Source organism: Phycodurus eques, chromosome 12 (genome assembly GCF_024500275.1).
Source record: "Phycodurus eques isolate BA_2022a chromosome 12, UOR_Pequ_1.1, whole genome shotgun sequence".
Classification (NCBI taxonomy): domain Eukaryota; kingdom Metazoa; phylum Chordata; class Actinopteri; order Syngnathiformes; family Syngnathidae; genus Phycodurus; species Phycodurus eques.
Genome location: NC_084536.1, coordinates 6,390,512 through 6,462,600, shown reverse-complemented (window position 1 = coordinate 6,462,600; position 72,089 = coordinate 6,390,512). Strand labels below are relative to the sequence as shown.

The following is a 72,089-nucleotide window of genomic DNA, read 5'->3' as shown; positions in this document are numbered from 1 at the left end:
CATTACCCCATATTGACAGAAAAGAAAACGGAATTGTTGAACGTTTTGCAGATTTATTAAATAAGAAAAACTGAAATATCACACAGCTATAAGTATTCAGACCCTTTGCTGTGACACTCATATACTTAACTCGGGTGCTGTCCCTTTCTTCTGATCATCCTTGGGATGGTTCTACACCTTCATTGGAGTCCAGCTGTGTTTGATTATACTGATTGGACTTGATTAGGAAAGCCACACACCTGTCTATATAAGACCTTACAGCTCACAGTGCATGCCAGAGCAAATGAGAATCGTGAGGTCAAAGGAACTGCCTGAAGAGCTCAGAGACAGAATTGTGGCAAGGCACAGATCTGGCCAAGGTTACAAAAAAAGAAGAAGAACCCAAAGAGGCTGTGGCTGAGCAGAAGAGAGGCAATCGGGAGATGGGCAAAAGTTCTAGAAAGTCAACGATCACTGCAGCCCTCCACCAGTCGGGGCTTTATGGCAGAGTGGCCCGACGGAAGCCTCTCCTCAGAGCAACACACATGAAAGCCTGGATGGAGTTTGCTAAAAAAAACACCTGAAGGACTCCAAGAAGGTGAGAAAATATCTGGTCTGATGAGACCAAGATAGAACATTTTGGCCTTAATTCTAAGTGGTATGTGTGGACATAACCAGGAACTGCTCATCACCTGTCCAATACAGTCCCAACAGTGAAGCATGGTGGTGGCAGCATTATGCTGTGGGGGTGTTCTTAAGCTGCAGGGACAGGGAGACTGGTTGCAATCGAAGCAAAGATGAATGCAGCTAAGTACAGGGATATCCTGGACGAAAACTTCTCCCTTCGGTCCCTTAGACTGGGCCGAAGGTTCACCTTCAAAAAAGACAATGACCCTAAGCACACAGCTAAAATACTGAAGGAGTGGCTTCAGAACAACTCTGTGACTGTTTTTGAATGACCCAGACAGAGCCCTGACTTAAACTCAATTAAACATCTCTAGAAAGACCTGAAAATGGTTGCCCACCAATGTTCACCATCCAACCTGACAGAACTGGAGAGGAGGAATGGCAGATGATCCCCAAATCCAAGTGTGAAAAACTTGTTGCATCATCCCCCAAAAGGCTCATGGCTGTATTACCTCAAAAGGGTGCTTCTACTAAAGAAGAATCTACTAAATACTAACCAAAGGGTCTGAATACTGATATTTCAGGTTTTCTTTTTTTTAAACTTGCAAAGATTTCAACAATTATGTTTTTTCCTGTCAATATGGGATGCTGTGTGTACATTAATGAGGAAAAATGAACTTAAATGCTTTTAGAAAATTGCTTAAATACAACAAAATTTAAGGGGGTCAGTATACTTTCCGTATGCACTGTATGTCCCTGAAAAAGACGTTGCTTGGATGGGAGCATATGTCACTCGAAAACCTTTATGTACCTTTCAGCGTTAATAGTGCCTTCACAGATGTGCAGGTCACCCATGCCACAGGCACTAACACACCCTCATGCCATCACAGATGCTGTCCTTTGAACTTTGTGCTGATAACAATCTGGATGGCCCTTTTCCTCTTTGGCCCAGAGGACACAACGTCCATGATTTCCAAAAACAATTTGAAATGCATCCGACCACAACACACTTTTCCTGCGTCAGTCCATCTCAGATGACCTTGGGCCCAGTGAGGTCAGCGGCAATTCTGGGTGTTGTTGATATATGGCTTTCACTTTTCATGGTAGAGGTTTAACTTGCATTTGTAGGTGTAGATCATAGGTGTCAAACTCAAAATCTCACGTGCAGAGATTTCTCCAGATTCTCAGAAACTTTTGATGACATTATGGAGCCTAGAAGATGAAATCCTTAAATTCCTTGCAATCTTACGTTGAGAAATGTTCTTAAACTATTCGCTCATGCAGTTTTTCACAACAGTGTGAACCTCACCCCATACTTGCTTGTGAACAACTGACCTCCTTTTATACCCAATCACGACACTCACCTGTTTCCAGTTAACCTGTTCACCTGTGGAATGTTCCAAAAATGTTTTTGAGCAGTTCTCAACTTTCCCAGTCACCACTATCCCAGCTTTTTTGGAACGTGCTGCAGGCATCAAATACAAAATAAGAGAATATTTGCAAAAAACAATAACATTCATCAGCTTGAACATTAACTACTATATCACTACTTTGTAGTGTATTCAGTTGAACATAGGTTGAAAAGGATTTGCAAATAATTGAATTCTGTTTTTATACAAAAAGTCCCACCTTCGTTGAAATTGGGATTTGTATATCGCAGGACTGATTTTGAATGATAGTTCTAAGCTGGTCAAGAACCCATGATTAAATGATGGAAAAGAACCCTACTGTTTTTGTAGAATAGAATTATGTTATAGTAAGTGTTTCTTGCCAGTGAAAGAACCCCAGTAATTTTGAATGATAGTTCTACAGTGGTGCAAAAATATTACTGATTTTGAATGGTAGTTCTAAGTTTTGTAAAGAACTCATCCATTCCTCCATCCACCCATCCATCCATCCATCCATCCATTTTATTTCACTTATCTGGAGTTGTGTCATGGGGTCAGCAGCTTAAGCAAAGTTGCCCAAGCTTACTTCTCCCCAGCCACTTTGTCCAGCTGTTCCGGGTGATCCCGAGGCCTTCCCAGGCCAACCGGGAGATGTAGTCTCTCTAGAGTGTCCTGGGTCGTCCCCGGTGCTTCCTCCCAGGGGTAGATGCCCGGAACACTCACCAGGGAGGCATCCAGGGAGCATCCTAACCAGACCTCACCTCATCTGGTTCGTCTCAATGTGGAGGAGCAGCGGATCTACTCTGAGCCCCTCGCGGATGGCCGAGCTTCTCATCCTGTCTCTAAGGTACAACCATAGTATAGTAGTGACCATAGGTGAAGATAGGAACGTACATCAAACGGTTAATCGAGAGCTTTGTCTTTCTGATCAGCTCCTTTTTCACCACGACAGACCGATACAGAGTCTCCATTATTGCAGATGCTGCACCGATCCGCTAGTTGATCTCCCACTTGATTATTCCCTCACTCATGAACAAGACCACGAGACGGGATACTTGAACTCCTCCACTTGGGGCACGATCTCTTCCTTGACCCATAGAGGGCACAACATCTAATTTTCATCACAGCCGCTTCACACTCGGCTTCAAACTACTCCAGGGAAAGTTGAAGATCACAGCTTGATAACGTCATCAGAACCACATCATCTGCAAAAAGCAGAGACACAATTTTGAGGTCACCAAACCAGTCCCCCTCAACACCTCGGCTGTGATTAGAAATCCTGTACATAAAAGTAATGAACAGTATTGGTGACAAAGGGCAGGAGTCCAACCCTCACTAGAAACCAATGCGACTTACTGCCAGCAATGCGAACCAGACTCTGACACCGATCAGTTGACAGCGCTAACCCTCTCGTCACCTGAATGTCCAAGACATGCGGCTGCAAGTCCGATGACACGACCACAAAGTCGATCATCTAACTGTGGCCTAGGGTGTCCTGGTGCCAAGTGCATGTATGGACACCCTTAAGTTTGAACATGGTGTTTGTTATGGACAGTCCATGACAAGCACAGAAGTCCAAGAACAAAACATTGCTCTCGTTCTAATGGGGAGAGTGTGTGGTGGGACATTTTTCCTAATCACGCCATTCCAGGTCTCACCGTCATTGCCCACGTGAGTGTTGAAGTCCCCCAGCAGAACGAGGGCGCCTCCAGCAGGAGCGTTCTACAGCACTCCCTCAAAGGAAGGGTGGATTCGCTGAGCTGCTGTTTGGTGCTCAGGCACAGAGAACAGTCAGGACCCGTCCCCCCACCCGAAGGCGGAGGGAGGCTACCCTCTCGTCCACCGGGGTGAACCCAAACGTACAGGCATCGAGCCAGGGCGCAATCAGTATGCCCTACACCTACTCGGCCCCTCTCACCGTGGGCAACTGCAGAGTGAAAGAGAGTTCAACCCCTCTCAAGAGGACTGGTACCAGAGCCCAAGCTGTGAGTGGAGGCAAACCTGACTACATCCAGTCGGAATTTCTTGACCTCCCACACCAGCTCAGGCTCTTTCCCTGCCGGAGAAGTGACATTCCACATCCCTAGAGCCAGCTTTTGTCACCGAGAATTGGATCCCCAAGGTCCCCGCCATCGGCTGCCGCCCATCTCTCTAACGCACCCGACCCCCTTGGCGGGGCTCACCACCCTCCCACGAGTGGTGAGCCCATGGGATGGGAGACCCACATTGCATCTTCAAACTGTGCTCAGCCGAACCCCAGTAAAGGACCTTATTGCTTTTAATGATCATTTTACATTTGGGTAAAAATCCTACTACTTTTGAACAATAGTAATGTTATGTCACAGGAAGAACTCAACTGATTTTCCATAATAGTTCTATGTCAGTTCAATAACACTGCTGAATTTGAATGACAGTTCTAAGATGGGTCAAGAACCTGTTTAATGTTTGGACAAGACCGTGGTGCTTTTGAACAGTAGTACTATTTCAGAAGAAGAACCAAACTTATTTTGAATGAAACTTCTATGTCCTTGCAAGAACCCTGTTATTTTTAATGCTATTTCTGTCAATGCAATAACCCAACTGCGTTTTAATGATAGTGGTAAGACAAAGCAAGGATCCTATTGTTTTGTAAAGATCGTCAACACAAGATTGAATTAATCTTATTCCGGGATTGTTGATTTCAATTGATGACCGACACATGATGACAAAGCAAGTGCAGGTTAAAAAATTTTTACAATTTATAACCTTTCTCCAGGAACCTTCAATCTTTCTGGGATGTACAGGGTTGTTCTTTGAGTTCTATTTTTAGTGCTCTGACAGTCAGTTTGACACTAGTCTCCTTTCAGGTATGATTGTTCAAGGCAAGAATCCTACGTATTTGTTTTGAAGGAAATTTGACACAAGTTAGGTGAGGAAACAGAAATGCAAATTCAATCCGGCAGCCTCTCAAATGCTCCACTGGCAACATTTTTTGCCCATCTCCTTCTAACTGTCAGACATTGTAGTCCTATAACGGAGGACGAACCCTGTTTATTTTGAACAACAAAATGTTGACATTTGTGGCAGCAATGTTACTTGGCTCAAAAAAGTAAGTAAGTTTACTGAGTTGTTTTTCCTTATATCTTAAAGTTGGTGTTTAATAGAAGGGACAACAGCCATCCATCCATTTTCTGAGCCGCTTCTCCTCACTAGGGTCGCGGGCGTGCTGGAGCCTATCCCAGCTATCATCGGGCAGGAGGCGGGGTACACTCTGAACTGGTTGCCAGCCAATCGCTAAAGAGACAACAGTTATTTCTTTGTTGTGAAATGCGGGTAAGCCAACTTTCACAAAAGCAAAACTTAAAACATTAAGTTGAACTGCCCAACTTAAATGTCCCATATTCTGACTATTTAGACGTCCAGAGTGACTGGACTGGAGTATAAAAGTGTCAATTTCATTTCAAAAACACCTTGGTTTTGTCATACGAGTGTCCAGGAAAGGCCCCTCTGAAAGCTATTTCTGTTTGACCCAGACTGCGGGGTATTTAGAGTCCTCAATCAACCTACAATGCATGCTTTTGGGATGTGGGAGGAAAACGGAGTACCGGGAGAAAACAACCGTGCTGCCTTTTGTTTATTGTATTTTTACATTACAATTCTTTTTTTTTTTTACATTTTTAATTGAGTTATTAAAATGACAAAATGGAGGGGTGTGTGTGTGTGTGTGTGTGTGCAGGGGGGTCAACTATTTAACACCTACTTCAATTGGCAAACATTGTTCGGGAGAACACTTTTTGACAGTTTAGATAAAGTTACCGAGGGCCCATCAACACAGATGGAAGTGACCCCTTGTGTGTGTGTGTGTGTGTGTGTGTGTGTACATGTGTGTGTGTCAGAGGAAGTTCACATGCCAGCTGACTCGCTCGTGTGCTATGTTAACCCATCCAAGGGCACCATAGCAATAACAAACAAAGGATCACAGTGGTGAGGTGACCTCTGAACCCACACCATCCGACCATCCGTGCGGCCCGCCAGATCGCTATCACACGCGCACACGCACGCATGCGCGCACACACACACACACACACACACACATATAAAAATTTAACCACACCATTCATGGCTAATTGGTGTCCCCCTCTGCATGTTTTCAATCATTGACTCTTTTTAGACAAATCACAGAGCGGACAAGCGCTTCCTCATAGGTGTCTGACAGGTAATGATTGACAGCTCTCGGATTAGTCCCGCCCCTGGCCTGCAAAATGGGATCCTCCACCTTTCTTTACCCAGAAGGCTTTGGGATATTTCGGGAAGCGCCGAGGACTTGCTGGAAGGCTGAGCTGCTTTATGGTAGGACGAAAATCAAGTGTGCTATTCTGATCTGGGAACAGCGACACAACCACCTTCCTTCCTCTTTAATACCGCACTCTACCGCCTCCCCTGTATCATTTTCCATCCCGTCCCAAACTCGGGCCTTGAGGGCTAACGCGAGCCCACTTTGGCACTTATTAGGATGGACATGTTGTGACTTTATTGTGCCTAAAACGCTGCGCACCCTCCGGTGAATTTTGTGTTTTCTTTAAAAAGCTCCAACGGGACGTCATCAAGAAAAGACTTAACGGTATAAACATATCTAACGAGAAGGGAAAGGATTGCGCTTTAATTTGATTAAGGCCGACTATTAGGGGCCAAGTTTAGAGGGCCTGAACCTGAGTGGCGTATTATTTTCCACATTTTGAGTTAATAACATAGCGAGCTGGCAGCAAAAACACTGCACACGGTCCAAATACTCATCAGGCGGACCTCTGCTGTTTTGTTGCAACAAGCCAGGGCTTCACAAACTGTGGGTCGCGGACCCAAAATGTGACGTGGGGCATTTTTTGGGCGGGTGTGTGTGGGGGGGGGGGGGTGTCACCCAAATATTTCATGTTGTTACGAACACTATATGGGTCATTTTCATATTACTTGATCAATAAGTAATAGCAATATAATCAATTATAATAATTTGATCAATATTAAAGACATGGCCCGTTGAATGTCCTTTTGAAAATCAAGAATTATTTACTAATATGAGCATTTGAATTACTGCCAGTTGTTATCCATTTAAAGGTCATAATTGTTTCTAAATATATATATTGTAAAGTTACATTTACCAAAACCATTTACCAACATGAAATAATTCCTGAGTAATTTTTATTTTTTTTTTTTGTGTGTCTTAACCGTTATTGATCAATTTTAGTTGGAAATGAACAGTAATATCTTTAATATGCATTACTGGTAAATTCAGACCTCTCACAAGCTGTTACCAATGAGATTATTTTTATTATTTTTATTTTTTACAGTGTTTATCATATGTAACGAGTGCAATGAGAGGGCTGGGCAGCACCCGAGGGAACATTGGGTGGAACTCTTACTTGAAATGAAGTATTTACAGATAATTCCAACTGTCAAATAGTTGCGGCTCCCATGACAAAGTGCAGAGTGCCGACACTCACAACGTCCTCGTTAGCAGGGGCTTGATTTCATTTCAGGTACAGAGAGGCATATTAGGGGGGGGGGGGGGGGGGGGGGGTTGCTGGGGAACCATTTAGCAGAAAGAAGAAGGAAAATAATCGCCTGCGCTCTAAAGAGACACACGAGAGGGAGGCAATTCGCCCCCGAAAATAAGACTCGTGAGAATTAGTCTGAAAACCTCAAGGTCAGCTCGTCAAGTTGTTTTTTTTTTGTTTGTTTTTTCTAACTTGCTAGAACGGATTATTTTTGTGTGTGTCCCCATTAAAATTATTTTACATTTCATTATTTTCAATTGATTACACGTTGTACACGTTTACACCAAAAAGGAACAGAGATTTTTTTTTTTTTAAATGTAAATTTGTATTAAAATTACAACACTCTTTAGAGTTGTGTATGTAAAATGGATGACTGAAGAATTTAGACAATTGAATTATGATGGAATATAATAACGCCACGTTCATTGCACAAAATATAATTTTCACTTGCATACTTGAATTTAAAAAGTGATGTTAGTGGTGTAGCAATAAATTATGATTTAATATAATTTGAGATTTAATTAAGATTACCTTCATGCGGTCAAGAGATGATGGACAGCTTGTCAATCACTTTTCTTTTTTTATTTTAAGTGATGGATATTAAGGGTTCAACAACAACAACAATAATAATAATAATAACAACAACAACAACAATAATAATAGTAATAAAGTTTTTTCAAAAGCTAAATTAGATTAAATTATCTCTTTTTAAAAACAAAAAACAAAAACAAATATAAATAAAAATGTCAGCCAGCGTCTGAGAGATTGCGGGAAGAAAACATTAATGGACACGTGACCCGTGAAAAGCATGGAAACAATTTTGCAGGGGGGGGGGGGGGGGGGGGGGGGGGGGGGGGGGGAGTATCTTAAGTGCACTCAAAGACAAATTAATGGTTGACGGAAACGAGATAGTCCTTTATAAAGGCAGCCATTTAATCGTGCTTTTACTCTTTAATGTGAATTCACACATGTACTACTTATGTCTTTAAAGGCATCTTTAAAAGAATAAAAGACGAACTGGGACGACTTTAAACGTATCGTGTTTTTTTTTTTTTTTTTTTTTTAAACATCATAGTTTTCCCCATAATGTTCTCCAACTGTAACGAAAATGTTCGTTTATTTGTGCTGATTTTCTTGTCGTTAATTGTCCGTTGCGGGTCTGCTGTTCGTTACTTTCGTTTTCAATTAAAACTGATTGGAAGCATGACGCGTTCAAGTGTACGCGGGGGGAAAAAAAAAATAAGAAAACTGCAAAAACAATAGACAAGCGTGTACCACCCATCAAATTATTATTATTACTATTATTATTATTTCATAATTTTTCTAAGAATATATTTGGGCTTAATTATAAGGCTTCGTTGGCAGTTTCAGTGATTGAACTTTTTTTTATTATTATTTTTTTTAATATATATATTTTTTTATATTAGGCCAGCAGGTTGAACGCGTACATTGCAGGTGCGTGTGTATGTGTGTGTCGCGCGCGTTTTGCTATGCATCCATAAATAAAAGATGCAATGCTACCGTGTTGTTGATTGACAAAAAAAAAAAAAAAAAAAAAAAACAAGGCCACCGCCGTCGTCATGAGTTTATTCAGCCTCTCTTTAATTCTGCTCTTGCTCAATCTGCCACGAAAACGCCGTCTGCTTGATCGCCGATGGAACGCGAACGCAACAAAAATAATATTGTACACTTTTTAGACACATGTATCTTGTACAGACTATATGCTTTGTGCGTAAAACACAACACAAAAGACCTCATCCGCATATAAAGAGGGGTTTATTTCACAATATGTTTATTAGTTGTATGCACTTCATCATACTGAGAGCTGTCGCCATTAGAAATAGCTACCAGCATTTAATGCATAGAACTTTAATGAACATATTGTGAAATAAAAACCTCCATGGAATGGGATTACTATATTATTAATTGCATTGTAATTGGATTGATATGGATGACAACGACAATAATAAATATGTACAAATGAAAACAAGGAGCATGATCATCTTTGTGAAAAAATTCAGAACGCTCGTGCTGGATCCGACGGGTTCCCGACACTGGTCGGCGGACAAAAATTGGTCCCATTCCCATTTTGAAGTCGGGCACCGGTTGTCAGTCAAATGTTGTAAACTCGAAGTTTCTTGATCACGTGTGTGTGTGTTTTTTTTTTAATTATTATTATTATTTTAAAATTCATACATGGTGACATCGGATAAAAATATTGCTTTATAGTGCTCCCCTATAACATTGTTACTTTAGTTGCTTTTGGGTTTAGGTGAGATTGCATAGCTGTTCCTACGTGGCAAACTGTTTCTTCATATCGGTTTGATATCTAGTCTTCGAATAGATATCGGTATCTTTCTTTCTTTTTCTTTTGAAAACATGTTATGTATTTTCTTTCGTTTGTGACACACGCGCGTATAACCCGGTGCGTGAACGCGCACGGAGGCCACCCGCGACGACGTGAATGACATCCATAATTGATCCTCCCCAGTCCACGCGGGATATTTTATTTTTTTTATTTCTTTTTTTTTTTTGGTTTTTTTTTTTTTTTTTTTTAAGATCAATATTTTATTCTTCACGCTCGTTTGCGCGCCTTTGTGGTGCACGTTGCTCCTCGTCCCCAAAGAAGTGCAAACGAGACAAAGATGAAAAGAAACATTCCCTCGTCTATTGTGGCTTTCAATTATTCAGACGCACAGAATTAAGACTTTTTTTTTTTTTTTTTTTTTTTTTTATGCAATCTCGGAACTCGCCATGACGAATCAACCACACACTCTTCAATTTAAGTTACTCATATGCAAAGAACGTAGATGCTTCTGCAAAATGTCATTATTGAATGGGAAAGAGGAGGTGAAAACAACGTTCATGAAAATAATAATAATAATAATCATCATCATCATAATAAGCAAAAGATGAGCTGTTATTGGAAAATAATTGGTTTGGTGACATTAAACGTGGATGGTTGGACACAAAAAGATGTTATCATTTTAAAAGCGTGATTGATTGATTGATTTGAATGATTTTGCGTGTGCGTTTTAATTCGTTTGAAGATCTAAAAACGGTAACTAACTGCGACTAACGTGATTTTGGAAGGATTTTGACCGGCGTGCACTGAGAGGCCGAGCACCTCCAACTCATCCACAACAAAAAACATTTCCACACAGCCGCACCAATGTTTTGGAAGGTAAAAGCCGCTCACAACAAGTGATGACAACGAAACTAATAAATAATATAAATAAATAAACTTTGCAACACTGGGAAATCATCGAATCAGTCCTGTGTTCTTCCATCACAGTCTGGTTTGGTGCTGCTACAAAAAAGGACAAACTCCGACTGCAACGGACAATCAAAACTGCTGAAAGGATTGTCGGTACCCCCCTACCCACCCTTGAGGACTTGCACGCTGCCAGAACTAAGACAAGGACGTGCAAAATCCTCTCGGACCGTCTGCACCCCGGTCACCAGCTCTTCCAGCTCCTTCCCTCAGGTAGGCGCTACCGATCAACGCAATCTAGAACTAGTAGACATTCCAACAGCTTCTTCCCTCTTGCGATCAACTTCTTAAACACCTAACCTATAATTCCATTACAGCAAGTTGGCCATTTTTTGACTTGAGTTCGTTGTCACATTTCTGTGGGGCCAATTATGTATTACTCGTGCACTCACTGCAGTTGTCTCGCCATGCTGCACTATTTGCATACACTGGCCACTCATGCCAGAGTAGCATCTGCTCCATTTGCACACTGATTGAGGAGTATCTGTAACATTTGCACAACCGACATTGTCCCAGATGATCGCACTACTCGTCACTTTAAACCGCATACACTCCTTGAAGTCTCGGCGCTCTTTGCACAATGATCATTGCACCGGACTATTGCAATATGAGTCATTCGAACTTGCTCTAAGTGCTCGAGGACTCGGCATCTTTTTGCACAATTGTTTTTTGTCAATGTCTTTATGTCCCCAAAGTGTTCTGTAAATTGACTGTCTGTTGTACTAGAGCGGCTCCAACTACCGGAGACAAATTCCTTGTGTGTTTTGGACATACTTGGCAAATAAAGATGATTCTGATACTGATTCTGAAACAATAGAAAACATTTGGGGGAAAGGAACTTTAGAACAGTGCGAATAAAATAACTGTATAGAGCAGTGGGGGGTGGGGTGAAGAATTTAACAGAACAGTGGGGATTATTATTATTTTTTTAGAACATTGTAAGTGTTAATCACAACGGGGCAATTTGCATCGCCGATGATAGATTGAGCAATGCAATAAGCAATGCACATGATTGGAATGGCAACAAAAACATGACAGATAAGTGACGTGGTGTAATTTGCGATTTCATCACGAGTACAAATCATCATCATCATCTTGCCATGAATTTGTGTCGAGGTGGACTCTGTAATTCAATGTGTCAAAATGTTCCACGGCACTTCCTGGGCTGCTGCAGTGAGCGTTTCACAATAAGAGCGCAGGCTTGTTGACTTATTAGAATATAATATGATCAATTATTATGATTACCATCATCATCAAATAATATACATTAAATGCTTTGGAACACACAAAACACTTCAGAACCTGGAGGGGGGCGGGGGCGGGGGAGTTAGGACAGCTGGAAAAAAACAAACAAACTTCCGAACAGTGGGGGAAAGAACAATAGTGGGAAGAAGAAAAAAAAACTTTCGAGAGTGGAAAATTTAATTATGGAAATGACTAGAAGAGTGGGTATAAAAAACTTTGAAAGGGTGGGAAACAAGTTTAGAACAGTGGGGGGAACAATAGTAAGTGTCAATGAGTGATTGAGGGGGGGGGGGAATACGTATGAACAGTGAGAAGAAAACTAAAAAAGAATGGAAAGGTCATTAGAGCAGCCTAAACAACTCGAGAGGGGGGGGGGGGGGGACAGTGCAGGGAAAATGCGAAACAACAGAAAGGGAGAAGGGATTGTAGAAACGTGGAGAAGAACCTTGAATGTTGGGCGAAAAATGGAAGAAGAGTTGATAAATTAATAGAAATCAATTCGTCAAATCAATGGCTTAAATGAGGGCAATAAATGGTCATACGTCATATAATTTATGTGTGGCGATGTTCAAAATGTTTGAAAAATAATGCGAGCAGAGTGAGAAGAAAAACTAGGAAAACGTCATTACAAGAAAAAAAAAAAGTGGAGACAAGACTCACTCGTGGAGCCAAATCAATAGAACGGTGGAAACGGCTTTAGAAAAGGTTGGCGGGGAGTGGGGAAGAAGAGTTCAGAAGTGGGGGAAAGTAATTAACAGTGGGAACAAAAAGCAAAAGTGCACAGGGAAGGAAGTTTAAGGAGGGAAAAGGTTTAGAGGTGTGAGAAGGGGGGGGGGGGACGATTTGGGAGTATGAATGTGAAAAAAAAAGAATTTTAAGAGTGAGAATAATAAAAAAATATATATATTAAAAAAATAAATAATTAGTGGAACAGTGGAAACGTCAAGTTAGGAGTACTTGAGGGGAATATATGATAAATAATGTCAATTATGTGTGTGCAAAATGCTTTTTTTTTTTTTGGGGGGGGGGGGGGGGACATAGAAAATAAAAATAATAATAATGAGATCCGGCCCACTCAACGCTTTCATTAGAAGCGACGCCCCCTCCGTATTTCCTTCCCTCCTTCCTTCCTCGGTGTTCTTTGTGTCTCTCCTCCTCCCTCCCTCCTTCCGTCATTCACTCAGTGAGTGAGTGGCGCGCATGCGGGGCACTCATTGAAAGTGACTTTGAATACCAAAGCGCATCCATAGCGACTCCGCGGTCCGCGCAGAGCTCCGGTGCGCTCCGGGGAAACACAACGAGAACAAAACACACCGGGGCAGAAAGACGAAGGACAGACGCGCATCCTTTAGCTGCGCTCGCAACTTTTTTTTTTTTTTTTTTTTTTTTTTGAGGGGTGGGGGGAGGGTGGGGATCCCCGGTCCCCAGAGTGTGTGATCCGCCCGGGCGCCGCGACCTGAGCGAGCGAGCCCCGCAGCCCTGGATTCACTACTGCTGATCAATGGACAGAACCTGCTCGGCGGCCAGCAGCGCTACACGCACGCCGTGAACCGTGAGTAGGATGGGCGGACTGCCGCGAGCACCTGCGCCGCTCCCGCAAACCCCTCCTCCCACCTCCGGGAATAACAACAACAACAACAACAATAATAATAAGAATAAAGTCAACCAACGGGCCGGTATACAGCACCACACTCATGCAAAAAAAAAAAAAAAAAAAAAATCAGCTCCCAAAATATCCAATATACGAAATTATCACTGTCATTATTTGATGCGCGAGTGAAAGCGTTACCAGAAAAAAGAATGTGTTGAAAACCAACCAACAGTAAAACTGCGGTGACATTGTCTCGAAATGTGATATTTCACCTCCAGTGTGCTTTATTACTTTGTTTATACAATCCAGTTCGTTTTCAACTCAATTGCCATGTTGAGCATATCGCGGTGAACTTAAGAACGTACACTCATTTTTAAGCGTGCTTTTGTGTGTGTGTGTGTATGTGTATTTGTTTTTGCAAATGCGCTGCAACATCCATTCAAAAATATTCTTTTTTTTTTTTTTTTTTTTTTAAATGGAAAAAAATAATTAAGATTCTAATTCATGTCAAGTGATGGTTAGAATGAACATGAAAAGCGATGCCAGTGAAAGAACTCCGTCAACGGCCTCATGCATGTGCGAATTCACCCTTCGAATTGCATTACAATTCTAACAAACCGTGCCAGCAAAAAAAAAAAAAAAAAAGAAAAAAAAAGACAAACAATGGCGCATTATGTTGTCGGTTCACGAAAGAAACGTCGAAGCGATTCATTTTCAAACGCGCGCGAGCAGCAAAAGCGTCTAAAATCTACGGGACGTAAAACGAACACTTTTGTTTCTTTTTAAGTCAACATGAATTCTCGCTCCTGTTCTTCACAATTCTCCTGATATATATCGATAACGTTTTTTTTTTAAAGCCGTAAATCAAGCCTCTGTCACATCAGCACACGCATTTGCCATAATAAGAACAATATAAATGTAATATATAGTAACATATGACACAAATTGGTGATATAAATAATGGACAATTATGTCTGCCAAGCACCAATAAAACTATCCAAAAGAAATCCTTTAAATTAACTATGAAAATGATGACAAAAATAACTTCTGTGTTAATTCATAAACGATAATAAATAAATAAAAATTAACGGATTAACCTCCCACTTATGAACATTAAGTACATTCTTCCGTTGTACTTTTCCACGTTGGGCCACTTCATTAAGCACACGGGCTCCAATCTAATGACATGGCGCAGAACGTTCGGCCATCACACAAATAAGAACACTCACTTTTGATTGACACCGCCACCGACATATTCTTTATCGTTGTCTTTCCTCGTGCATGCAGTTCGCATAATCACACGGAAAGCTGTCGCTCTTGTTTTGGTTCCTTCATTGAGCGGCGTTCGAGAATCCGAACATGAGAAGTAACTCTCGGTGTGATGCAATCATTGTCCACCACTGCCAAACAGCAAGGGCAAGAATGAACATATTGCTAAATGAATACTTCAAAACTGAGCGTTATTGTCTTTGCAAAGGCACACAACTCATTAGCGTAATAAGTTGCAATTTGCAGGACGTAACACCCATACTTACCATTCTCTTTATAATATGTGTGACTGCAGCATATTGTACAGGATGTGTGCCACTGGAGATGTGTGTGGTCCTCGGGAAGTGTTAGCATTTGGTGTGTGTGTGTGTGTTTGTGTGCGTGTGCGAGTGAGTGGGTGGGAGACACGGCAAAAAGGCCTCTCTTTTTTATTCCATATGATCAAATATGATGTTTACATGCACGTGTCAGTATGTGTGTGAGAGTGTGTACGTGTGTGTGTGCGTGGGTGTGTGTGTGTGTGCGTGCGTATGCGCGTGCCCTCTGAGACAGGGTTGGTCAAACCACCACCAGGGAGCCACATGCAGCCCATCAGATGCGGCCCGTAAGAGCAGTTCGCCAGAAAATTCTAAACACAAATAACACCGATCACCGGGAATTGCAATTAAACATTTAACCCACAAATGTTTTTAATAGATGATCTAATTATATTTTAATGAACACTCTAGGGCCGCAACTAATTTATTTACTTGTTTTACTAATCTATTCATCTGATGACTCTTTTTTCAATTAATCGATGAATCGGATAAAAAAAAAAAAAAAAAAAAAAAAACATTTTCAAATTTCTACCCCTTCATTCAAAAACAGGACATTATATCAAATTGACAGTGCAGAAAATACACCAACATACATTGTTTATGATTCAGTTTGGCCTGTAACATCTGTCGGATAATCGTCAAAAATGTTGATCATTGTTTTCCAAAGTAAAAGCAGATGTTTGCAAATATCTCATTTCATTAAAAACATAAATAATCAGTCTGTTTCATGGAGAACTAAAGAAATCTGAGAATATTTACCGTTGAGAGGCTAAAATTGCGAGGGTTTGGAAAATGTATACGATCTAACCGATTAAGCGATTATCCAAATAGTTGTCCGTCAATGTGATATTTGAACAGTTGTCGATTTATCGGTTAATTGTTGGACCTCCCCAACTTTCATCAATTTGGCATGTCTCTCTAAGGAACTGGATTGGAACCAAATAGGAAAAAGGATGCCCACCCCTTATGTAAGAACGACAAAACAAACACACACCAAGTCATTAATGTCAGCTTTTGCGTGTGAAATTCAAACTTTTTCTTTGTTTTGCTTGTTTTCGTCTTCCTCCTTCTTGCATGTCAAGCAACCTCGCTGAGGCGCCAATCCCATTTCGTGTACATATTGACATCTCGTGAATATCGCCCTCTTCGTGTCCCGTCCTGTCTCATTTTATCAGCAGAGACAAGCCCCATAATCCGATAAAAGTGCATCTCGCTCAGCGATGAGGGTTTCCCTTATCTCTGCTATCGGTGCTAATAATAATCGATAAGCTTCAATTGCTGCTGACGTAGAAAGAGATGAGGCAGCTCTGTACGTGCACTGTTTAATATCTTCTTCGCCAGATTTTTGTCCTTTTGCATAACTTTTAAACCCTTTGCTTCGTTCTGTCAAACCACAAAGTTTAGACTGGCTTTGATTAATATGTGTGTGTGTGTTGTTACGTCTCGTCATTCTCCAGGCGTGTCTACAATCTGGGCTCCTTGCCTATGTGTTATGTCTACAACATGGGGTGGGCAACCTTTGGCGCGTGGGCCATATGCACAGCGAGAGCATTTGATCTAGCCCACCGCTCAATTCTAAGAAAACAAATTCAAGCTGCAAGTGGTGACGAAGAGGTTGTTAGGTGCACCGGATGAAGTAGTCATTGGCAAAGTGGATCACGGTTCACCTATTGGGGATCCAGTGCATTGCAGACTTTTTTTTTTTCATATGATATAGCACGCATAATTTGAACTATTGTAGGATATTTAGTGTATGTTGAAAATTTTGTGTGTTAAAATGAACACTTCCTAGCCTAAAACTTCAAAACTGTAAAAACCCCAAAAAGCAAAAGAAAAAAATGATTAAAACTGATATTACAAGGAATAAAATGTACATCGTGTACAGTACTACTGTACATTACTGTCAGTTCAAGAGTTTAAAAGGTGTTTCAGAGTGTAGAAAGTATTCATAAGACAATGGTGGAAAAGAATAGGAGTGTGGGCAAGAACGAATAGTCTGGGGAGGTTCATACAGCTTTAAAATGAAGATATATATTCAGCACATTTTCTGGTCGATACTTTGCCGATTTCAGTTATTGTGGAGGTAAAATCGGGAAGTCCTGAGAGGAGTCATCGTTGTGTTTTACTCTGCACACAACCCATGCAGAAAATTCCAAATTCTCACAATTTGACACGCGCCTGTTTCGTATACAAAGTTCCCATTTTGGTTGAAACTTACGACTCACTTACCAAATGTCAGTTTTAAGCAGGATGAACACACCAGCACAAGTTGTTGAGCGTTTGAGTGTAAGAAATTCCACAAAATACTGATTTATTTGGCCGATGAATTATAACCCTTACCAATGGAAAAAAAGCTTAGCACCAAATGCTGGCGCCATAATAAAACCTCAGAGGAATTGTTACGAAAAGCTTTTAACCCCAAAATGCTCATTTTATCAATAGTAAACATTTGTTCGATCGTTATGGAATTTGCTATCCATTTAGCATCGACGCAACATTGTGTCAGTTAGATCTTACTGTGAAGGACATTTTTAGGCTTAAAAAAAAAAACCTGGGCGATTATTTCCCTTCAAGCAATAAACTGGAAAAGGTGTACTGAACTTGTGCTTATCAAAAAAAAAACATTACATGTTTCATAGCAGATACGTAACAGCGCCGCTTATCGCTCTTTTATTAACAGCTTTAACGATCACATGCCCTATTTGGCGACCAATTCGGGGGTGGGGGGGGGTGGGGGGGGCGATAACGCTGGGAAAAGGCTGCTTGATTTCCTCGTTGATGGTACATGCCATTATTCACTTATCAAGTCATAAAAAGACGGTACAAAAGGAGTTGCTCAACACAGCACATAAAGTACAGATTACCGTTTTTATCAGTTGCTGGCTGTTTGGGTAATATCACGCAGATAAATTAACATTAATAGTTCCACGGAATCAGGTCGTGTCGTAACATCTCGACACGCGCGGATGTCCTGAGTGACTCAACAGTTTTACAGGAATAATGTTAATGGCGCGTCAACATACTTCTAATTTTGACAATAGGCAACCATTGTTGTCATGGTAAGCATGTGGTTAAAGATGTGGTTAAAAATCCTGTTTTTCACTTTTAGACAGATCGGTGCAACATTAGAACAAGGGCGTCAAACGTGTTTTCATCATCATCTGTTACCTATGTTGTCCCTTACCTAATATGTTCTGTGTGGGAATATAATAATTGCCCCATCATATTACATAACTGCATTTGGTGGACGGGGAGTGCCGAATCTGGCCCGCGGGCCTTGAGTTTGACACCTCAGTCACAATTTTACCGAATAACTGACGAGTAGGAACTTCGGCTTCGGGCGACTGTGAGTCAAAATGTATGACTTCCGAAGTTTTCCGGAATGCAGTTAATGAAATCCGAAGCTCATTATTTGGGGTAGGGGCTGTGCTGCGGCCATCTTGCTTGTTTGTGAATGGCACTTGTTGTCATAACATCACTTAAGCTCGTGCGCCAGCAAACAAACAAGCGCTGGTCGCTCGGTGATGTAATTGCTGGGAGATTAGAGACCACGATGCTAGACGACGACGATGGTGATGGTGGTGATGATGATGTTGTGCACAGGTTAGATGGCGAGATGGCGGCAACAACTAGCTCGCTCTCGACATGCATCCTCAAGATTCTGCGACAGGTCAGGGTTCGTTATAGACAACATAGATACAATCTCCGAGTTATTACTTTTTTGTTCTGTTCATTAATTGAAGTCTGTGACAACCCTGGCTGGGGGAATCAATTCTGTTTCTTGATGACATCATAACCTATAATTAAGAAGTTTGGCAATAGTTGCAGTCTCATTTTATGGTGCAAATCCACAGTTTGAGCTATTTTTGTATGTCACTTGTAGAATGTCAACAAAGTGAAAGGTAGTATTCTTATTTTCAGTGTTCATTTGGTTCTGTTAAAATTTTATTAATGGGTTGAAAGGATCTCGAATGAACTCAAAAGTATTAAAAACGACCTCATTCCTCACGTTATGTTATTTTTGGCTTGAATAACTCCATCTCTCCCATCTTGAGGACAGCAAATAAGCAGCGTAATATATTTACAATTTCTGTGTAAGTTTTGCCCCAAAATGTCAAAAAATAGCCACAAATACAAATGCTATTAAAGCATGTGCAGTATATTAATTAGCTGAGCTTTTACACTGAATTGTAAATGCATCCGCAATAACCACGTTGTGAGTAATACAGAACAGTATGATTAAAAAACAAAAACATGTTTGTTTAGTTTTAATACAGTAGTTACTTGATTGTACTGACTTTGGTCGTTCTTGTGAACAATGTGGTTAGGTTGCTAGCGAGCTCGCCAATCTTCCGGACGTAAAAATCAATGAAATAATTTGCACATTTACATTAACAACATGTTAATATTAACTTTAGATATATTAGATTTTGTTTCATCAGATTAAAATAGCATTCACAGCTAGCCTGAATGCCAAAGCTCACTGTGGGGATTGATGATGTTAGCTGTTAGCTTAGGGCAGTTAGCCCACCTTGCAAACAACGAAACACCAGTTCAATAACTTGTAGTAAAAGATGTGAAGATCAATGGATGGATGCTATTAAATACACTGATTATAATTATTGATGAGCAAAGCGATATTTTTTTTCGGATACATTTACAATTCCGTGTACAAGCTCAGCTAATTAACACAGGCATAAAGTTTGTGTTGGAGGCTATTTCGACAGTTTTGGACAAAGCGTACACATCATTTAAAAATTGGTATAAACATTTTTATATTTGTGTTAAATCAGACAAAATCTCTTTTTATTGGATAAGAAATACATTATTTTTTATGAATATTACCATACATAAAATATACTTATAAATTGATGTTTTTTTTAATTAAACAAATTGGCTGATTAAAATTGGCTGAGGCAATTGTCCATGCAGGGTTTAGACAGCTGGTGCATGAAAAAGTGCAGATGGACAAAAAGTGTGAGTGGAGCACTTTCTAATCAAATGTTCATGAGAGTCAGTTCAAACAATAAGCATGCATTCTCATTTGTGCTGACAAATCGATGGAAAAAGTCTGTCATCACAGACCCCCGCTGTGTTGTCACCCTCTCAAATCTCCATTTTCACCCCGTAATTGACAAATACTATCCCCCTCTCTCTCTCTCGTTCTTTCGCTGCTCATGGCTTCTTATCTCACTTGCCTCTTCTCCTCAGCCACACATGCCAGCAGATATTGTCCAGGGCCCACCAGTGTAAATAAAAGACGTCCATTTGGCCCTAAGCAACCTGCGCCTGGCCCATGGCGCAGCATCTAATGCATTAGCCTGTATTAGACATGCAACCGCACACGCACACACACTCAACTGTTTATTTCTACTGCTGTTCTGTTAAGTCTCTGCCTCATTTCTTACGTTTCTATGACTATATACATAAAACCAAAGAGTGTAAAAATATTGAATCTTAGCACTACCCTAATGGTGTTTTAATTAACATCCATCTGAAATGGAAACACATTTGCGGTCCGACAAAAAAAAATAAAAATAAAAAAAGGTGTTGCTCAAACTCTTACTTGTAAGAATATTGTAGCCAATCAGATAATAACCAGATAATGACGCAAAATTTGACGATAAGAACCCTGAAAAAATAGTGACAAACAAGTTAAGATAACCCATGACTCTTGACAGGGTTTTTGAATTTTTCAGTGACCGATACAATTGCTCAGAAAATATACAATTTGAAAAAAGTCAAATTTTCAACTGGACATGACTGTGATAATTGATATATTGGAAGAAAACTGAAAATAAAGTTCCGTAATTAGGACACAAATCCCTCAACGTTTACATGTTTTCAACGCTCATTGATATACGTACACAGTGAAAATTTGTCAGACAGCCATAAAACACTATCTGCGGCATGTTTATCAATATCTGGGAATATGTTTGGGAATCGCAGCATAGCTCACAATACGATGTTGTGATATTACCCCAACGATACAAATCACATCTCTTTACGGCGATTGCGCAACAATAGACATATCGGAAGAAAACCATCAGAATCAGAATCATCTTCAGAATCAGAATCTACGATACATCACAACATCGATACAACTGAAGAAAACATTTCATCAATACAAGCGTAAAAATCCATAAAGTACTTGACATCAGACAGCCATAATAGCGATATATGTTGCTTTGTATCGATACTGTATGATAACAGAAAATGATACATTGCAATATGACATATTATGCTACTTTCTGTTTGTCCCTAGCCTCTTTCTCTCTGGCTGGAGCTCCACTGGGGGTCTGGAAGAGGATGGAGAGAGGAGGGGAGAGTCCCGTCACACAGGACAGTCCCGAGCGGAGAGGGGGCAGCCCGGATCTCGGTAGCCTGCCGCCGCCAGGGAAGAAGGGCCGCATGGAGCTCAATGGCAGCCCCACGGGGCCCCGCCTACGGCAAAATGGGGCGCCACTCAGACCCCTTGGAGGTAAGTGACGTGGTGGGGAAAGGGAATGTCCTGATTATTTTTAGGGTGCCTGAAGACAGACTTTCATTTCTGTTCCATTCGTTGGCTGTTGATCTGATACAATTTCTTGCTAGTTATGCCATCCCACCTACACACAAAAGTCACATCAGGATTAATCTGTCAAAACCTTCGTACAGTGGAAACTGGAAATTAGATGGGCATGCCAAGGTCTTACAATTTGGAATTCTGAGAACATGCCACCTATGAGATGTCAGTTCAGAGAACATTCAGGGATTAACGTTTGCTTTTCCTTTTTTCTCTCAGCTACACACCCCATTAAAGTTGAATGCCAGCAAGGTCATAAAACTAAAAATATGGATGTAATTTGGGGAGAAAATACGTCTCTAAATTGGCACTAACGTCTGTCTTGCGAAACTTCACAAGAGCTCAGTTTAACAGGGTTTAGATTTGTCTTTGTTTTATTTTCAAAATCACACAATATTTAAGGATTTACCTTTCCAAACTATTGTACAGTGGAACCTCAAGTCAAATACCTCTAAAATCATAAAATTCTGACTCCCGACATTTTTCAGAATGTTCTGCCTCTCTTAAATTGTGCTAAAACCTCAGAATTTAAACTACCATCATGCAAACAAGTCACAAGCGCACCTCACTACGTTGTCAATAAAGGTTTTATGATGATGCCAGTTTGACAGATTATTTCTATTTCCATTATTTCCTTTGGTCTTAAATTTTCTTCAAATCTGATGAATTGTGTTCCTACCTTCGAGGTTACACTGTAGTGAGAACTGTATTTGACCTTTGAACTTGAGCTTCTCTGTTAAGAATGCAGTGAGGCAATGTCACTTTAACAGTACAAGGCGAGGACGAAGGGGCTCCGTAAATAAAGGTGCTTGCAGCATATAAACAAGATTTACGCAGACTGATGTGGATTATCGATCCAGCGTTCACGACGGGAGAGTTGTTCTTATTTATGCTATGCATGTGTGCATGCTGCTGCCATATGTTTGCCCCAAGTTCAATCCCAAAGAGTCATTTTCCCTTTGACTCACGCTAAAATTAGAAGGACATTTATAGATTTGGGCGCTCCTCCCCAATATTTATCATATAAGATTCCTCGGTTTCTTTTGCTGGAATGACAAATCTAAAATTGAGCGGTTTTGCGGCGACAGAGTAGTTTTAAGCACGAGTTGAAGAGGTTATCAAAGCAAGGCAGAGCTGAGATGGGACGACGAAGAAGAGGAAAAAGGGGATGAGAAAGGAGGAAGGAAGGAGGAAGGGGTTCCCCATTGTTGGAAAAATGACAGTGTTTTCCTTGAAGACAGGAAACTCAATGTGTCTCGGCCAAAACCACGCAGCCGCCACAAGGACACACACACACACAGACCCATACACACACGAACAAACACGTCTTATTTTAAACCCCCCTCATACATATTAGAGGGATTAGAGGTTTGAGGCCAAATCGCATCATCCAAACCAGAGCATCCAGTGGCGAGCAAGGCATAGCACGGCAAGAACCGAAAAAGAGAGGCAGCGAGACAGAGGGAGAGAGAAAGAGAGAGAGAAGAGAGAGAGAGAGAGAGAGAGAGAGAGAGAGAGAGAGAGAGAGAGAGAGTGTTGACAGTTATATTTCCCTGTTGGAGAAAAATTCACTTACTCCAATTGGCACGGCGCTCCGGTGTGTAATTCACTCCATGAGCGCCTGGAGGGCCCGCAAGTAGAGTGATTAATGGGAGGGGCGGGGAGGGCGAATAGAAATATAGGAATTGACTGATTAAAACAATGAGGTGGATGGAGCTGAAGTGCTAATGCTACGGTGCATTATTAGCGCTGGGACGCTGCCTAATGCTCTCAAGTCCATCATATCCACACACACAGCTTGCATCCAGTGCCAGTTGACAGGTGGCGCCGCAACAAAAGGGTTTCACGTATAGAAAAATAAGTTAATCAGTGCAGACATTCTGAAAGACATTTACGGAAGGAGAAAGGTACAAGTTGTTTTTCTTAGTAAACCATTTCAGTTTTGTTACGTACAGTTCAAATCGGATAAATAAAAGAACACACGGAAATGATTTCTAGTAACTAAATGCCAGAATAATGAGAGAAGGATTCTTTTAGGCAATTTTTCTCTTACTTTTTTCAAAGTCAGAAGTTTACATACAGAAAGATTGCTATGCCTGTAAACAATTTGGGGAAAGTCAGATGATGATGTAATTTCTTTGGAAGGTTCTGATAGGTTTATTGACAACTTGTGAGTGAATTGGAGACACACCTTTGGAAGTATTTGAACAAGACAAACCAGAAACACACGGCTTCTGTGTGTGAAATCCTGGGAAATTCAAAAGAAATTGGCCAAGATATCAAGAAGAGAATTGTGGACTTGCACAAGTCTGGTCCATCCTTGGGTGCAATTTCCAGATACCTGAAGGTGGCCCGTTCATCTGTTCAAATTATACGCAAGTATAAACACCATGGGAATGTCCAGCCATCAAACCGCTCAAGAAGGAGACGGGTTCTGTGTCCCAGAGATGAATGTCTTTTTGTACGAAATGTGCATATCAAACCAAGAACAAAACCAAAAGACCTTGTGACTATGCTGGCTAAAGATGGTAAGAGTGTGTCATTATCCACAGTGAAACGAGTACTGTACTGACATGGGCTGAAAGGCTACTCTGCCAGGAAGAAGCCATTACTCCAAAAAAAAAAAAAACATCAAAAAGACAGATTACAGTTTGCAAATGCACAACAGGGACAATTAAAAAAAAAAAAAATTTCGGTGATGTGGTCTGACGAAACTAAAACTGAACTGTTTGACCATGATGAGCATCGTTACATTCGGAGGAACAAGGGGGAAGCTTAAAAGCCTGAGAACAACATCCCAACTTTAAAATACAGAGGTAGCAGCACCATGTGGGGTTGTTTTGCAGGAGAAACTGGTCCACTTCACAAAATAGATGGCATCATGACTGATATAGTGATAGATTAATGAAACTGAAGCAACATCTCAAGACATCAACTTGGAAGTTATAGTTTGGGCACAAATGGGTCTTCCAAATGGACAATGGCCCAAAGCATACTGTCAAATTATTCACCAAGTGGCTTAAGGATAACAAAGTCAATGTTTTGGAGTGGCCATCGAGGCGCCCTGATCTCAATCCTTGTGGCCTACAAACTTGTCTCAGTTACACCAGTTCCATCATGAGAAATGGGCCAAAATTCCTGCCAACGACTGTGAGAAGCTTATGGAAGGATATCCAAAATGTTTGACCCAAGTCATACAGTTTAACGGCACGGTGGACGTATGGATAGAGCGTCTGCCTCACAGTTCTGAGGACTGGGGTTCAATCCCCGGCCCCGCCTGTGTGGAGTTTGCATGTTCTCCCCGGGCCTGCGTGGGTTTTCTCTGGGCACTCCGGTTTCCTCCCGCATCCCAAAAACATGCATGGTAGCTTAATTGAAGACTCTAAATTGCCCATAGGTGTGAATGTGATTGTGAATGGTTGTTTGTTTATATGTGCCCTGCGATTGGCTGGCAACCAGTTCAGGGTGTACCCCACCTCCTGCCCAATGACAGCTGGGATAGGCTCCAGTGCTCCTGCGACCTTTGTGAGGTTAAACGGCTCAGATAATGGATGGATGGATGGGTCCCAAATACAAACGAAATGTATGTAAACCTCTGACTATAACAATGTAATTAAAAAAATTATTTTGTCATTATTTTGGCATTTAGCAAAAAGAGATACTTTATTTTGACCTAAAACAGGAAAGGTTTAGTCTGATTTCATGTCAGACGGTGAGAAAAAAAAAGGGTATTTTTAATAGTGTATGCAAACTTCTGGTTTCAACTGTATTTTATTGTATTGCTATTTGAAATGATTCCAAACGGTGCACCTTTTCATTGTGTGAGAGCAGGATGCAGTGGGGTGCTTATGGAGGGCGGGATAGACACACTACTGTCCACTGATTGGCTGACAGAGACTTATTTATTTTTATACTTTTTTATACTTTATTTTCTACTTGACAGGGTTATGTTTGTTTTCTCAAATTGGCATATTACACGCTGTCTAGCTGTCTGAGCTGTACCACATCAGTGAACGGCACAGTATAAGGTTTTAGGCTACATACCAAAAATCAGAGTCCAAGTTAGATTTATCCACCCATATGCATTTTTCTTCGTCACAAATCCCCCAAAACTCCAGAATTTTGCCAGAAATAATTCACGCCATTTCAGAATTTGGTCCTGAAATCCAACAAACATTGGATATTTTGCAATGCAACCTTTGTTGTCTTTTATGCAACCTTGACGTCCACTTCCGGTTGACATTAGTCTTTCTCTTCCTCCTCACCAAATTTCTATTTCCATTGCACACTGCATTATACCATGTTGCATTAATGTAATACAGTAGCTGTTCCAACTTTGTCTCTCGTGTGCATCTTATGTCAATATAACAGACAATAAAAGTCTTATATTTCTTTTTTTCCCCTATTCCTCTGCTAGGTCTGATGATTCCCGTCTTCTGTGTGGTGGAGCAGACGGATGGAGGGATCCAGGCCGACGGATGTGACGGAAGGGAGGAGCACGCGGAGTTCGTTCTGGTGCGGAAGGACATTCTCTTCTCCCAGCTGGTGGAGACGGCGCTGTTGGCCCTCGGCTACTCGCACAGCTCGGCCGCACAAGCCCACGGTCAGGCTCATCCACCTATTATATTACTTTTGATATATAAAGGGAATTGTGAGTAAAATTTGGGGACAGATTTTAGCAAACGTCACGGAAGTTGACGAGCATGATTTGCTTTCACGGGCCACATAAAAGGATGTGGCGGGCCGCATCTGGCCCCCGGGCCCTGAGATTGACACCTATGATCTAGAAACCCCTTTTTTTTCTCCGACTAAAATCCACAATTGTTCTTGAAAGCGCTTCACTGCTTGCTTTGTCATTGCACATTGTTGCCAATTAAGTGTTTTGGCTTAAACACTTTTCATGGAAGCAGATGGGAGTCATTTCTGGGATGAAAAGATCAAAACCTGTACAGTAACAGTCAGTATGCACGACTACAGTACCTCCGTTTATCGTTTCATAGTAAAATCTACGATATAGAGACGTATTTACATTTAGCTTTACCCCTCCTACACACATTAAACACGTTTAAATTTATTAAAGCACACTTTACAGTACAAACCCATGAAAAAAACAATTGCTTAAAAATCTGCCATAGAACGGGGTCATAAACGATGACCTGCAATATGCTGGGGAAACGCTGTATTACATTGAGCACAGGATAGCACTGTGGTCTTTAGAACGTACACAGCATTGCAACAGCGAGCTGACACTATTTTAATAGTGTTTACAGTTGACACTGTATTGTTCCAGTAAGTACACACACTGTACTGTAAGTGTTTACAGAAGACGCTACTGTCACAGCGAGCACACTCTGAACTGTTTCACTAAGACACTGTACTGTATTGTTACAGTGAGTATACAATATACAGTGTTGTTGCTGTTACTGTGCACAGTGTACCATTAAATAGAGCTGATACATTCTGTGATTATGTTTACACTTGGCACTGTGCTGCTATGTTTAAGACAATGTTTTTACAACACACTCTATTGATGTAGTGTGCTTACAGCAGATATTGTTTTCACAGAAAGCACACAAAAGCAGTGGGCATGCGCGATATACTGTTACTCATATCGAATTACAGTTTAAACAGAGATACTGAACTGTTAGAATGTGTTTAAGACATACAGTGAACTGTTAGTGAGTTTATGCCAGACAAGAGAATTGTCAGCAGATACTGTACTGCTTGTGTGTTTCAGGCAGACATATCGATAGTTGCAGTTTGCAGTATTTATGTAGACAGCGCATCTGCGGCGGGGCGCAAATGTTGGTGGATTCCGATTTCCGTTCAAGCACAAGGCTCGTTGCACATTTGCCAATTTGGCAGACCGGTCTGCGCCAAGCTGGGCAGCGATGGTGTGTCCTTGGAGATGCGGATTGACAATTTGTTGGCAGGAAGTCAGTCTAACCTGAGGCTTGCGCAGACCACATCTACCTGCCGGTGAATATGACCGGGGCGAAGGCAGACAGGTACTGAGGTCTGCAGACATACAGAATTTAAGTCGCCAGTGGTTATCACAGGCTCATTCTGTATTTAACAAGGATACCAGCTCATGTTGTCTGTTGCCACACTGGCTAAGAGCGGTGATGCTCCACTCACGTGTTGCCGCAGCGTCCTCTTCCACAAAGAGATGTCATTGCACCACGTTTAAAGGGAATGAGAGAGGAGCCACTGCGATTGACGGCGAAAAAAGTCAAACATTCGCACAGTGGCGCAACCTCCCCAGTCTCAGATCCGCCAGGTTGCACTGGTCTACGAAATTACCAACACCGGTCTAACCCGCTCCTGGTACACAGTTGCGCTGCCTGCAGCACTGGATTTGTGCTGTTTATGAAAATAGGGCCCAAAGAATCAACAATAAAATGTCGGATGGGAATGTGTGTGTGTGTGTGTGTGTGTGTGCGTGTGTGTGCGTGTGTGTTTGTGTGTTAAGTATGCGGGAGAATGCATATGAAGAACAAAAGCAAAGCCGTGAACTGTTCCACATCTGGAAGTCACCTGCAAAAAGGATAGTGGCACTCACGCCTGTTTTCCTGCATGCACAACATACACAACACTGCAATGAAGTAAAACAACAAGCGACACAGTTATTGTCAAGACATTTTTCATCTGTTAGAAATCTCGACCAAACTGTTTGCATGTGTCATCAGCTGCTGGTCCGGTTCAATTTAGCGGATGCGTAAATACACATGCGCACGCCGTTTCTAATGTGATCAAGTTTGTCGTTTTCTTCCTGACTCGGAAACATACTGGTTCAGATAAATCCTCTTTGAAGGCCTCAAGGTCAGCGCTCCTTATCAGTCCTGTAGCTCACCTGGTGAATGCTTTAAAAGCTTTGTGAACACTAACACGCACTGGATTTCGCTTACTTGTTGCTAACCAGTTTTAGATCAAAGGTACTGCAATTTCTCATGAATGATGTGCACCCCCCAAAAAAATTTCAAAAATCAACGGTGCACATTATGAATCGGTATAGGGGGAAATGAAAAGAAAATGTCCCCATTTTATAAATGTATGCCGCGATCTAGAGATTATGAAAAAGTGGTACACATTCATTTCAATATGCCACTGCCACCTAGAGGTTATGAAGAAGGTGTACATTTTCATTCTAATATGCCAGCGCCACCTCGAAGCTATGAAAAAGGTGTAGCCTACACTTTCATTCCAATATGAGAGGGTTACGTATGACTGCATAATATGTAAAGTTGTGCACATTTACATACCCTGGCAGAATTTGTGAAATATTGTTATTGTTTTTTTTTAATCTGACTGATGACTGAACAACAATCATCATTAATTTCTTTATGGTTATGTTTCGTTTAATGATAATGCATTTCTGAAATGCTTGACAGTTTAATTTGGATCCCATTAAAATAAAATTAAATGTGTTCTGCCTGGGTAATCAAACACATGAGCACAACTGTGTGTTTTCCTCATTCCCTAAATAAAAGTAGGGCTGTGAATTTCAAAATAAGAGTCAGTAAAGAAAAATAAAGTCCAGCCCCAATTCCAATAAAGTTGGGACATTGTGTTAAACATAAATAAAAACAGAATACAATGATTTGCAAATCATGTTCAATCTATATTTAATTGACTACACGACAAAGACAAGATATTTAATGTTCAAAATGATGAACTTTATTGTTTTTAGCAAATAATCATTAACTTAGAATTTTATGGCTACAACACGTTCCAAACAATCTGGGACAGGTGGCAAAAAAGACTGAGAAAGTTGAGGAATGCTCATCAAACACCTGTTTGAAACATCCCACAGGTGAACAGGCTAATTGGGAACAGGTGGGTGCCACGATTGGGTATAAAAGGAGCTTCCCTGAATTGCTCAGTCACTCACAAGCAAAGATGGGGCGAGGTTCACCTCTTTGTGAACAAGTGCGTGAGAAAATAGTTTAAGGACAATGTTCCTCAACGTACAATTGCAAGGAATTTAGGGATTTCATCATCAAGGTGCAGAGAATCTGGAGAAATCACTGCATGTAAGCGGCAAGGCCGAAAACCAACATTGAATGCCCATCACCTTCGATCCCTCAGGCGGCACTGCATCAAAACCGACATCAATGTGTAAAGGATATCACCACATGGGCTCGGGAACACTTCAGAAAACCAATGTCAGTAAATAGTGTTCGGCGCTACAGCCGTAAGTGCAAATTAAAACTCTACTATGCAAAGCAAAAGCCATTTATCAACAACACCCAGAAACGCCGCCAGCTTCTCTGGGCCCGAGCTCATCTAAAATGGACTGATGCAAAGTGGACAAGTGTTCTGTGGTCCGACGAGTCCACATTTCAAATTGTTTTTGGAAATTGTGGACGTCGTGTCCTCCGGGCCAAAGAGGAACATAACCAATTTGGACGCTGTTTTTTCCTGCGTTGTTTCTGCCATACTTCATGTAAATTAGTCGCTTTGAAATATTTGCCTCTGTGTGGTTCCGCGGAGACTTTGTGCATATCATGCGACTGCCTGGCTTTGATTGGTGAAATGGCGTCAAACGTAACTAGTGGTTACATTAGCTTGGTATAAGAGAGCCATGTGACAGCGCCCAAGGAAGTCTCTCTGACGGACCAAAATAAACAGATCGTGCAAGCAGTAATAGATACAAATAAAAGTAGCGAGCGGAACGTAGCCTAATTTAACGGAGTAAAAGTAGCATTTCTTACGTACAAAAATTCTCATGTGAAAGTAAAACTACTCTGAAAAGTACAATTTATTCCGGAAGTTACTTAAGTAAATGTAACAGAGTAAATGTAGCTTGTTACGAGTCACTTTTGGTTGCTAGGCAGAATCCATGGTGCTCTACTGCATAAAAAGGCAGGAAAAGGACAGGGAGAGATGGTAGGGACAACAGTCAAAGTCAGAAGACACTGTAAATGACTTTAAAAGTAGGACTATAATGATGAGACAAGCTTATTCATTGACATTGTTTTTGCAACCGAATCCTGACTTTTAAAGGCTCGAACTTGTTTGTTGTTGTTTTCAACACCATGCCACCTACTGGAAATGGTGGTGCATTGCCCCACTTGGCCCTCATGCTTGTGGGCGTCACACACCGCACAGAATGCAAAAACAATGTGAGTGCAGCGCTCGCCACTTACAGCCTGTGCATATCAACACACACACACACACACACACACACACGTCAACTTGATTTAACCTAGGCAGAGATGCCATCAAGAAGACACGCACCCATACACCGTGAGTAGAAGAGTGTATAGTCATGCAGCGTCGCAGACAAAATAGACGCGCCTCCCTCCGGCTTCTCTCTAATGAATACTTTTTGTTTTTTAAAACAACCATTTATGTTAACTGAATAATTTCTGGCTTAAATTATACATTTTTCCCTCTGCGGTCCACGACCAAAATTACACAGAGTCCCGGCTATTTTCTGCCTGTTTGAATTGTGTCCTGCATTCTTGCGTCCCACTGGTGTATTTAAAGGTCCGGTCGAGGACCACGGCCATTCTTTAATTAGCCCAGGCTGGTAATTAAGTGGGAGATATTGTTTATTTCAATTATAAGGGGCCGAAGGCTTTTATAGCACGGATGGGCGCAGACGTGTACTTTAGGGCTTGACGTCGGTGAACAGTGGTCAGCATTGTTGCAGTGCCACGTCTGACGGGTCCGTGCGGCACCAACATGCCGGACATTCGACTTTGCGGGACATTCTTTTAGGAGTCGCGCTGTTGACTCTTTTGACTACTCATGTTGTAACTAAGTGTATCAAACATTTGTGAACTCACTGAGTTACTTGTGGCGTATTTGAAACCAGACATTCTGAACTACAAGCACACACTCCTAAACAATTCCGACATTGTCGTGCTGGAGTGTGTTTGAAATACTGTACAATGCTGCTATAGCGACCAGACATCACACTATCATTGCGTTGTGTTTAAGATTGAAGAAAGTGAGTGCGCACAGTGAGTGGGCACACAATGTAGCTGTACAGTCAAAACAGTCACTGCAGATAAGTGAGCACACATGCTGGAACTTTAGTGTGTTGAAGAAACAATGCGTTGTTACAGTGAGAAGACACACTGTCGCTACAGTGGACTGCACAATTTAAGTAAGCTGACGCGGCGTGACACATTGTTACAGTGTGCTTATCACACACTGTTTTGTTAAAGTAAACATACACTGCAGTGGACACTGTGCAGTGATACGGTGATGCAGAACTGATACAGTGTGCTTATACTAGACACTGTGAAGTTACAGTGAGTATATTGTTCTCTTAGTGTGTTTAAGAGATAGCCTACTGTATATTTACGGTGAGTAGAGGTATTGTATTGTTTCAATGACAAGACGCACTGGTGATACGGTGAAAACTGCACAGTTTAAATAAACTGATACAGTACTTGCGCTTTTACAAGTCACTATTGTTACAGCCATTGTGGCTACTACTTCCTTATTTATTACCCAGATACACTTTCTTGTGTAACTAGTTATTATTCATTAACATTTTAACCAAGTTAATCAAACATTTGTGGACTTACTGAGTTACGTGCATCAAAAAGTCATGAATTTTAAAGTTTCCAGCCGAACTGTAAAGGCCCTTAACTAATGATTTGGGACACTGGCACACTAAGATCGGGAGTGTGCACGTGGGCAGCCATACTGGCGCACAGATGGCACTTGGAATATTTAATGCAGAAAACAAGAATTTCAGCTTTCAAATGTGGACAACAAGCAGAGAGTGTCCTTGCTGACCAGAAATGATAAATCAATTATTAACGTACTTGCCAAGTGTATGTGTGTGTGTCTAGGTGTGTGTGCATGTGTGTGTGAGAGACTGTGTGTGTGTGTGTGTGTGTGTGTGTGTGTGTGCGGTTGCATGCCAGAAGCTGCATGGACACGTCCTCAGTGAGTTTTTGTGTTTGTCTGCTTATTCACGCGTTTGATTCCGACGGCCGATTATCAGGCATGCTGAGTGCAGACGACAACAACCGCACAAAGTGAAACCGACAGATTGAGTCAGAGATGATCTCAAATGTATTTGTTTTGTTTAAAAATCGGCATTTATATCCAGAGTGCTTTCCGCAGACATGTCATAACACATGAACATATATTACATTTTGCATTATTGGTTTAGTTGGCCAAATGTGTTGTTTCCCAAACGAGGATCCAGTGCTTTATTTTGGCTTTAAATCACTGTTTACATTGTCTTTTGCAGAAATATGCCATGTCTGACAGGGGATACAGTACATAAATATTATTGTGGTTCAATAAAAAACATATACAGTGGGTACGGAAAGTATTCAGAGCACCTTAAAATTTTCACTCTTTGTTATGTTGCAGCCATATACTAAAATCCATCCATCCATCCATTTTCTACCGCTTATCCCGGTCGGGTCGCGGGGGCAGTAGCTTTAGCAGGGACACCCAGACTTCCCTCTCCCCAGCCACTTCATCCAGCTCTTCCGGGGGGATCACGAGGCGTTCCCAGGCCAGCCGAAGGATGTAGTCCTCTCTCTCCAGCGTGTCCTGGGTCGTCCCCGGGGTCTCCTCCCGGTGGGACGTGCCCGGAACACCTCACCAGGGAGGCGTCCGGGAGGCATCCGAATCAGATGCCCCAGCCACCTCATCTGGCTCCTCTCAATGCGGAGGAGCAACGGCTCTACTCTGAGATGCTCCTGGATGACCAAGCTTCTCACCCTATCTCTGCGGGAGAGCCCGGACACCCTGCGGAGGAAACTCTATACTATACTAAAATCATTCAAGTTAATCATTTAAGTTATTTTTTTCCTCATTAATGTACACACAGCACTGCATATTGACAGACAAAAACAGAATTGTTGAAATTTTTGCAGATTTATTAAAAAAGAAAAACTGAAATATCACACAGCAATAAGTATTCAGACCCTTTCCTCAGTATTTAGTAGAAGCACCCTTTTGAGCTCATACAGCCATGAGTCTTTTTAGGAATGATGCAACATGTTTTTCACACGTGGATTTGGGGATCATTTGCCATTCTATTTTTGGGAATGATCCGCTCCAGTTCTGTCAGGTTGGATGGTGAACGTTAATGGACAGCCATTTTCAGGTCACTCCAGAGATGCTCAATTGGGTTTAAGTCAGGGCTCTGGCTGAGCCATTCAAGAACAGTCACTGAGTTGTTCTGAAGTCACTCCTTTGTTATTTTAGCTGTGTGATTCGGGTAATTGTCTTGTTGGAAGGTGAACCTTCGGCCCAGTCTGAGGTCCTGAGCACTCTGGAGAAGGTTTTCGTCCAGGATATCCCTGTACTTGGCTGCATTAATCTTTTCTTCGATTGCAACCAGTCTCCCTGTCCCTGCAGCTAAAAAGCACCTCCACAGCATGATGCTGCCACCACTACTGGACAGGTGATGAACAGTGCCTGGTTTTCTCCACACATACCGCTTAGAATTAAAAGGCCAACAATTTCTATCTTGGTCTCATCAGACCAGAGAATCTTATTTCTCACCATCTTGGAGTACTTCAGGTATTTTTTCTTTTTAGCAAACTCCATGCGGGCTTACATGTGTCTTGCCCTGAGGAGAGGCTTCCGTCGGGCCACTCTGCCATAAAGCCCCGACTGGTGGAGTGCTGGAGCGATGGTTGACTTTCTAGAACTTTCTCCCATCAGTGCAGTCTCCCGACTGCACCTCTGGAGCTCAGCCACAGTGATCTTTGGGTTCTTCTTTACCTCTCTCACCAAGTCTCTTCTCCCGCAATTGCTCAGTTTGGCCGAACGGCCAGCTGGAGGAAGGGTTCTGGTCATCCTAAACGTCTTCCTTTTAAAGATTATGTAGGCCACTGTGCTCTTGGGCACCTTAAGTGCAGCAGACATTTTTTTGTAGCCTAGGCCAGATCTGTGCCTTGCCACTCTGATCTCTTCAGGCAGTTCCTTTGACCTCATGATTCTCATTTGCTCTGACATGCACTGTGAGCTGTAAGATCTTACATAGACAGGTATGTGGCTTTCCTAATCAAGTCAATATAATCAAACACAGCTGGACTCCAATGGAGGTGTAGAACCATCTCAAGGATGATCAGAAGAAATGGACAGCATCTGAGTTAAATATACGATTGTCACAGCAAAGGCTCTGAATACTTATGGCTGTGTGATATTTCAGTTTTTCTTTTTTAATAAATCTGCAACTATTTCCACAATACCATTTTTTTCTGTCAATACGGGGTGCTGTGTGTACATTATCCATCCATCCATTTTCTGAGCCGCTTTTCCTCACTAGGGTCACCGGCGTGCTGGAGCCTATCCCAGCTATCATCGGGCAGGAGGCGGGGTACACCCTGAACTGGTTGCCAGCCAATCGCAGGGCACATACAAACAAACAACCATTTGCACTCACAGTCACACCTACGGGCAAATTAGCATCTCCATTGAATGCATGTTTTTGGGATGTGGGAGGAAACCGGAGTGCCCGGAAAAAACCCACGCAGGCACGGGCAGAACATGCAAACTCCACGCAGGCGAGGCCGGGGATTGAACCCTGGTCCTCAGAACTGTGAGGCAGACGCTCTAACCAGTCGCCCACTGTGCCGCCGTGTGTACATTAATGAGGGGAAAAAAATGAACTTGAATGATTTGAGCAAATGGCTGCAATATAACAAAGAGTGAAAAATTTAAGGGGGTCGGAATACTTTCCGTACCCACTGTATATATACTCTCTCTATACATATAAACATTTAGAGTTATATGTTTTTCAGTGAACTCTGACAAAATTAAAATAGTTCATTTTCATAACAATTTATAAAGTTGCTGGTCAGTGAAAAACAAAATGACACGACTTTTGTTCTTTTTCACAAAGGAAATGGGCTGTTTTCAGATGAAAAGAAAATGCACAAAATTAGCGGATAACAGCACACGTTTTCATTTATCAGCAACAGTTATTCAAATAGCTCAAAGAGAAGCAGTCAAATAAAACGCATGTCCAAAAGTGATTATTTTTCTTTGGGAAAAAATTTCGAAAGCACATTTTTGCGATTTTTTTTTGGGGGGGAGCAGCGGGGGTTATGTCCATGACTTTCTTTGAACGGCTAAAATAATCATAACTTCAATACAGGAAATAAAAGGGCATAAATAGACATTTATTTTGTCTTGATAATCTACAATTTTCATCTTCATAATTAAGTGTTCCAAACGGATGTTTTCTTGGTGGTCTCGTTGAGGGGCACCGTAAGGGAACGGGGGTACAGCGTGACTGACATGGGTTTCAGAAAACAGTATATTTAATTGACGTGGAGGGGCCCGAAGTGACAATTTTTTCACAGCGTTCCAAATTCCTGCCAGCACCCCTGGAGCCATGTCCATCCATCCCTCTTCTATACCGCTTATCCTCGCTAGGGTCGGTGGAGTGTATGTCATTAGATTGGAGTGTATGTCATTAGATTGTGCAGCTGTAATGTTGTGACCATAAACACCGTGAAAGGACCAGTGAGGGATTAACGGGCATTGACAAATCCGAAGCAAGGGCAATTAGAGGGGCATGCAAAAGGGGTCCGGGAAGAGAAAGAGATTTCTCTCAGACTGGTCTGGATCTCATTTAGAGGACAGTAATGTGATTAGCTTTGTTTAGTTTTTACAGCTCCAGCCAACCTATGAATGTGTGTGTGTGTGTGTGTGTGTGTGTGTGCGCGCGTGCATGTGCATGTGTCTATACATGCCTTTGTATGTACTTGCTCATGTACGCGCATGATTTTTATAATCCTAATTCACATGTTGTTTGAATCAAGAGGTCTGTATTGACATCACAGAGACACAAGAAACAACTCATTCATTCAAAAGTCAAACCTGACCGCAGTCTAAATGATGAAGATGCATCCATAAAAATTAAGTTAATGTTGGATTGTCTTCATATTTTGTGTTCAACGACCAAAGGACAATTACGTGGTTGACAAAAACGTCACTGGTAAAATTATTAAAGTGTGTTTTGCCACGAGATTTTCCACCTTTGGCGGTAGTAGCGGAGATGGAGCCACGCCTTTATGTAAGGAAATGCTGAAAAGGTGGGACGGGGTCTCACTTCATAGACACACGGACATTGTGTGATACCGCTCAGCTTGTTACAACTCTGTTGCTAACCAAATCAGCAGCACCAACTCATGCATGTTCACAGTCTCTTGCCTGTTGTAAACGAGGTTCCTGTGGATATTAAATATGTGGTCGCACAACAATGTTGTGAGCCTCTAGTCTTGCAGTTCTAGCCGTTTTTCTACAGTTCTCCACGATAGCTTTTTTAAATTTTGTATGAAAGTCCACTTTCACTTAAAATCCATCCATCTATTTTCTACACCGCTTAACCTCACTCGGGTATGCTAGAGCCTATTCCAGCTAACTGCGTCCGAGAGGCAGGTTACACACTGAACTGGTTGCCAGCCAATCGCAGGGCACATATAGACAAACAACAATTTGCACTCACATTCGTACCTATGGACATTTTAGAATCGTCAATTAGCCGACCGTGCGTGTTTTTGGGATGTAGGAAGAAACCAGAGTACACGGAGAGAACAAGCAAACTCCACACAAGCGAGGCCGTATTTGATTAGACATCTTGTGTAATTCAAAGACTCGGGCCACTATTTGTGGAAATACAATATTTGCATTTTTGTAGCAGCTTGTTGGTTCATGTTACGATCCAAATCTAAACGCACCTTGCCCCCTGCATTGCCCCGTTCAGGTGTCATCAAGGTGGGGAGGTGGAACCCTCTGCCGATCCACTTCCTGACGGACGCCCCCGAGGCGACGGTGGCCGACATGCTCCTGGAGGTCTACCACATGGTCACTCTCCGTATTCAACTACAAAGGTCAGACATATATATATTTTTTTTGATATGAAGATTTTAATTTTTATAGTCACAATCCGGCTCTGAAGCCCATGGAGTGATGTGCAGCTGATTGCACATGAAGAATTGATTACCAAAAATCAAGTGAAGCCTACAAGAATTTATCTGTCATCAGACTCCCAGGAAGAGTGGAGCCAAGGCCCTGATGGACAGATAAAACCAGATAAAGTACAGATGAGAGGCATTTTTGTTGGTATTGTCTTGGCACATACCAGCCAGGATTTGTTGACATGTTGATGCGCGTCTCCGTAATGTTGGCAGAGCTGTGCGCATGGTCCTAGATTCATTTATTTGCGGTTAAAAGAAGGCAGGAAAGGCACTGGAGATGAAGGAGATACTGGAGATACTTAGTGTTAACTTTAATGATGAATGGCCTTATGCAAATGGCTCATGTCATAGACGCCAGTTATCCTTGAATAGCTGTCAACAAAATATTGGCTAAAAGACAAAGAAAAAGCAAAATGCACAGACAGCAGCTCTTTTTAAACTTCCTGTAAAAGCAGAAAAGTTTCCACCTTTTCTCTGTGTGTCCCTGCTCAGTATAACCAGCTCTGCTGCAGAAGGGAGGGGGGACAAATCTTCTGCCTTGGAAATCAGTATCGGCATGTGAACCGAGACGGGACACTGCTTGTGTTTAGGCCTATTGCGCCACACTGGGACAGGGGTGTGAGGTTGAACACTTTTGTGTTGAAAGCAGCAGTCGCTGACTGACAAAGTATTTGATCTGTCACAACAGATTGAATGTGCACACAGTTACCGGTACACATGCATATATCTGTACTTCGTCTTTACGACAGAGTGTGAGTACTTTTCCCACCTTTGACTATCATTTTTGTTGTTGTAGTTTTTCCAAGCTTGAGGACCTTCCCTGTGAACAATGGAACCACGCGACCGTGCGGAACGCTCTCAAGGAGCTCCTCAAGGAAATGAATCAAAGCACTCTGGCCAAAGAGTGTCCTCTGTCGCAGGTTAGAAAAACAACAACAAAAGATAACTACGTCAGTGGTGACAAGTTGTCTGTCTTAACGCCACACACAATTAGAAAGCTAGAAAATGAAAATGATTAATAACTATTGCTACATTTTAATCAAACTCTGGTGTGTTTTAACTCCCCAGCTGCATGTTTAGCGCTCTCACCGCATCATAATGGCTGCTGCGGGAGATTTATGGGCTTAAATGGAGCTCTGGTGGGGGCGTTGATGGCAGCAAGCGGATCAATTGCAAGCATATGTGTGTGTGTGTGGCTGGAGATTCTCTCAAGGCGCTCAACTGGCTCAAGTTTCCGCGGGTGTCTTCCAGTCGTGATTACTGACTGTCTGTTTCAATTGTGTTTGTGTGTGTGTCACATGGCTTTTTTTTTTTTTTTTTTGCGTGACTGTACACATTTGGTATCGCGCCGGTTATTAATTATCTTTGTCCGTGTCTTTTCTGTCTCTCAGAGTATGATCTCGTCCATCGTGAACAGCTCCTACTATGCCAACGTCTCCACCGCCAAATGCCAAGAGTTTGGTCGCTGGTACAAGAAGTACAAGAAAATCAAAGGTACACTCAACAGTCCCAATGTGGCATTGACTGACAATAAATAAAGTTTGCAACTCGAACACAATTAGTTTGACCTACAATTTGGTCAATTCAACTTTATTTTTTTGGGATTAGAAATAATGTAAGGAATCCATTCCAGGCTTTATAAAACTTCTTGTTCTGTACAGGTCATGCTTAAAGTGCCTGTTTGTTATATTTGATGGCCATTTAAGCGCAAAAAGAAGTACGCGAGTTTACACAGTGCTACATCCACACAGGTTTGGATCTCAATACCGCCACACGTCACAAAACAAAACAAGTATAGATTTAAAATAATGCAACTATTTATAATGGTTCGTAAAGAGATTCAGATTCAAGGTGTAAACACTTTATGAAGCCTTAAGAAAACAGATATGAACGATTACTATTTCGCAAGGTAAAGTTAAATCTGACAAGCTGAGCCCATATACAACTGAAATAAGGGATCCCTATTGTAAAGTATAAGACATTTATAAGAAAATACAATATAATAATAAACATCCACCCATCCATTTTCTGTACCGCTTCTCCTCACGCGGGTTGCGGGTTGCTGTTGCCTATCCCGGCTATCTTCGGGCGAGAGGCGGGGTACACTCTGAACTGGTCGCCAGCCAATTGCAGAGCACATCGAAACAAACAACCATTTGCACTCACATACACACCTAAGGGCAAGTTAGAGTCTTCAATCAACCTACCACGCATGTTTTTGGTATGTGGGAGGAAACCGCGGTACCCGGAGAAAACCCACACAGGCACGGGGAGAACATGCAAACTCCACACAAGCGAGGCCGGGATTTGAAACCCGGTTCTCAGAACTGTGAGGCAGAAGTCCTAACCAGCCGACCACCGTGCCGCCCAATAATGAACATAATATAATTATTATATCATTTATATTATATATAATAATACATACAAATATAATTCAGCCAAGCAGTACAGCCAAATGTTGGCTCACTAATCAAGTGGTACCCAAAGTAATTTTATCGACTATGCAGTGATAAATATCTTTAGCTTTTTCTATAGCTTTTCCTGGCTGAACATAAGGTTCTGATGTGAGATGGAGCTTCAACACAACATGTGAATTTACTGGACAGAGGTTTGAACGTGTCAAACGGTGTGTAAAGGCATAATTCGGTCACAGCAATTTGGTGAGTTCTGCCTGAAAGCGAAGAAAAATAAATGGCGGCTCAACTGGTATGCTTTTGATGCGCCAGAGTGTGAAAGGGACTTGAGATTGCCACCCTTAAGGGGAATCATTAATAGTTAACAATAAAACATACTGCATACTTTAAAGTCACAGAAAATGCAAACATATACGGCATTAGAGAGAGCAGAGTTTAGGATATTTTCCATTAGATTGGAGGTCTAGTTTTGAATGGTGCTACTGCTGCAGATTGGTTTACTTTAACATTTACATCATTTATTTATTTATATCATACATGTATTAAACAAACCCTTCTTTTGCTTCTTGTTTGTTGTCTTCTTTGAACAGTGGATTATTTGGAAAAGATGTGGTCAGGGCGAGATTCTGCTGACATCAAAAGTAAGCAATCTTTTCTTTATGACAACAAAGGAAATGTTTGGGTAAACAACTGACAGTCCGGTCTCCTCTTCAGTTGAGCGAGACAACATGGCGGACTTCTGCATGCTGGGCCAGAGACCCCCTCCTCACTTGGCCGGCCTGGCGCAGCTCGGTCACCTGGGCGGCGGCCCCCTCCTGAAGGTGGGATCTGGAGATCCGCAGGCACCGTCGCAGCCTCCCCAGCAACCTCCTCTCCCCCAGCAACAGCCCTCGCCGCACGGCCCCCTCCACCACAGCCCCCCTCTCCACACGGGCCAGGTGCCCGCACAGCCGCCGCCCCACCCGCCCGGGGTCCTCCAGCCCCTACTGGGCCCAGGTGGGCTGCTCTCGCCTCAACTCTCCCCGCAGCTGGTGCGCCAGCAGCTCGCCATGGCCCACCTCATCAACCAGCAGATAGCCGTCAGCCGGCTGCTGGCCCACCAGCACCCGCAGGCCATCAACCAGCAGTTCCTCAACCACCCGCCCATCCCGCGGGGCTCCTCCAAAATCGGCGGTGACCACCTTGGAAGCAACTCCTCGGCCTCAGAGGTCTCCTCTGAAATCTACCAGCAGGTCCGAGATGAGCTGAAAAGAGCCAGCGTCTCTCAGGCCGTATTCGCCCGGGTGGCCTTCAACCGCACACAGGTAAGCAAACAGGAAGCGGGAGACCAAGTCAGGAGAATTTGGGATAGTTAAGTATTTTCTCATTAATTGGAGACTCTAAATTGCCCGTAGGCATGACTGAGAGTGCGAATGGTTGTTTGTTTCTATGTGTCCTGCGATTGGCTGGCAACCAGTTCAGGGTGTACCCCGCCTCCTGCCCGATGACAGCTGGGATAGGCTCCAGCACGCCCGCGACCCTAGTGAGGAGAAGCGGCTCAGAAAATGGATGGATGGAAGTATTTTCTTATTGATTCCGATGAGACCAAAGATCACAGTCACACCCATGCTGCGGGTGAGAAGGGATAAGTGCCGTACTTGATTGGGATCCACTCCAGTGATAGACGCTTAATTCTTCACGCTGGTTTGGGCTCATTTGCGGACACCCACCTTGGAAGTATTTTAAGCAGGATTAGCGGAAGCATGGCGGGGTGGTTTGCCCCCCTTCGCCCCCACACCCGATGCACCTGATGCATCTGAGACCGCGCTAAACAGTTTACAGCACGCCCCACTGGAGCAATGTAATGATAGCTTGTAGGCCTTACTAAAGAAAAGGTGTGAACGGTGCTTTCAAGGTACAAACAATTTGTTGAAACTATGAAGACTATAATCTCACCCCACAGAAGACAGAAAATGTATCTGCCAAACGTCAATTAGTCACGATTTAGACGACCTGGTTTAAGGGGCGGCACAGTGGCCGACTGGTTAAAGCGTCAGCCTCACAGTTCTGAGGACCGGGGTTCAATCCCCAGCCCTGCCTGTGTGGAGTTTGCATTTTCTCCCCGTGCGTGCGTGGGGTTTCTCCGGGCACTCCGGTTTCCTCCCACATCCCAAAAACATGCATGGTAGATTAATTGAAAACTCTAAATTACCCGTAGGTGTGAATGTGAATGCTTGTTTGTTTGTATGTGCCCTGTGATTGGCTGGCAACGGTTCCGTGTGTACCCCGCCTCCTGCCCGATGACAGCTGGGATAGGCTCCAGCATGTCCGCGACCCAAGTGAGGAGAAGCGACTCAGAAAATGGATGGATGGTTGAAGGGGCACGATTCAGATTATTTTTTCTGTGATCTGATCTCTGGCGAATCATAGGCTACATAGAGCAGTGATAGGAAGTTATGCCGTTGTAAAAATATTTCATTATAGGACTTCAGTAGATTTTTCAGGTATCTGTACTTGAGTTTTTTTCGGATGACTTTTACTCCCTATATTTGAAATGTTTTTACTTTCTACTCCTTACTTTATCAAAATAGGCTCAGTAATTTTTTTGACCTATGCCATGACGTATAATGTAGGTAACGTCAATCACGGTTAAGATCTTGAATTATTCAGATCTCGGGGTCTTAAAAATTGAAAAAAAAAAAAAAAAGAAAAAGGGACATCAGTGACATGGAGGAACATGAACTAGGGAACATGCGTTTTGATAGCATAGAAATTGAGCCAACGCTACCAAGCTCCTGGTTGTAATGGTCTTTTTTTTCTCAGTACAAGCATTAAATAAGTTAATAAAAGGCAAACTATACTGAGGGAAGACAGTCTTTCTTCTTGTGCCAAGTTATCTAAAATGGGTATTGTACAATATATAATTAACAGTAAAAATGCATTTTACTTTTCCATTTTTGTACATAGAATCTGTTTCTGTACCTTTTTACTTTGAATTAAGTACAGGTTTCAAATTAGTACTTCTACTTTCACCAGTCTTTTTTTACACAAGCATGTGTCCTTCTACTTGCTGTAGTGTAAATACAGAGTGAGAGAGAGAGTGTGAATAATTCTGCTAATTCTGTAGAGACCATTCACACTACGGCGTCACTGAGTGGGAACTGCAAGCCAGGCCGCCAGCACCGAAGTCGGTCGAGTTTAGTGCTACACCACAATAACAAATCGCTCTTGTCAACTCAGGGTCTGTTGTCGGAGATCCTGAGGAAGGAGGAGGACCCTCGCACGGCCTCGCAGTCGCTGCTGGTCAACCTGAAGGCCATGCAGAACTTCCTCAACCTGCCAGAGGGTGAGCGGGACCGCATCTACCAGGAGGAGCGGGAGCGCACCATGAACCCCACGGTGGGGCTTCCTGCTTCCAACTCGTCTAACCCTGGGGCTCCACGCCTCTCACAGGTAGAACACACCTGGATTCATAGCTTGAATCAGGATTGTACGGCGTTGTACACACTCCATTTTTACATGCTGTGTGTCCTGTGTGTGCGCTTAGAAAGTGTGGGAGAGGAGCTTGGATGAGCAGATAACACCTGATACCTGGGCCTCCATTTGGAAGAACAAGAATAAGATAGCCAACTCGGTGAGTTCTCCACAATCTTGCATATCGTATAAATAATGTGACTATTGTCTTACTTTTTTTTAAACAAAGTCTATGTATAATGGAACAACAACTTCAAAGCGATCATAGGAGCCTATTGTAAACATAAAGGATGTAAAAGAGCATTTTTAGCGATAAGGCCTTTTAACTCCGATGCCGTGTGGGCTATTATTTATTATGTCTACGTCAAATTATCTCAGTATCTGGAATGTAAGCTAGCCTTGTCAGTGCACGCCTTTGTGGACGACTTCAAAACAACGCAAGCGGTTTGAGAGCTCGATGCACACTGAAGCAAGCAAACAGCAACAACATAACAGAAGCGGAAAGGCTAAATGAGCTTAATATGTAAACTGGTGACGTGGAGATATTCAACCTAAACATAAGATTGAGGTTTTAGAGAACAATGCACAGTTGTAGAGAATCACAATTTATCCCATTGACCACTGATTGTTTATGATACTGTTTATGTACCGTAAAAGTTGTTTGTGTTTCTCATAAAAAGAGAAAACGCATGTTTGAATGTTCGCTTTATTATTGGACCACAACAAATCAAAATACTATAGCAACTTCAACTCTATGGGCCTGGACAATCACAATATATCAACCAGGCATCTTCCAATTGTTATTGATACCGTATATGGGCCATTCCATCAAATTGGTGCTATTTTCTTTTTGTAACTCTCTCAAAATAAACATTAATTAATTAATTAATTAAATGTATTTTGAGGCATGAAATACAGCCACCTGGCATTTATGCTAATAACGTGTTTACACTTAGCACATTACAGTGATTCAACAAAAACTGTATTTAAAAAATAAAAAAATATTTTTTTTAAAAAAATAGGTTACAGGCCCAGGTTTTACTTTTGGCCTCTAAATGATGATGCACCCTGTGGACCATGTGACTTATGTAATACTAAAATTTTTTTGAGAGGGTGAAAATAGAAAATAAACTTAGTATAGCTGGCATAAGGAGTCACACAAGTATGTATAAAATTTTACTTTTCTAAAGGATTTACATGATTATGATATTGTTTACAGGGACAGGCAACAAATGCTATTTTTTTCAAAGTAGTTTAAATTAATCGCAAATATACAATCAGATCAATGTAAAGGACACTGATGAATAAAAATATGTATTTTACAGTTAATTTTATCCTGCATTTATATATTTTATTTCCTGGGGACGCAAATGGTGTATTCGTGGCATAATGTTGCGCACCCAAACAAGCAAATCAATGAATCTGAGAAAGTGTCATCAATTTGTAAAACTGAAGCAAGAGGTACCATTTTTTGCCCGTTGTCATCGCAACTACATTTGAACATTACACGAATAAAACTGTGACCTATGTTGCGTGCACAAACAACTACGAATCATGCTTCAAGTGGGATGCAGCAGTTGTTTCTATGCTAGCTTGAATTAGCAATTCAAATTTCCTTTAACCTGAACTCATTGTGTTACCGTTACTTGTCCCCTGTGCAGCCAAAGCCAACAGGCCCCATGCCTGACCTACCAATCAAGCTGGAATCGCTAGTCAACATCACATCGGGGATCTATGACGAAATCCAGCAGGAGATGAAGCGAGCCAAGGTGTCCCAAGCGCTCTTTGCCAAGGTGGCTGCCAACAAGAGTCAGGTAAGGGAACACAGGACCCCCACCTAAAAAAACCCCCCAAAAAACCCAAGACGCAAATATTTAGTGCTACGTGTAAAATTCAAAGGTTTGGGTGAACTTTAAAAACATAATGCACACTAAGCGCTGCTGTTTAATCACAAGTGACTAGCATATGCCAGGTGGCTAGCTGGCTAGCACAACAAGCTAGCAGTCGAGATCTTTACTCAGTGCTCCATCCTATCAAACCGCACGAACATTCATCCATCCATCTTGGTGCTTGTCCTCATTAGGTTCGTGGGTAAACTGGAGCCTATTCTAGCTGATTTTGAACCAGAGGAGGGCAACACTCTGGACTGGTTGTCAGCCAATCACAGGGCACATGTAGGGACAGACAACCATTCACACTCACACCATCACCGAGTGAGATCTGACCAGATCTTGCTGCTAGTGAACACTATCAGAGACTCACAGCACAGATCTCAAAAGCAAGACACCAGACACAAAAGATCAGAATCAAAGTACTTTGTTCACAAAAAGCTGCTTAATACTGACCTGCGCTGAGAATCCTAGCAAGCCAAATGGGAATGGGTGCAAAAACATTCTAAAATAAAACTAAAAATGTTAATCGTTGTTGTGGGTGGCGTGGCACAGAGGGTAAGGATACACCCTGCAACCAGAGGGTCACCGGTTTGTATACCCGCCCGAGCGCATGTCGTCTTTGTGTCCCTGGGCAAGACAATTAGGCTGCATTGTCCATGGATGAATGCGGTTGGACATTTGGTGGTGGTCGGAGGGGCCGTCGGCGCAGAATGGCAGCCACACTTCCGTCAGACTGCCCGAGGGCAGCAGTGGCTACACAAGTGGCTTACCACCACCAGGTGTGGCTGTGGAGTGTATGACTAATGTGTGCAATTGTAAAGTGTCTTTGTGTGCCTTTATAAGTGTAATCCATTATTATTATTTATATGTGCCCTGCGATTGGCTGGCAACCAGTTCAGGGTGTACCCCGCCTCCTGCCCGTTGATAGCTGGGATAGGCTCCAGCACTCCCGCGATCCTTGTGAGGATAAGCGGCTCAGAAAATGGATGGATGGATTAAAGATCTCTGATCAGAAACAACACTTCTGCTTAGTCATCCACATGACTACTTGTGACTCCTTCAATGCTGGCTGAAATGAGGTCAAGTGAGGTGTGCTGATGTCATGTACTGTATTATAATTATTACAGTTCTATGTCCGCAATTTGTATGACATTCAAGGCCTAATTTTTCTGAAAATGTTGGCCCATCTCCAAATGTTTTTTGCATGCAAGGAATTAGGCTATTCAACCATTAGGACAGTAGCGTGTAGCTGCTAGCAGGCGTAAGACGGTGAATGGCTGATATGCACTTTCTATACAGCACTTGCATGCTTGTGCTTGTGTGTGTGTGCATGGTTAGCGAGGACCCCCAGGTCGGGGTGGTAGATGGTTGGTGGTGGTGGTGGGTGGTGGGCGGTCACAGTTCAGTGCACCCATCTGCCGCAGCTGACCACCAGGACGGCACGAGCAGCAGCAAGAGATGATCAGGCTATTAGCGTCGCACGCTGCCTGAGGTGGCGGTTTGAAGACAACAGCTGGTGTCACAAACAGAGCCAGTCTAGCAGACATAATTGAATCTTCTCCATCTCCCTTTCTGGATGTACACCTACCTCACACACCCTGCACACTTTTAAGTATATTTCTTTTGTCTTTGGTTTGCTTTTTACCGCAATTGCATAGCTTTCTTCTTTCTTGAATGCTGACTGTCAGTGGTGGATAGTAACAGAGTTTAACAGAGTTTACTGGTATCCATACTTATTTTTCTGATGACTTTTACTTTTACACCGTACATTTGAAATCAGGAAACTGTATTTTCTACTCCTTACTTTTTAAAAATAGGCTTGTTACTTTTTCCAAGCTCCGCAGATGATGGTTAAAAAGATGTAAATAGAGAACGGCAAAGTCCACCGCAGTTGATAACTAAATGACTGAAATCTTTGGGTCTTATCAGGAGGAGAAAAACAGGGACAGCAGTAACATAGAGAAACACGAATCAGGGCGCATTAACGACGATGACAACCGCAGGATATTGTCCATCAATGTCCTTGTCTTGAAGTTGTGTGCCCACAAAAGGTGCCCTCACATTCATCAGTTGGCTTAGTATTGTTAGCTGAAATACGAAAGAATCCGCTTGCCTGGAGCTTTCCTCAAGAGCTGCTCTCACGTTGGCCAGTTTGGCCATTTCTGTCCAATTTAAATTATTTGACATGACTCTGCCTTCCTGGCGGCACGGTGGTCGACTGGTTAGAACGTCAGCCTCACAGATCTGATGTTCAATCCCCGGCCCCGCCTGTGTGGAGTTTGCATGTTTTCCCCGTGCCTGCGTGGGTTTTCTCCGGGCACTCCGGTTTCCTCCCACATCCCAAAAACATGCATGAATTGGAGACGATAAATTGCCCGTAGGTGTGAATGTGAGTCTGAATGGTTGTTTGTTTGTATGTGCCCTGCAATTGGCTGGCGACCAGTTCAGGGTGTACCCCGCCTCCTGCCCGATGATGGCTGGGATGGGCTCCAGCAGGCTCGCGACCCTAGTGAGGGGAAGCGGCTCAGAAAATGGATGGATGGATGGACTCTGCCTTCCTTTTTAACTAACTTTACATCTGGTCCCCTTGTGTCTGTCATCACAGGGTTGGCTGTGCGAATTGCTCCGCTGGAAAGAAAATCCCAGCCCAGAGAACCGCACCCTGTGGGAGAACCTGTGCACCATCCGGCGGTTTCTGGCACTTCCGCAGACCGACAGGGACCTGGCGTACGAGGAGGAGTCGCGGCACCATCACAGCGAGAGGCTACACACCGTCCTCCACCTGCCGCAGGACACACAGGTACAAAAACTTCCTTCAAATGTTATTTGGCTGCAGTGCAATGACTTCAACAAGTATTTATGAAGCACACACCTGAATGAGCACACCTGGAATACTTTTTATTCATTGATTTTTGCCATTTCGTTTTAGTCCCTGCGCACACAGGTACAAAAACAGTTACTTCCTTCAAATGTGTCCTCACTTAAACACGTCTTTCAGACTGCTTCTTTGACACTTTTAAATCAGTGGTATTTGGTCATCCATCCATCCATTTTCTGAGCCGCTTCTCCTCACTAAGGTCGCGGGCGTGCTGGAGCCTATCCCAGCCGTCATCGGGCAGGAGGCGGGGTACACCCTGAACTGGTTGCCAGCCAATCGCAGGCGCACATACAAACAAACAACCATTCACACTCACATTCACACCTACGGGAGGAAACCGGAGTGCCCGGAGAAAATCCACGCAGGCACGGGGAGAACATGCAAACTCCACACAGGCGGGGCCGGGGATTGAACCCCGCACCTCAGAGCTGTGAGGCTGACGCTCTAACCAGTCATCCACCGTGCCGCCGGTATGTGGTCATTGTTATTATTTTTTTTACCAGCAGTAAACACTGCCACAGGGGACACAGGTACAAAAACAAACACTGCCTTCAAATATGTTAACACTTGGTTCAACAAGTCGTTATGGAGCCCATCTTTGAGACTTTTCACTTGTTGTTATTTACACATTTTAATCCCAGCAATAGTCTGCGTCCCAGGATACACAAGTACAAAACCAGTAAAACAATAAAATACGTCTATGCCAACATTGAGGGAACAAACAAATTAAACGGTTGGTTGCACTTTTGCACTGATGGTTTTTAACATTTATTTTAGTCTTCAAGCCAATGTCAGAACCAATGACAGAAAAAAAAAGCCTAACATTGAGCTAAAACTTCACCAAAGGTCAAACTAGCAACTTTACATCACAATGAATTGGGACAAAATTCACATAAAGGTTGTCTCACAGTATCACAAAAACTTACCTTGTGCCTTATCGGTGGGTAGGTAAAGGAATCAACGTTTTATAGCATTTGGTTCCATTCATTATTCTTTTTTTTTGCCGTCTAGGTTTACTTTCGTTTTCAAAATTCACCGGTGTCATGTGAAGTTACTTTGTGTGCCAAAATCTTGAGTTCTGGTCCGTACCCTTTAAAATAAAGGCTACAGCTTAAAACAGGATTTTTTTTACGTCATTAAACAGTCCCAAATAACTATTTTAACAATGCTGTATTTAACCTTTTATCTGAAACATTAATTGATGAAAATTACAACCAATTAAGTTGGGACGTTGTGGTAAACATAAATAAAAACAGAATACAATGATTTGCAAATCATGTTCAACCTATATTTAATTGAATACACTACAAAGACAAGATATTTAATGTTCAAACTGATAAACATGAATGTTTTTAGCAAATAATCATTAACTTTGAATTTTATGGCTGCAACACATTCCCAAAAAGCTGGGACAGGGTCTTGTTTACCACTGTGTTACATCCCCTTTTCTCTAAACAACATTCAATAAACGTTGGGGAACTGAGGACACTAATTGTTGAAGGTTTGTAGGTGGAATTCTTTCCCATTCTTGCTTGATGTACAGCTTCAGCTGTTCAACAGTCCGGGGTCTCCGTTGTCGTATTTTACGCTGCATAATGCGCCACACATGTTCAATGGGAGACAGATCTGGACCGTAGGCAGGCCAGTCTAGTACTCTTTTACTATGAAGCCACGCTGTTGTAACACATGCAGAATGTGGTTTGGCATTGTCTTGCTGAAATAAGCAGGGGCGTCCATGAAAAAGACGGCAGCATATGTTTCTCCAAAACCTTTATGTACCTTTCAGCATTAATGGTGCCTTCACAGATGTGTAAGTTACCCATGCCATTGGCACTACCTCAGCCCCATACCATCACAGATGATGGCTTTTGAACTTTGCATCCATAACAGTCCGGATGGTTCTTTTCCTCTTTGGCCTGGAGGACACGACGTCCACAATTTCCAAAAACAATTTCAAATGTGGACTCGTCAGCCCACAGAACACTTTTCCACTTTGCATCAGTCCATCTTAGATGATCTCGGGCCCAGAGAAGCCGGCGGCGTTTCTGGGTGTTGGTGATAAATGGTTTTTGCTTTGCATATTAGAGTTTTAAGTTGCACTTATGGATGTAGCGCCGAACTGTATTTACTGACATTGGTTTTCTGACATGTTCCTGAGCCCATGTTGTAATATCCTTTACACATTGATGTCGTTTTTTGATGCAGTTCCGCCTGAGGGATCAAAGGTCACGGGCATTCAATGTTGGTTTTCGGCCTTGCCGCTTACATGCAGTGATTTCTCCAGATTCTCTGAACCTTTTGATGACATTATGGACCGTAGATGATGAAATCCCTAAATTCCTTGCAATTGTACATTGAGGAACATTGTCCTTAAAATGTTCAACTGTTTTCTCACGCACTTGTTCACAAAGAGGTGAACCTCGCCCCATCTTTGCTTGTGAATGACTGAACAATTCAGGGAAGCTCCTTTTATACCCAATCATGGCACATTAATAAGTTAATGATTATTTGCTAAAAACAATGAAGTTTATCAGGTTGAACATTAAATATATTGTCTTTGTACCGTGGATTCAATTAAATATAGGTTGAACATAGTTTGCAAATCATTGTATTCCGTTTTTATTTATGTTTAACACAGCGTCCCAACTTCATTGGAATTGGGTTGTAAGTCAATTGGGTTAGTTCCACACACATTGCTTTTTAGTTCATAGGTTTGATATTGATACTGGTTATAAAGAACCCAGAGTCAAATGTTAATTTTAGTCTATGCTGCGAGCTTCTAAGAATATGGATGTTCGGAATTTGGACACCCTTTATTTAAACGATGATATCTTTTGTTGACCCAGCCTCCTGCAAGAATCGGAATAGAGAATCGTTTGAAACCGGAATTGAAATGAGGAACCGGAATCGGGACCAGAATCGGGACCGGAATCACTCCAATTCAAACAATGCCCAACCCTAGTCATTATCTTTTGTCCCGGCGGTAAACATTGCCCCAGACACAGTACAAAAACCTCCTTCAAATGTGTCGTCATTTGGTTTTGGTGCAATTAGTTCAACATTATGGTGCACACTCAAGACCATGCCCAAGACTTTTCTTTCAAGCTCATTATCTTTTGTCCTAACAGTCAACATTGCCACAGGCCACATACAGTGGGTACAGAAAGTATTCAGACTCCCTTAAAATTTTCACTCTTTGTTATATTGCAGCCATTTGCTAAAATCATTGAAGTTCATTTTTATCCCTCTTTAATGTACACACAGCACCCCATATTGACAGAAAAAAAAAATGAATTGTTGAAATTTTCGCAGATGTATTAAAAAAAGAAAAACTGAAATATCACACAGCCATAAGTATTCAGACCCTCTGCTCAGTATTTAGTAGAAGCACCCTTTTGAGCTAATACAGCCATGAGTCTTTTTAGGAATGATGCAACATGTTTTTCACACCTGGATTTGGGGATCATCTGCCATTCCTCCTTGCAGATCCTCTCCAGTTCTGTCAGGTTGGATGGTGAAAGTTGGTGGGCAGCCATTTTCAGGTCTCTCCAGAGCTGCTCAATTGGGTTTAAGTCAGGGCTCAGGCTGGGCCATTCAAAAACAGTCACTGAGTTGTTCTGAAGCCACTCCTTCATTATTTTAGCTGTGTGCTTAGGGTCATTGTTGGAAGGTGAACCTTCGGCCCAGTCTGAGGTCCTGAGCACTCTGGAGAAGTTTTTCGTCCAGGATATCCCTGTACTTGACCGCATTCATCTTTCCTTCGATTGCAACAAGTCTCCCTGTCCCTGCAGCTGAAAAAAACACCCACAGCATGATGCTGCCACCACCATGCTTCACCGTTGGGACTGTATTGGAAAGGTGATGAGCAGTGGATTGGCTGGCAACCAGTTCAGGGTGTAGCCCGCCTCCTGCCCGATGATAGCTGGGATAGGCTCCAGCACGCCCGCGACCCTAGTGAGGGGAAGCGGTTTAGAAAATAGATGGATGGATGGATGGATGAGCAGTGCCTGGTTTTCTCCTCACATACCGCTTAGAATTAAGGCCAAAAAGTTCCATCTTGGTCTCATCAAACCAGAGAATCTTATTTCTCACCATCTTTGAGTCCTACAGGTGATTTTTAGCAAACTCCATGCAGGCTTTCATGTGTGTCTTGCACTGAGGAGAGGCTTCCGTCGGGCCACTCTGCCATACATAAAGCCCCGACTGGTGGAGGGCTGGAGTGATGGTTGACTTTCTAGAACTTTCTCCCATCTCCCGATTGCATTTCTTGCGCTCAGCCACAGCCTCTTTGGGTTCTTTTTTTTTTTTACCTCTCTCACCAAGGCTTTTCTCCCCCAATCACTCAGTTTGCCCAGACGGCCAGCTCTAGGAAGGGTTCTGGTCGTCCCAAACGTCTTCCATCTAAGGATTGTGGAGGCCACTGTGCTCTTAGCAACCTTAAGTGCCCCCCCAAAAAAATTGTAACCTTGGCCAGATCTGTGCCTTGCCACAATTCTGTCTCTGAGCTCTTCAGGCAGTTCCTTTGACCTCATGATTCTCATTTACTCTGACATGCACTGTGAGCTGTAAGGTCTTATATAGACAGGTGTCTGACTTTCCTAATCAATTCCAATTAGTATAATCAAACCATCAAACCAAGAACCATCTCAAGGATGAACAGAAGACACGGACAGCACCCGAGTTAAATATGAGTGTCACAGCAAAGGGTCTGAATACTTATGGCTGTGTGATATTTCAGTAATTCATTTTTAATAAATCTGCAAAAAATTCAACAATTCCGTTTTTTTTCTGGTAATATGGGGTGCTCTGTGTACATTAATGAGAAAAAAAAATTACTTAAATTATTTTAACAAATGGCTGCAATATAACAAAGAGTGAAAGATTTAAGGGGGTCCGAATACTTTCTGTACCCACTTGTATTTATATTAATATACACTGCCTTCAAATGTGTCCTCAAAATGTTTTATTCATCTCGCACATTTTGACAGCTGCAAGGCACTTTAGGAGAACCACAGTAAATACTGCCTGAATTGAGTTCTGGAGTAACTTATCAGGGCCAAAAGAGGACACTATTGTCAAGAGGTTCAGGAACCTCCGGGACAGGGTTTGCAGTGCTGGACACATCTGATTGGCAACTTTTAGTTCTTGAAATTACTACGAAAATGAGAATGAAAATGTGGGTATTTCTTTACTTTCTCATTCATTTTTGTCCCAGCAGAGTGAAGTGTAAACCTGGTTTCTGGGTGGCACAACAGGAAATACCACATTGCATTTACAAGAGGCTTTAAAGAGGGAGAGAATGTGTCCGTGTTTACACTTTAGTTCGGACTTCCAAAAAAAAAACAAGAATACCGGGTAGTTAGTAGCGAGTCTAAAGAACATGGAGAGCGTTTTAGATCCCTAAACTAACTGAATTGTGATCCTTGGCTCTCACTTGTCTACAATGCTTTTTAATCAAATTAAACTCAAGGGAAGACAATTAGCTTTATGAATGAAGTTTTTTTTTCTAAATTAATAAATGTGTTCTGCCAAATAGAAGAATGTCAATGAATAAATCAATGCACACACACACACACACAAACACACACACACACAAAAGAAAACCAAACAATATGAAAGCAGACGGTTAATTACATAAAAGGTTCAAGTGGCTCTTTCCCGTTTAAGAAATAAATTACAGTGGAACCTTTTCAGTCAAACACCCCTCTGGTTGTAAAATTTTGAATTTGACCACTCAGTTCGCCAAGTCTCAAAGGATTAATGTATTTCCATTTTGCTTTTGTTTGGCTTTTTTGCAAAACCTATTTCAAAAGAAGGTGAAGCCCCAATAAGGAGTATTAAGAGAACTACGGAAGTGACAGTCGTAAGGCTAACATCACCATAACTTTAAGTAATTAACTTTTTCAATGTTTTAACGTTAAACAATTAGCAATATGTAACTTATTTTCGTACTTACTGTAGGTAGCAATTGAACATTGAAAACAAGTGAGATGCATGAGGCAATTCACCACATTAATGAAGAAGGGGTAAAGTTAAGACTTTTGTTGTTTGTGCGTTTTAATACTAACAGCTTAATTAACTTGAACGTTAAATGTTGCTCAAACCATTGCCTAAAGAGTTAGTAAAGATTTTAGAATGGGGACTGTTCGATTAATTAATATAGAGAAGAAAAATCACCTTTATTGTCATGAACATGCATGCATGCACACAAAATTTGTTCTCTGCACTTTACCCATCACAGTGAACACACACACTTGAGCAGGGGGCAGCTGAAGTGTCCGGGGAGCAGTTCGGAGTGTCAGTGTCTTGCTCTAGGACACCACAGCCGTGCGTCCGGGGGATGGTCTGGTCGGGGTCTTGAACATAGGTAATTTAGAGTCTTCAATTAACCTACCACGCATATTTTGGGGATGTGGGAGGAAACCGGAGTACCCGGAGAAAACCCACACAGGCACGGGGAGAACATGCAAACTCCACACAGGTGAGGCCGGATTTGAACCCGGGTCCTGAGGACTGTGAGGCAGACGTGCTATCCAGTCGTCCACCTCAGTAAACATTAATGTTAATAATGAATTGTAAAGGCACTGTGTCCTATTGTTTAGTGTGTCTGCCTCACAGTTCTGAGGTTTGGGCTTTTGAATCTTAGCTCCAGTCTTCCTGTGTGGAGTTAACATGTTCTCCCCATGCCTGTGTGGGTTTCCCTAGTACTCCGGCTTCCACCTACATCCCAAAAACATGCATGTTAGGTTCGGTGAAGACTCCAAATTGTCCATCGGTGTGAATGCAAGTGTGAATGGTTGTTTCTCTATGTGTGCCTGGGATTGGCTGGCGACCTGGACCCCACCTCTTGTCCAAATTCAGCGGGAAAACCTCCGGCATACCCGCAAGCCAAATGACAAGATGACAAAATGGATCATTTATTAACTTACACAGTGCTCAATGATGATGAGAAGAGGAAAAATAAAACCGCGATACATGCCACATGTTTAAAAGCTAGCAAGCATTCGACTCAACTCTTACGCTATCAAAACAGCGTGTTGCCATAGCTTTGCTAACATCGTGATTGTGAACTGTAAGAAAAAAAATGCTTAATTAGGTATCGATGACAACTAAAAAGATACACCTTACTTATGTGTTTTTGTTTTTTTTTGACAGAGATTTTTTTTTAATGCAAGGAGCTAATGATTTTTTTGTCTGGCACAAGACACGATGCACTTGGCACAAATCATTCTTTTAGCTCAAACAAGTTTCTTAAATAAGACCATGGGTAGAGAATACCTTGCTTCTCTGGATCTGTTGCCGGCGTCATCATCAACCATGCTCCATGATTCACGTTCCTGCATTTTCCTGCTGTCCTTGTTTTTTTTCCACCTTGTAAGACTCCAAGATCTCAATTAATCAATCATGATCTCAACTGCAGTTGACTCTCTTTATTTACCCCTTTTTCACGTCGTGCCATCACTCGCAGAGGTGGAAAAAAAAGTAACAAGCCTATATTAACAAAGTAAAGTGTATAAACAACAGATATAGTAAAAGTAAAACGTTGTCAGAGAAATAATACTCAAGTACAGTACAGATGCCTGAAAATTTCACACCAACAAAGTATTTGTACATTGCTACTTCCCATCAGTGGTGTTAACCACTCCAAAAGGCTAATAGTGGTTGCCCTCAAATTGCCTGAATCAAATTGTTACCCTCTCACAGTCCACCACAACTCATGACTCAGCGTGCAAATGGTGAACGTTTTATTAAAGACTGATGGTGGGACAGGAAGGAAGATGCGGTGGCACCGTGAGGACATTCCTCTGCTCCTCTCGTGATCTTAAAATACTTTTGGTCCAATTAGAGCCTCCTAATCCCCCCCCAACTGTAACCACATGTGGTGAAGGGCTGCTGACTTATTAATGGCCAATGAGGTGTTTGCCAGAGTATATTTAATACATCTAAATATATATAGGACATGTGCGTATATGTCTTCATGGGAGGTGACCACAAACCCACCACACGTGTGTCCCATGTGTCTCACACACTGATAGTTGTGAGTGCTCCTTTGTCTTCGGACAATAGGGCAAGCGAGCACACAATGCTAAATTAAAAATGGATGTACAGTGGAAACACATACACACACACACACACACACACACACACACACACACACACGCACGTGTGTTTACATTAGCTTGTTCTTTTTGCTTCATGTCTGGGGGGCTTTGGGACTGTGTGTCTATTAGGTGGGCAGGTAAATGTGTGCGTGTGTTTGTGAGTGCCCCCCACAACAGCCTCACATTTCTTCATGAGTGACACGGCCCCCGTGCTCGCTGTACAGCTTTTATTCATATGCCGTTTGCAGTTAAGTGCATCCCACAGCTAATTTGGCACAGCCTGCCCTTATAAATAATTTCTGTATTGTTTTTGCTAAATTGATTTCTGCTGCAAGACTCTGTGTGTGTGTGTGTGTGTGTGTGTTTGTGCATGGAAGTATGCGTGTGTGCGTGCGCATTTGTGTAGAGGCAACTCAGACCCCAGGAGTCAAAGGACTAGAACAAGAAGAAACAATTCCTCGGCACATGGTCCCCTCTGTGTGTGTCTGAGTTTAATACTTGTAGAAAAGATACAAAATTGGCTTCTGCCTGCCTGTCTGTCTGTCTCACTCATTCTGTCTCTCTGTCTCCTCTGATTGTTGGTCATTGCCAAGTTCTGCGAGCAATACTACACAGTACAATATGTTTTTTTTTGTTGTTGTTTTGTTTCTGTCATGTTATTAGATATAGTAAATACTGATTTTGAACTGCTCCAGATGATTTACATGGCACTGTTGTGTGCTGTTATGTCACACTTTTCTATGACATTGACGGTTTCCATAACGGCACAGTGATAGCGTTAGTATTAAGAGGGGGCTTCAATAGGGCAAGTCTCCAATGAAGGCCCAGTTATAAAATGTACCGTCCGCTACTGATAAACACTGGCACGGATTGGAGGACCGAAGTTGTTCCGCCAATATTTCACGGTTGGATCAGAGCAGTAACAGGGGTGTGAAGTTCAACACCTGACAGCCATTTCTCCCACCCTTGTTGTTGTTGTCAGACGTCACACCAGAAATGTCTAAAAATGTTGTTCAGAGGGATATTTTGACAAAGACAAGCCAATTCATCCATTTTCAAACACTTAAGAGTCGTGGGTGACTTGGTGCCTATCTCAGCTGACTTTAACCAAGTTTACCTAACATGCATCTGTTAGGAACGTGCAAGGAAAACAATAGTACCTAGAGAAACTCCACGTAGGAAGGTCAGAGCTGAGATTCAAATCCAGAAACTCTTGACAGTGAGGCAGAGGTGCTCGCCTGTACTCCACCTTGTTTCCATAAAGACAAGCCTGTATTTTTTAAAATAGGAAGAAATATGTTCACATTTAGTTGTACAGTATATGATATTTAAAAAAAAACAAAGTGATGAAAACCGAAATTTCAACCCTGGGTAATCCATTCAGTACATCACAAACAAACTACATTTGTGTTGGCAGTATTGGTTTTATGGGTTTAATGTGAGTTAATGGACAGTAACAATAATGTAAACAGTTCTTCCAGTAACTTTAAAGCTAAAAACGGACACGAAACAAGTTGATTTTGTCTTCCTGGTGGCACCTTGGTGCCTTCAACAGTATGTAGCCTGCTTTTTGTGGGTGGGGGTGGTAGTGTCACAATTAACACAGGCATTTGCAGATAAATGGAATGAATACCACACACACACACACACACGCTAACATTTTCAATTAAAGCAAACCCGTCAGAGAGCACAGATGCACCCAACTGCAACGCTAGCTTGTCTCAGTAACATAGCGTGTGCGCTGTCTTTTCATCTAAAGAATCATTTCACAAGACCAGAGGAAAGTGCCGTGACTCACGCATATACACGCGCACACACGTGAGTAAATGAGCAAACAAAAAAAAAACACTTACTGATAACCGGATGTCTTAAGTGAAGCACAAAACTAACAGAAAAGTGATTTTTCTCTTCTTCATTACAAATTTATCTCCGTGTTAATGGTGTCTCTGGTGGGCACATGTGTGCACCTCCCAGGCCCCCACCTTAGAGGGCGAGGATGAGGGCTCATTAAGGAGAAGATGAATATTTGATGTTTTATAATTCTTTTATCGTTCTGTGCTCTAATTTGCCTCAATTTACAGGAATCTTGATTTGCTTGCAACTGTGCATTTAAAGAGAGGAGAGCGCGCACAGTCAGGCGGGAAAATAGAGAGAAAAAATACTTTGAGCCTATCACGCTATGAAAAGAACTGCTAGCTTGGTGAAAAGTTCCCAACATGTCGACGAATCACTGCTTTTGGACCATACAAACGGGCACCACGTCTTTGGCAATGTTCCGCGCGATTGAATTCGTGATTGCCTTTCTTGTCATTGAGAAAACAATTTAAAACATATTTTGCTCATGTTGTCTGATGTTATTGGGAATTCAAACTTTTTTTTAATTTACTTAAAAGTCACTAAATATTGCGACCATTTCACAAAGCTAGCAACACTGACTGATTATGTGAACCAGCTCCTCTGTTCGCAGCCTTGTTGTCAGTGGAAGCAGTGCCCATTATTTCACAACGATGGATAAATATTGAATTTAATTCCATTCAATTTGCTAGTTGTTTCCTATCAAACAGGTCATGAATATTTAGGTTAAAATGTTCAAAAGCAAAATAATTTCCATTTAGAGGAGCACATAGCAGTAATGTTCAGGGGTGCGCAAGGTGCACATGCAGGCTGCAAATCGCTGTGGATTTGCATACCGGGCATGTTGCAAGAGGAGTGATAGACGGGGCGGGAGTAGTGTTGTGTTGTTTTCAAGTGACTCGTTGAAAGGAAAAAATCTTTTGAGTGAACCAACTGAATGGAATCAGTTCAGTTCCGTTAAGCTTTTGATGTTTTGAATGCAACGTTAATGCTTGAGCTCATCAAACTCATTTAGTGTATAAAACCATAATGTCTCCCCCCAAAAAGTAAGTAAGCTTCAAACTTTGTCTCCAAAACACTGTTCTCATAAGTGACTGGCCAGAACGTTTAGTAGAAGATGAGAAGGGAACGGTCGTCATCTTGCTCTTCTGCTTCACCTTGTCTTTCACCCAACATTGGCATTGTGACAAATATTTCAAACTGATTACATGTGAATTAAACAGAGTGACAAAATTCCAATGTCATCAGAGCACAATGCACTGGACACAAGCATAAATGGCTGCCGCCATTGCCCATCTTTAATGGCATTATTAATTACGGATCGTATAATAAATACATTGATATTTTGTCATATTTTACATATGAGATGGGGACAACTAGTACAGTTGGCAAAATAAACTTGATTGTTCTTCTAGATTTATGGATTTTGTCATTAGTTCGGAAACTAGAGGTGTAAAAAGTGGGAATAAAGTAGGCGGAGGTGGGGAGGCAGAGTTCCTGGCATTATCCAGTTTGAGTTGGCTGAGCTTGACAGAGTCCTTCTTCAACTAATCATTCATGATGCATTCGATGTGAGCAGAGATGGAGGCGGGACGGGGGAAAGTTTTTCAAGGAATTTCTCAACATCTAAATATGTCACTTTCCGTTAAAGAGGGCGAGCATGGGCCAGGGAAGTAAAATATAAACATACCAAATTCCTGTAAGCTGACCATTCCCCCCTGCGATTGAAACCGGAGCCTGCCCTCGCCATTATTGAAGTAATACCCTGTCATTATTGAAGAGAGAATGACTATTATCTTTACGTGACTCCTTTAATTTTAATGCGCCACAGATTTATAGCTGGACATTCCAGTGGTGGAGGACCCCGCCCTGCTCTTAAAGTGACACGACCACAACACGTCGCCACCTTCTGACAAACAAGCCAAGTCTCTCAACACTTGATCCCGGAGCTTTCGGAACGGCAAACACATACACAATCCCAGCCTTGTTTTTCTCTGCCGACAATCATTTTCTCTGCATGCAACTCTCACAGGCTGCAAGCAAATTCTTCCCTACTGCTTAAAGGATAATGTGCATCCTCAGTACAGAAATCTTTGGGTCAGAATTTTGGGTGGAGCGGTAAGGAGGCCATCTTGGGGTTTGGAATCTTCACATATTATAGGTCAAATACAACGAACAATCGACAGTTGTCAGTCAGTAAAAGTACATACAAAAGTGCTTTAGAGCACTATTTCCCAACCTTTATTGAGCCAAGGCACCCATTTTACATTATAAAAATCTTATAACACACTACCAACCAAAAATGTCACAAAAAGTATGAATACGGAAATAATAATGGTCTTTTCTCAATTGACTCACAAATTGACTTGCTCAGTGTGAAATATGGGCCTGTTTAATTGAACATAAAGCTGATCTACTCGCACGAAGCCATCCATCATTCTCTTGAATGAAAAGCAACAGGTGGTTGCACAGGTATATTTGACCTTCTGCCATCTAATGGAAGAGCAATTCATTGTTCTACCTGTCACAATACATCACTGGCCCAGATAGACAAACAAGAGATCTCTGTAATTAACGAATTATAATTTTCAGACAAATTAAGCAAAATCGGATCATGTCCCACCACTGATGATCTCTCACAGCACACGAGTGTCCCAAGGCAGCATTGTTGGGAATCAGAGATGATCAGTTTTATATTTTGGATGATACAATTGCAGAGCTCTTTTCCAAAAGGCTATGCTGCCTTTTTGATGATTCTGGGGAAAAAATGACATCCAGTCTTAGACTTGCAAATTTAAAAAACAATCTTAATCTGGGCGGCACGGTGAACGACTGGTTAGCAGATCTGCCTCACAGTTCTGAGGACCGAGGTTCAATCCCCGGCCCCACCTGTGTGGAGTTTGCATGTCCTCCCAGTGCCTGCGTCGGTTTTCTCCGGGCACTCCGGTTTCCTCCCACATCCTAAAAACATGCGTGGTATGTTGATTGAAGACTCTAAATTGCCCTTAGATGTGAATGTGAGTGCGAATGGTTGTTTGTTTCTATGTGGCCTGTGATTGGCTGGTGACTAGTTCAGGGTGTATCCCGCCTCTCGCCCGAAGATAGCTGGGATAGGCTCCAGCACGCCCGCGACCCTAATGCGGATGAGCGGAACGGAAGATGAATAAATGGATCTTAATCTGTTAAAACAATTAATTGGTTTAGTCAACAGATCTGACTTTGTACACAATGGAATGGCAAGTTTGGTATTCATCTTGTTTTGGAAATAGTTCTTCAATTCTAGTTTTTATTCTTAAATCACTCGGTTGGAGTGCTTGGTGATCAAAACTAAAAAGTGGAGTACCTCAAGGATCCATTCTTTGAGTTCTTCTGATTTGCTCAAATAGCTGACTAAGATTAGCCTTTTTAAACGAATACACGAAGCATGCCATTCAGTTGAGGCAGATGAAATTGTTCTATTAACAAGACCAGATCAAATGTATTTTGAATCTATGAGGGGAAAAAAATGTTTTCCTCTCATCAGAATTTTGAATGTACCAAATGAACAACAAAACTATCCAATTCCTATTTCAGTTTCATAACTTTTTATGGATGTGGAAGATGGATCTTGTGGATCAGTGGAAGATACAGCCTGTAACTTTGAATGAGTTAACATTTTAATAATTGAGAGAAGTGTAAAGCTGGTGTTCCACTAGAACTGCCACACTCCATCACATTAGGCCAAAGGTATAATGGATACATGATGGTTAGATTGTCCATTGGTCAAGCAGGTTAATAGTGCGTGACACACTGTGGACTGTGAACACCCTCGCTTCACCCTGAAAGCCCTGGCTACTGTGCGCTCGAACATTGGACAAACAATACAGTCTTGTGTGAAAAAATGTCCACACATTTGAAATAAAGTTTTTTTATGGGCCTCAATTATGCGTTTTTCTCCAGGCTGTAGTCTTGATCAGGGGTCATTGCGCCCCATTAATTAGCTCTTTTGCCTTTCTCGGCAGGCGCTCCACAGACCACCCCCGTCCCAGATAAAGGAGCACCGTTCATCTCCCATGCGAGAGGAGCTGTTATCGGCTCCCGTTAACGATGAGGGAGGACAGACTGTCGTAACGACCGCTGGAGGTGGACAGAGCACCACTGGTAGTGCTGGAAGCAGCAAGAAGACACGATTGCGCACCAAGGTATAGTATTGTCCAGATAAGCCTTTTCCAAAAAGTTTTAAGCCACATACCCCGTTCTACAAAAAAAGTTAGAACAAAGCAGCGTGTTTATAGCAGCCATATATAAAGGCATTTGTAGAGCTCCAAAAATAAAGTACATTCCATAAAGCAAATGCTCATATTTAACCTTTTTATTGTAAATGTGGTCTTACTTCCAGGCCATCACTGTACCCACGAGGGTGCCTGCACACTCCCAAGATCAATCTTTTGCCAAATTCATCCGCTTCAACACCTTGACAACTTTGGTGCACACCCTCTCCCCTACACACACCAGCTAAAAAAAAATCGATTAAAAATAATCAAGTGAAGCAGGAGTGCCTGCATTACAGTTCACAAATCCCTAGTCGAGATCACTCCTTTCACAAATACACCCCCTTCGACATCCCGACTGCTCAACTGCTTCGATGCAGCCCCTCTGCCCCACACAACCTTAAAAAAGTTGTGTGTAGTGCTGTCAGCAGCAAGAGGCCACATTTGTCACAATGGTATAGTTTTGATTGACCTGTCTTTAAACTTTTTAACCCACACACCATCTACCTCCTGAAGTCAGTCAAAACAAAACCTATATACAATATAGCCAATTAAGGCATAAACTTTATTCATGCAAACAGTAGCCTACTCATTAAACCAGACCGCCGCACCACAGTTTGGGAAATCCCTGGTATAGCGCTAAAAAGGTATCATTCTGTGTTAAGTGTATGCTGCTGGAGCTGGACTAAATATTCTCTCCCGATCCATGTGTTTTAGATCTCTCTGGAGGCATTGGGCATCCTGCAGAGCTTCATCCAGGACGTTGGCCTGTATCCAGACCAAGAGGCCATCCACACCTTATCGGCACAACTGGACCTGCCCAAGCACACCATCATCAAGTTCTTCCAGAACCAGCGCTACCACGTCAAGCATCACGGCCGCCTCAAGGAGCTAAGCGAGGGGGCCACCGTCAGCGGAGGCGTGGATGTCAGCGAATATCGGGAAGAGGAATTGCTCTCGGGCTCAGAGGACCCGGAATCCAGTGAGGACGGGACGGAGGAAATTTACCAGTCAGAGGGGAGTGGCGGTGGGAGCACGGGAGGACTGAATCAGCCTCAAGCTTCCTCTAACTCTAGCCAGGCGTCCTCCGGTAATAACGTGACTCAGGAGGAGGGCAAGGACAAGGGTCCATCCCGACCAGGTGGTCCCCTGGCTCTAGGAAGCTCATCATCTAGTCCTAGAGAGCAGCCTGACTACCAGAGGTAGAGACGGCCAAATACAACAAAGAAACAGCGAGTGGATTAGAGAATGCAAGGACAAAGCAACTCCAGCAATGGAGTATGGTATAAGTGTACAGCTGAAGTAGGCACAGGAATCATAAACCACTGGCCAGAAACATTTCATGATGACAATCTTAGAGTAACTTTTTACTTTGGCCCCTAGACACGATTGGTGGGCGCTGAGTAAATGTGAAACATCTCGATAGATCAACTAAAGCTGCTCATGTGGTCAATTCAAGAGCTCCTAGAAATAGGTTGGAAGGGTAGCATCAGCTCGAGCCAACGACAGATGTGTTCATCTCTCTCTTGAGTCTGAGCACCGCAGTCATGTTGGACCCTTTGAGTCGAGCGCCTCTCATGGACTTTGGAGACCTCGTAAAACCTCAGGACAGACACTTGTGTTGCTATTGCTGTTCCTTGCCTGAGAAGACCAACAAAACATCCCGCGTAACCCTTGAGAATCACTACCACTCCTATGTAGCACTTATGACTATTTTATGGATGTGATGGCCCCGTGTCTAGTCTCATCCTCTAACCTACCTTACCTACCCAGCTCCATTCCCCGCTCAAGTCTCATCAAACTGTGAGCTTAATAAAGGAACCACAAGAGGACACCGTCGACTGTTTTGCCAGGGAAACAAAGTCAAGACGGATGCGCGAAGGGACACTCAACTCCACCCCTTGAACCTTTCCCGGCACCATCCACATGTGTGGCAAGAAGAAGCCAAAAACATTTGAGGGAGGGACTTGTGCGAAGATTCGGCAGCCATGCAATCAGTCACTTTACGAGTGCTAGTCTATCCTTCCCATCACACCCTCTCCCGCTTTTCCCCCCTCTTTAATTGGTGCCCATAGTCTTGTGTCTAACCACACACCCCCGCACTTAAGCCTCACCAACCCTATTTATTGCTATCTTCATCTATGATTATTATTATCATTATTGTTATTATTGTTGTTATTATGGTTAGGATATCTAAGTGCTATTTCTCGTTTTTGATGTTCTGGCTTTAAACAAGGGCAGTTATTTTGATAACAAGACACGGACGATGGAAAATGGAGGGAAGATTCTAAAAAGAAGCAGTTACTGAGTGATATTTGCGAGAAAACAAATCCCTGTCATGTCGCGGTATTTTGTTTGTTGCAGCGACAACGTCCAGATGAGAAACTTAAAAAAAAAAGGGAAATTGTGCTTTACTTTGATGCAGTTGATGACAATCTACTTTTTTGAGCCATGACAAACACATGGCAATTCTATTTCTATTCTGTAATGTCTGTAAATACCCAAAATGGGATAAATTGTTATCAGTGTGTGTCTGTTTTTCATTTTTCGGAGTGTCTTTTAAGTGTTTGAGCCAGTTTGGAGTAGCAGTGGGGAGTTTTTCTTGTTTTGTTTTGTTTTTGTGTCAACTCAGTGAAATCAGTTACATTGTGCCAGCCAAATCTGATCTTTTTTTTAAAGAGTATTTAAGAAGTGAAAAGTGTTTAGTGTTTAATGTCTGGTGCAGTGGTGTACACATATGTTCAAAACATTATATGAGAATGGATCACTTCTCATGACTGTACACTCCAACTGACGACCTGCCTTCTAATTATCAGGTCAACACAGATCAGATATTGTTGTGTTTTTCTGTAAGACAGGAATCAGGGTTAAATACAGTTCCGATGAAATAGTTCATTTCAAAATGTTCATTCAGTGTTGAAGTGAATAAAATTTGTGAATTCAAATGAAGTGTCGTTTTTACCAGAACCCTTATTTTCTCCCCCAATTTCAGCTGATCGCGAAATGCCTAAGTTTGGGTAAATCAGAAGAATGAATAGAAGACTGCATAATTCATAATCTTATTTCAAGGTCTTGAGACTTTAGCTGAAATAGAACAAAACTGTTCAATTATATGACAACTGCTTTTTTGGAGAATGAAAATCATAAAACTGAATGCTTTAAATTAACCAAAGATTGCATTATGATTACCCTCTAAAGGCTGAAAACACTTGGCTATGAAAACAGATATTTTAGATTGTTTTTAGTAACTCATTCTCATCTAAATATACTTACGGTGCTGAATATAAATTCAATTGTTTTTGCATTTAAGCATAAGCAAACCCAACAAAATTGGAATTTTAGGGGGGACGTTTATTATGCAAATAGCAGAACAGACAAAACGTCTAACCAGCTGCTTTTTTTGTTGAAACTAAATACTCACAGCTTCTTATGTACATAAGAATAAAATGCACATAAATCCGCACATGGAATTTGGTTAGAATATGTACCATATGTCACAAAAGGAAATAAATAAAAAAAGAGAAAATATTGTGCCTCGGGAAAAAAAACTATGAAGCAATTTCCACATGCAGTTTACTAGTTACTTGCAATTTCACAATGCGTGTGAACAGCATTCACACATAATGGGTGTGATAAAGTTGAACTTACAATTTTTTGGACTTCGGAGGGAGTATCATAGCCATTACAAAGGCGTGTAAGGGAGTTCCATTATGCCAGAACAAGGGTGTGAAGTTGAACATTCTCCCGTCCTGTTGGTCTTAAGAACAATTGTCACCGTCCGACAACGTCGGCTGTCCTGTGTCTAATTATCTGATTTTGGGATGCGTTGTCAGTTGAAAGTGCACAGAATTGCAGCAATATCTTTTTTGCTGGGTTGAGTATAAAAGGCGGTTAAACGGTGGATCTACTGTTATGGCTCTGTTGAGCAGATTTTTCAGCATCTCCGTGTGAATGCGGCAGTAGAAGCACCTGTGTGAGTCAAAGCGATGTTTGCTGTGCAGTTTGTTTAGATGGACAGTTCATACATTTTTGGGTGACCTCAAAATTGATAATAATGGCAAATCAAGACTAAATTGCCGGGATAAGTGAATGGAATGAATGATAAACTATGAAGAAAAGAGACGAAATGGTTCCTACTTCTCAAACCTTGTTGACATGTTCCTTATTTACACTTGAGTCAAATTCTTCAGAACTTTTAATTTAATAATAATTAAATTAATAATTTTGACTATCATAGCTATGCAGATGACACACAGTTATATCTAATGTGTCCAGATGACTACAGTTCAATTGAGGTGTTGTGTCACTGTCTAAAACAGATAAATAACTGGATAAGCCAAAATGTTCTTCAGTTAAACCACAACAAAACTGAGATAATTGTTTTTTTTTTAGCAATAAAGAAAAGAGGATTGCTGTTAGTAAATACCTGGAGTCACTCTCTTCAAAAACCAAAGACCAAGTCCAAAACCTTGGTGTTCTGATAGATTCCGACCTGACTTTCAAAAGTCATATCAAATCAATGACTAAAACTGCCTTCTACCATCTGAAGAACATATCCAGAGTGAAGGCTTGCATGTGTCAAGCCGACCAGGAGAAGCTCATCCATGCTTTTATCTCAAGTAGACTTGACTATTGTAATGGTCTTCTGACTGGACTCCCTAAAAAGAGCATTAAACAGCTGCAGCTCATTCAGATTGTGGCAGCTTGGGTTATGACCAGAACAAAGAGGTCAGAGCATATTACTCCAATTCTAAAGTCTTTACACTGGCTTCCAGTCAGTTTTAGAATAGATTTCAAAGTTCTGCTACTGGTCTATAAATCACTAAACAGTTTAGGTCCTGAATACATGAATGAAATGCTAATAGATTATCAACCAAGTAGGGCTCTGAGATTGACAGACAGTCAAATAGTGGAGCACAGAGTCCAAACCAAACACGGTGAAACAGCATTTAGCTATTATGCTGCACACAAAAGGAATAAGTTGCCAACAGAAGTAACATCAGCCCCAAGTGTGAATGTTTTTAAGTCCAGGTTAAAAACTTATTTTACCCTATGCTTTCTATAGCATTTCCACTTTTAAATGATATTTTTTCGCACTGCACACTGTTTTAATTGTATTTTTCTTTTTGTTTTAAATGTTTATAAGATGTTACTTTTCTTTGTTGTTAAATGCTTTTAATCATGTAATGCACATTGAGTTGTGTATGAAATGCGCTAAATAAAAAAATTTGCTTTGCTTATTTCACAGCACAGAGTTAAGAGCGACAGTTTAGGGAAGAGTATCGAGGCTTAACAGGCATCATCTGAACTTTCAAACCTACTTATTCCCTCGCTCGCATAGTCAAGACAGCGTCAATTTGGCTCCAAGTGGAGTCTGTGGCTTCGTGGTTGAAAATTGATGGGTCACGGAGGTTTCTCTGAAATGGGCGAAACTACCTTAACTAAACTGACTCAAGATGGGCTGTGGTTCACACTGTAGGAGAGGCAGAGCATATCCCAGTTGGATGTGTCAATCAAGGGCCATTTGGCAGACATAAAGTTGACTTTTATTATGAGAATTCATCTAAATGTCTCCTTAGTTGAGTTTCAATGTGCCGGGGAGGAAAAATCTTGTCATTTAACCTACAAACAATAGCCCCTAAGTGTTGCTGATGATCTGCACACATGAATAGGGAAGATAATCAGCTCATGCTGCGATTTTGACACAATTGGGATGATTTACACCTGCAGTGATGCACCATATTTCACTGCATAGCCAACTCTTCCACTCCTGTGAGCTTACCAGGATTCAGTGGACAAAAGGAATTATTCTAACAGGACTTGAACATTTTAGAAAATATTGCACAGTGTACAACACCTACAGTAAAAAAACTAAACAAAAAAAACAATCAATTCAGGCATAGTGGTCAACTATCAATTTAAAAAAAAAAAAAATAGAATCTTCCTATCGGCAGGTCTATCACAAACATTTTGAGCTTCACACTTACAGTACTTGGGGTGCACTTTCAGTCAATACTGTAAATGTACCCCCATTGGAGTTTTAAACTCACATACCACCTGGGTTGTAAGCATCACACGATGTACCTGCTTTCGAAAATAATGAAAATTGGAAAAAAAAAAAAAACTTTGGCAACATTTTAAGATAATCTAAAAAGAAGTTAAGCACGACTCATTCTAAAAAGTAAAACCAAAAAAATAATTGTTTTTACTCACAGCTCCTCACTTATCCAATGGTTTGGATAAGTGAGGAGCTGTAATTGTCACAAGTGTAAACACGTAAAATGGAAATGCATATGGTGACAACTCTCCATTTCCAAAGCCCTTACGGATGAGATACTCCCACCCGTTATTTTGAAATAAGTGCCGCAAAAAAGTCAAAGAAAAAGCAAAAGACACACTAACGCCTTGATGCTCATTAAACCATGATGGCATTTAATCTTTTTGAATAAGAGTTGCAAAAAAGCTAACCACAAGACCACACTTAAGTCTCTGAAGTCTTGCTGAGTTGACATTTTGCCAATTTGTATGTCTGTCTGTAAGTAATGAAGCAGTAATTATACTGGTGAGAATTTTTTTGTCTATTGACTATCCCCAAATTTGGTGAATGGGAGCATTTCAGCGGAAAACATTTGTTTTTCTGAAGTACTTCTAGAGGATGACACACTAACAACTTTTTATTTACACTAGCGCCGTTGGTATTTTTATTATCTCAGGAAAGCTGTCACCAATTGTTTCCTTTCAGCACAAAATATCTGAAAGCATGTTTACCCTTTTTGTGTCGTGACCAATAATGTGCTTTGTCTAAAAAACGGCAGAGCAAACCGGAGACGAGCGAGGAAAACGAGCGAGGGAGACAACGCCGCAGCCGCAGGAACCAAATGTTGCTTCATTTGTACATGTATGCAATCAGAGCAAACCAGAAATGAAAAATACACCCCAAGATGTTTTTTTTGGGGGGGAGGGGGCTAAATTTACTGGAACTTGTGGATGACAATGCAGCTTCTTGTATACTAAAAAAAGAATATGTCTAACTTAAATAGAAGTTCCTGGGCTGCAAAAAAAAAAAAAAAAAAAAAACTGCAAAGGTACAATCTGGCCAGCACAGAACAGCAACCCCTTGGAGCTATTTGAAATGCTGAAACTAATCCACTTGAAAAGGACAACATTATGCAAGAAAAAGCTAATAAGCGGCCAAAACACCAATATAACTGCAAATGCTTTGCACGCTGTCTTTTGTTCCAAAAAACAAAAGCAAATTACCACATGGCCTCTCTGTAAATGCTTTGGGAAATATAAAGAATAAACTTCATCAACACTTCTTATTTTCCCATCAATATACAGCATAAAACCCCAACCAGTAATAAATATTATGCAAAATAACACGTGCAGAGAGGACATTCAAATGGAAATGTCATTATGTATTGTCTGGGGTACTTCTCGTCATGGTAATAAACGTAGTCGGTGCAATAAAAAAATAAAAAATAAACGTATTTACTTTATTTAGTTGCTTGAAAGGAAAAGTGGGAAGCACGGTAGAGTAGCGGTTAGCGTGTCTACCTCTCAGTTCTGAGGTTTGTAGTTCGAATCTCGGCTCTGGCCTTCCTGTGAGGAGTGTGTTCTCCCGATGCGTGGCTTTTTGTCTACATTGCAAATCTACGGTACCTTCAAGCATGCTACATGTATGATAGGTTCATTGAAGACTCTCAATTGTCCATAGGTGTAAATGAGAGTCTGATGCCACTCACCCACGATCCGAATGAGAACAAGCACTATAGAAAATGGAAGAATGAAAATGACAGGCTTTCAAAGTGTTTTTTAACAGAAAAGAAAAACAAAAATACAAGACAAACCATAGATGACAACAATGTATCTCACCTCCATGACAATTTATATGAATATGAATATCAGGTATAGGTTTCGATACAACACGAGGGGCCTACTGTCGTTTCTATTAAACAGACCTTCGAATTGCATTCAATCTGTGATGAAAGGCTTTTATTGCGTCATCAAAACTGAAGATAGAGATATCATTTTTTGACCTATGTTGACATTTCAAGTGCAGTTAAAAACACAAAATTCCAATTGTGTATGAACGTAAACCTAATTGAAATTCATTGAAATTTGCAGAAATTCTAAACTAAAGACGAATTTGTCCATTTTGAAATGTGTGTAGCAAGTCAGTCACAATCACTTCCCCACTCTTCAACTTGTGATTTTGACCATGTTGTGAGTTAATTAAAGTTAAACAATTAATTAAGGTAGCCAATGCGGTCTGTGTTTGACGCTTTTACCTTACCGTTGGAAAAGCCACCTTGTCTTAGGCTGTTTAGCCATGCTAAAAGTACAAGGAGCACAACATGGGTGTTTACGTTATGTAAATCATCATAATGTGGTAATAACGATATTTACAGTATTTTGCAGAAGTCTTGGATTAGATTTGTTCTTTTAATTATATTAGAATGAGCACATATACAGTAATTAGAATTTCACTCAATAGAGCGCAGACAACTAAAAGCTTGTGAGAAAAAGCCTTTGTGCTGCTTGTCAACCTGTTTGTCAGCCAACAGGGATGATGATGATGATGATGATGATAATGATGATGATGATGATCATGATGACCAGATCAATGGTATCATTAAGATTCCAAGGGGTGGAGGTTTCATGTAAGTCATAGTGAGCTTCAAATAATTCAAATAAATTACTGTTTCTGTCCCTTTTTCCAGATCCTCACCAAAATGATCCATGCTCCATTTGTTGTTTTGTGAGAATCGTTATTTGTGTATTTTTCTGGTGTTATCTTGTCTCAGGAGGGGAAAGCAGTGCACTATCAACACTGTGTATAGTGGGGACGGGGCGCTGCTGACCTCGGTTCTCTGAGGCGGGCTCTCCTATATCTGGGGTTGAGGTCACCGATGTGGTTAAAAAGCTCCTCGGTGGCAAGGCCCCGGGGGTGGGTGAGATTTGCCCGAAGTTCCTCAAGGTTCTGGATGTTGTAGGGCTGTCCTGGTTGACACGCCTCTGCAACATCGCGTGGACATCGGGGACAGTGCCTCTGGATTGACAGACTGGGGTGGTGGTCCCCCTTTTTAAGAAAGGGGATCGGAGGGTGTGTTCCAACAACAGGGGGATCACACTCCTCAGCCTCACTGGTAAGGTCTATTCAGGGGTGCTGGAGAGGAGGGTCCGCCCGGAAGTCGAATCTCAGATTCAGGAGGAGCAGTGTGGTTTTCGTCCTGGCCGTGGAACAGTGGACCAGCTCTACACACTTGGTAGGGTACTCGAGAGTGCAGGGGAGTTCGCCCAACCAGTCTACATGTGTTTTGTGGACTTGGAGAAGGCGATCGACTGTGTCCCTCGGGGGGTCATGTGGTCATGTGCTTCGGGAGTATGGGGTACCGAACCCCCTGATATGGGCTATATGACCGGAGTCAGAGTTTGGTCCGCATATCCGGCAGTAAGTCAGACTCGTTTCCGGTTAGGGTTGGACTCCGCCAAGGCTGCCCTTTGTCACCAATTCTGTTCATAACTTTTATGCACAGAATT

The 72,089-nt window shown here is 42.0% G+C and overlaps 1 protein-coding gene across 2 annotated transcripts; it reads left to right on the top strand.

Annotated features, from left to right (window-relative positions):
- The first annotated feature begins 13,455 nt into the window (after nucleotides 1-13,455).
- Nucleotides 13,456-65,477, top strand: satb2 (SATB homeobox 2). 2 transcript variants are annotated; one of them, XM_061692625.1, is made up of 14 exons: nucleotides 13,456-13,593; nucleotides 21,484-21,699; nucleotides 26,201-26,386; nucleotides 37,490-37,616; nucleotides 38,500-38,623; nucleotides 39,095-39,197; nucleotides 40,708-40,758; nucleotides 40,832-41,421; nucleotides 43,337-43,549; nucleotides 43,644-43,730; nucleotides 45,232-45,384; nucleotides 48,068-48,262; nucleotides 62,298-62,477; nucleotides 63,264-65,477. In XM_061692625.1, exons 2-14 carry the CDS (start codon nucleotides 21,528-21,530, stop codon nucleotides 63,750-63,752), a joined length of 2,670 nt encoding a protein of 889 aa, XP_061548609.1. In that variant the 5' UTR covers nucleotides 13,456-13,593; nucleotides 21,484-21,527; the 3' UTR covers nucleotides 63,753-65,477. The 2 variants fall into 2 exon arrangements, with proteins under 2 accessions (XP_061548609.1, XP_061548608.1); XM_061692624.1 differs by having other exon boundaries at nucleotides 62,277-62,477.
- Nucleotides 65,478-72,089: the final 6,612 nt, after the last annotated feature.

Bases quoted from the DNA above. Each gene is read 5' to 3' on its own strand.
- satb2 (XM_061692624.1), top strand. From the start codon at position 21,528: ATGGAGAGAGGAGGGGAGAGTCCCGTCACACAGGACAGTCCCGAGCGG. The intron at 39,198-40,707 runs GTACACTCAACA...TTCTTTGAACAG, and splicing joins GAAGTACAAGAAAATCAAAG to TGGATTATTTGGAAAAGATG. The intron at 45,385-48,067 runs GTAAGGGAACAC...CTGTCATCACAG, and splicing joins TGGCTGCCAACAAGAGTCAG to GGTTGGCTGTGCGAATTGCT.